General features: G+C 35.8%; 3 protein-coding genes across 5 annotated transcripts; 1 reads left to right on the top strand and 2 right to left on the bottom strand.

Annotated features, from left to right (window-relative positions):
- The first annotated feature begins 21,314 nt into the window (after positions 1-21,314).
- On the top strand, positions 21,315-37,029 carry LOC116129688 (DNA ligase 4). The gene is made up of 27 exons (XM_031415415.1): positions 21,315-21,743; positions 22,333-22,424; positions 23,097-23,182; positions 23,277-23,413; positions 24,969-25,043; positions 25,208-25,299; positions 25,658-25,729; positions 26,324-26,403; positions 26,493-26,530; positions 26,618-26,624; positions 26,766-26,921; positions 28,683-28,758; positions 29,566-29,690; positions 29,839-29,873; positions 29,961-30,019; positions 30,701-30,784; positions 31,164-31,259; positions 31,387-31,435; positions 31,596-31,683; positions 31,785-31,988; positions 32,513-32,638; positions 33,116-33,215; positions 33,322-33,427; positions 33,610-33,740; positions 33,863-34,024; positions 35,329-35,484; positions 36,126-37,029. The coding sequence occupies exons 1-27, from the start codon at positions 21,411-21,413 to the stop codon at positions 36,862-36,864; spliced, it is 3,504 nt and encodes a 1,167-aa protein (XP_031271275.1). The 5' UTR covers positions 21,315-21,410; the 3' UTR covers positions 36,865-37,029.
- A 483-nt stretch (positions 37,030-37,512) lies between these two features.
- LOC116129767 lies at positions 37,513-40,593 on the bottom strand. Of its 2 annotated transcripts, none has more exons than XM_031415502.1 (2): positions 39,513-40,593; positions 37,513-37,770 (listed from the first exon to the last, which is right to left on the bottom strand). In XM_031415502.1, exons 1-2 carry the CDS (start codon positions 40,536-40,538, stop codon positions 37,609-37,611), a joined length of 1,188 nt encoding a protein of 395 aa, XP_031271362.1. In that variant the 5' UTR covers positions 40,539-40,593; the 3' UTR covers positions 37,513-37,608. The 2 variants fall into 2 exon arrangements, with proteins under 2 accessions (XP_031271362.1, XP_031271363.1); XM_031415503.1 differs by having other exon boundaries at positions 37,513-37,767.
- Positions 40,594-41,089: 496 nt separating this feature from the next.
- LOC116129769 lies at positions 41,090-44,243 on the bottom strand. Of its 2 annotated transcripts, none has more exons than XM_031415505.1 (2): positions 43,163-44,243; positions 41,090-41,420 (listed from the first exon to the last, which is right to left on the bottom strand). In XM_031415505.1, exons 1-2 carry the CDS (start codon positions 44,186-44,188, stop codon positions 41,259-41,261), a joined length of 1,188 nt encoding a protein of 395 aa, XP_031271365.1. In that variant the 5' UTR covers positions 44,189-44,243; the 3' UTR covers positions 41,090-41,258. The 2 variants fall into 2 exon arrangements, with proteins under 2 accessions (XP_031271365.1, XP_031271366.1); XM_031415506.1 differs by having other exon boundaries at positions 41,090-41,417.
- Between the last annotated feature and the right edge of the window lie 27,846 nt (positions 44,244-72,089).

The raw sequence follows: 72,089 nt of genomic DNA, 5'->3' as shown, positions 1-72,089 counted from the left end.
GCTTGAGTTGCTTTGTTTGTTTTCTTGCCTCTCGATCGAGACGAGTTAGACTTACTCCCTCTGGTAGCGCCAACCTCACCCGCAAGAGCGGACTTCTTCTTGGCTGAATCCTTGGCCACTTATTTCTTTAGGCTGCCATCCTGCACGGTGACCTCCTTGCCTAAGCCAACCTACTACTGGACCACCTTTTGCTTACTTGAGCCCTCTAGAGGCTCGATCGATTTCTTCTTACTCGAGCCGTCGTGCTGCTCGGGTGCTTTCTGTTTCCCTGAGCCCCCAATCAGCTCAAGTGTTTTCTTTATCGGCCCTTTTTGGGGCTCAGGGACACTTTTCCCACCAACTGTCTTCAAGGCAGTCATGGGCTTCTTTGCGCTTGGGCCTTCCCCAAGCTCACCCTCGTTGTGTTTCACGCTAGTAATGTTAGCAGGTTGCTTCGTCGCCAAAGCAGCCGATGTCTTCCTGGCAACCGCTGAAGTTGAAGCCTACTTATTAAGGCCTTTTGGCTTCTCAGCCCACATTTTTACAAAAAAGAGAAGCAAACGATGAGCGACTTATCCGCATAGGAAAATAAAGCGTGAGCAAACAATAACTTAAACCTTTTTTGAGAATGGTGAGAAACTTGGTGTCGTCCCGACAGAAGCCGTATGCCCTCAAGTGAGGAAGTGTGATGATATCGTTAATGTTACACTGTCCATCAAGAAGATTGTTGAAACGTTGAAGCCTCTGCAAGCTCGTGACAAGGAGATAGTTTTGCTTGACGTTAACTACAAAGCAAAACAACTTAGCTAGAACACAAAGTTCGAAAGTGATCCTCACGCGCAGGGGAAGTCGAAGTCTTACTTGCTTTCGAAGCGAAAACGCCAGTCTCCGGGCTTTGCAGAAGAAAAATTCTGAGTCCCAATGCGAGACCTTCTTCGGGACATCGACCAGCCCATTGAAATGTATTTTCTATAAGTGTATATTAGTGTATGCCCTACAAACCATTCGTGTTGTCTGTTTTAGAGCATTTTGTCTTGTATCAATATATCATAATAATAGAAGAAAGAGTTCTTCAATTCATAAATATAAATTGCTTTCACATTCAGTCATGCATTTAAAATAAAGTATGTATATGAATTGTCCAGATGATTCATTTAATCAGTAAATGAATTATCAAAAGGTTCCCTACGGAAGCAATATAATTTGGGCAACTATATTGCATAGTAGGCATATTGGATGCTTCCGAAAGATATCATGAGTTGATATGAGTACAGATGACAATGATAGTCATGTCACTGGGGCATTAGTATGGATTAGCAGTTGGTGAACTATTTTTTGAACGTGACCGAATAACGACAAATCACTTGAAAAAGCATGTAGTCAATGATTTATCGTTGGTTATATCAGTGCATGATGTAGTCCTTTGACCTGAGACATTGTGGTCGGATCTGATACGGATGCATATGGTTCATATGGTGTATAAGTACGAGACTAGTCATGTTTCGTATGATAAAGCCCATTTGGTCATGCGTTGTTCATATGCAGAAACGAACGATGGTCAAGAAGGGATCCATTGACTCAGAAATATAGGATCAAGAGTACCGCTGACTCCATCCAGATTTGAGTTCTTGGATGAACGTCGATAAATGTCAGAAATCAGAATCTTTGGCCAAAGTCTATTATTAGTCATACGAAAGCAAGTTTGTGATGACAAGTTCCGGACATATTGATCGATGATTCGGTAGAAGATCGAGTTTAGGATTTTGATGTTCCATGAATCCGTACTCAATCAGGATATATCAATGGAGGGACTTTACCTACATGGTACATATAATCTGAAATGGGTTCGATGAAGTATTTCTTCATCGTGGTTTATGGACTATGACACATTGCTAGATGTTTACCATAGTCGTTGGGCCTCCAGATAGGTTTCTGGATTGATCCAGAACCGACTCATGGCTAATCCATGGTGGACCTACATGGTCACACCAATAACCTTGAGAAGTTAGAGAAGGATAAGAGAGAGAAATGATTATCTGAAGAGGGCTTGCGCCTTCCAAGGGTAATGACAGGATTTCTATGGTAATAGTTACATAGAAAATTATTTGTGATATTTTAAGGGTTAAAATGGTCAAGCAATAATTAATTGTATTTAATTATTATATCTTAAAGCATTAAGATAAATGAGATGAACTAAAATAACCTTTTAATAGTTAAAGGGCAAAAGGGTAACCTTATGGGTTGTTAATGTAAACTAGTTTAGTTTACATAGGCCATTGGATAATATTGATTATTCAAAGGGCAAATTAATAAATAATTGGGCTCCTTTTAAAATAATATTTTATTGGGGCATGCAAAAGAAAAGCAACTCATTACAAAATGACCCTTATATAGGCAAATACAAGGATAAACAAGTAATTGACAAATACAATAAAATGAAAATAAACTTAACTAATATTACAAGCCATTCATTCAAAAAGCAAGGTGATGCCTATTTAATGCAAAAAGATATAATTCCCTAATTCTAGGATCTATGTCTTTAACCACCCCATTAGTTGAAATAAGCTTACTTCATTAGATCAAAACTTGATCAATGATCCTGCTTAAGTCTACTAATAAGGGTGTAAGAGTTTGGGCCTTGAGAATCATGCAAATGGATCTAATAAGGGTTCATGTGGATCTTCCCCTTTTATCCAAGTCTTGGCAAGGGGATTTGGTGGTGAATCAATTCAAGTTGGTGGAGTAATCCTTTAGGCTTGAAATGTTTCTACTTGTCTTGGTCCAGATTTGCAAGTAAGTGTGCTTTAGTTCATGTTTTTAATTTGGCCGAATTTCTACTTGATTTTTGGAGTGTCTTGTGTTGTTGAATTAGTTGGAAATGGATCACATGAAGTCGACCCTTAGAGCTCGACCAAACCTGCATCCAGTGACCAGTTGATAATGCTGAACTTGATATCAAATCGAGCAATAGTCTTCGAAGCTCGAAACGAGCATCTAACACTAGGGGGTAGATGTTGTGTGTGATTTTTCCACCAAGCTCCAGCTACCGCGAGAATGTAGCTCGATTCAAAACCAACTCGACTCCAATGATTGTTCGACCTAGCGTAAGCTCGTCGAGCTCTAGCTCGACCCAACACAAGCTAGTCGTGAACAATCTGTGCGATCGTTCAACCAATTCCCAAATAACTCCAAATCCCATATATCTCGGGAGGAATCAAATTAACAACAATTTTTGCGCAATCATAGCGCCCAATCGCGAGAATATCGAAGTTGCATTTCAAATCAATTGTAATCCTTTTATATTTGCTATTTCCTTTGTACAAATGTTGTATATATACCCCCCTCAAATCACAAGAAAGGGGATAGAAAACTGTCATAGAATTCATATTGTAAGCTCTCATAATAAATATAAGACAGTGGATGTAGCCTCAAGAGCTTAAGAGTTTATCTCGCCGAACCAAATTAAAAATTGTTAGTAAACGACCCATTTACGCAGCGGAAAACAAAAACATAAACAACATGGATCGTTCCTTAGAACCAAGATCCGAGTACAAAAATCACAGTTTATACATTATAAGAATCTGCAGAAAAATCAGTTTGAAGTTTAGGAATCATATGCACATTTGGAGGCTCCTCCAACTTTGTCTTTGAATGTATTTGCTACCGACCCAAGTGTAGGAACGAACCGATGTAGTCCACACGAAGATAATTGCAATGAACTAAAGAGGGATTTGCTAGATCCTCTTTAGCCTTAAGAACAAAGTAGCTACCTGTCAACGATATGGTTACCGTACAATTCGATCTTTTCATCATACGTTATCTCGATGAGACGAAGGCATATAAATAGTGTCAACCTTCGGTTACTCTCGATATTATGCATTCAGTTTCTGGACCAATGACCTGTATTATAATTCGGATAGAGCAACAACTCAATCCTACTGTAGCCACAGTTTTAGTGTCATTGTTATATACTGAATTACGCCATGAGATAACTTCTCCCGTACCCAGGAGTGATGAATCCTCTGTCTATCCACCATAGTCTTGATACACTCCTTGATGCAGCCAATCACCACCGTATTGATAGCTCTGAAAAGAACTGCATTATGCTAGTGTCAAACTACACCAATCGGTGCACAAGGAGCTCTGGTGATCTCAAGTCTAAGGATCACATGCACCACCATTCGTTAGAGGATTTGTTCCATAGACACTTGGGTTACCATCCATATGGAATCCTCTGGTGGGTCTGTCCATTGAACTTGCTACGGTATATCCGCCTACAACAAGCACCCACGTGTTGCACCAGGTTGTCACCAAACAACTTTGACAAGTAAGACTAGTCACTGCCTTTCGATAGGGTCGTTCAACACTATGATAGCCTTACCGTATTATCTGTGCCCTTACTTCAGAATAATACTAGGGCTACGGACGTTTCTAGAATGGCCACCATATGTGCTCATAGGGCTCTCACTATCAAGATTTGAAACACTTGATACCCTCGTCACGGTTCTACCATTCTAAAGACATATATAAATACATATTGCAATAATAATGATTTACGCGATGTAGAATAAAAATGCCTTTTATTATTGATTAATGAACATTATTACAAAAAGTCAATTCTACAATAACTGATTCGCTCTAGGGCATCTACTCTAACAGTCTCCCACTTGCACTATAGCCAATCATTCATGTATTTAATACCAAATGATCTCAAGTGCCTTTCATGCTTCTGCTGCGATAGAGACTTTGTCAATGGATCTGCGAGATTGTCATCAGTATGCACTTTACTAATCTGCACGTCTTTCCTCTCAACTATCTCTTTGATGAGATGGAATCGTTTGATTATGTGTCTGGACTTCTGATGAGACTGTGGTTCCCTGGTTTGAGCAATTGCTTTGTTGTTGTCACAATAGATGTCTATAGGATCAACAATCGTAGGAACCACACCAAGTTCAGTAATGAACTTCTTAATCCAGACTGCCTCCTTGGCCGCATCTGACAAAGAAATATACTCAGCCTCCATTGTAGATCCGCTACAGTGCTTTGCTTGGAGCTCTTCCAGCTTACTGCATTGCCATTGAGACAAAATACAAACCCTGATTGCGATGGATAATCATCTTTGTCTGTTTGGAAACTAGCATCACTGTATCCCCTTACAGTGAGCTCATCTTCCCCTCCATAAACCAAGAAGATATCCTTAGTCCTCTTTAGGTACTTAAGAATATTCTTGACAGCCATCAAGTGACTCTCACCTGAGTCCGATTGATATCTACTACAAGTGGTCAAAGCACATGAGACATCAATCCGAGTACATAGCATGGCATACATGATGGATCCAATTGCTGATGCATATGGGATCCTGTTCATTCTCTCTCTCTCATCTTATGTTCTAGGACACAATTCCTTAGAGAGATAAACACCATGTGACATCGGAAGAAATCCCTTCTTGGATTCTTCCATACTGAATCTCTTCAATACTTTGTCAATACATGCAGTCTGACTTAGGCCAAACAACCTATGCGATTTATCACGATAGATCTTTATATCAAGGATGTAGGCTGCTTCCCCTAAGTCCTTCATGGACAAACACTTGGATAACCAAGTCTTTACCGACTGCAAGTTCGGTATATCATTCCCGATCAAAAGTATGTCATCGACATACAACATTAGGAATGCTACTGCGCTCCCACTCACTTTCTTGTAAACATAGGGCTCATCTTCGTCCTTGATAAAATTGAATTCTTTTACGGCATCATCAAAACGAATGTACCAGCTTCTTAAAGCTTGCTTGAGTCCATAAATGGATCTCTGCAACTTGCATACCCTATCAGCTTGTCCATCAAGAACGAAACCATTAGGTTGTGTCATATACACATCCTCCATAAGGTTTCCGTTCAGGAAAGCAGTTTTAACATCCATTTGCAAATCTCATAGTCATGATATGCAGCAATTACAAGCATAATTCGAATGGATTTAATCATGGCAACCGGCAAAAAGGTTTCTTGATAGTCAATGCCATGAATTTGTTTGAAACCTTTGGCAACCAGCCGTGCTTTATAAGTATGCACGTTGCCATCCATGTCAGTCTTCTTCTTGAAGGCCCATTTACACCCTATGGGTTTTACTCGTTCAGGTGGTTCCACCAGAGACCACATTTGGTTCTGGTACATGGAGTCCATCTCAAATTTTATGGCTTCAAGCCATTTAACAGAATCTAGATTCGATATAGCGTCTTCGTAGGTTTTGGGTTCATCGTCTTGGTAGACTGGTACGTCACCATGTTGAGTCACAAGATAACCGTATCTCTCGGGCTCATGGCATACTCTCCCAGATCTACATAACTCGTGTGCTACCTGAGGTGGTTCACTTTGATCCACAAGTTGTGGAGTAACCTCCTCTTGATGTTCAACCACTTCCTGTGGCACATCATCCCACCCTTCGGCTAGTATATCTTGTGATTCTAAAACTTCATCAAGTTCTACTTTTCTCCCACTAGTACTTCTTAGAAAATATTCCTTTTCTAGGAAGACACCAGATCGAGCAACATAGATTTTGCGCTCTTCTAGGTGGTAGAAATAGTATCCTTTGGTCTCATTTGGATACCCCACAAATATACATTTATAGGATTTTGGGCCCAGCTTGTTCGAAGTCAATTTCTTAACATAAGCTTCGCAACCCCAAATCCTTAGATAAGACAAGTTGGGCTTTCGCCCACTCCATAGCTCATATGGAGTCTTATCTACAGACTTTGACGGCACACGGTTCAAAACGTGAGTCGCAGTCTCTAGGGCATAACCCCAGAACGATGCAGGTAAATCACTAAAACTCATCATGGACCTAACCATGTCAAGTAAGGTCCTATTCCTCCTTTCTGACACTCCATTGTGTTGGGGTGTATAAGGAGGGGTGAGTTGTGATACTATCCCACATTCCTTCAGGTACTCAGAAAACCCCGAGCTTAAGTATTCACCTCCTCGATCCGACCGAAGAGCTTTAATACTTTTGCCCAACATATTCTGTACTTCATTCCTGAATTCCTTGAATTTATCAAAGGCTTCAGATTTATGTCTCATAAGGTAGACATAACCATATCTACTGAAATCATCAGTAAATGTGATGAAGTATGAATATCCACCTCTGGCTTCAACTGTTAGTGGACCACATACATCACTATGGATGATGCCTAACAGTTCAGTAGCCCTTTCACTTTGTCCTGTGAAAGGAGACTTGGTCATCTTGCCTAAAAGGCATGACTCGCATACCTCAAATGACTCTCAGTCAAAAGGGTCCAAAACTTCCATCCCTTTGAAGTTTCGCAATGCGAGTCTTATTAACATGACACAATCTACAGTGCCAATTATGTCTGATTTTGATCGCTATGTTTAGCTTTCTTGGTTTCAATATTGAGAATCTTTATTGTTTAAATCAATATAACCTTGCAATTCCGAATAGAATACCATTCAAACTAAAGGAAACAATCCATTAGATTCTCAAATGATACCCTATATTATCCAAAGCGGATACTGAAATAATTTCTAGAAATAGAAGGTACGTAATAACAGTTATGTAGTTCCATAACAAGCTCGTAGGCAAAGATAAACAGTATCCCTATAGCCATGCACACACGTGCTCCATTTCCAACTTGTAGGTCTACCTCTCTCTTTGGCGAGCACTCTACTCTACCTTATGTCCCTGCACATTAGTACAAATGTGAGTACCACATCCTGTGTCAATGACCCAAGATGTTGAGGGAGAGAAATTATTCTCAATCATAAAAATACCTGAAGTTGTAGCCTCTGACTTCTTCTTGCTTGCTTGCAGGAAATCCTTGCAATGTTTCCTCTAGTGGCCAGGCTTGCCACAAAAGAAGCAGACTACCTTGCCCTTCCCTATGCCACTCTCCCAAGGCCCAAGAGCTACCTGTCCATTGGGCTTGGGCTTGGGCTTGGGCTTGGGTTTGGCCTTGGCCTTACCCTTGCCGTTACCCTTTGCTTTACTGGTAACAACCAGTAAAACAGGGTTGGACTTTTTCAAGTCCTACTCGTAGTCCTCTAGCATGTTCAGAATGTCTGACAAGGTTTTCTCTATCGTGTTCATATTGAAATTCATTATGAACGAAGCATAAGAGTCAGGCAAGGATTGCAGAATTAAATCCATTTGTAATTCTGCATCCAAGCCACATCCCAAAGTCTCAAGCCTCTCTATGTGCTCGATCATCTTGAGCACATGAGGACCAACTTTGTTCCCTCAGTCAGACGACTCCCAATAGTGCTTTCGACACCTTGTACTCTCATGTCGAGCATTTTTTCGAAAAGCTCTTTGAGGTGTAGAATAATGAAGAAGCATCCATATTCTCATGCTGCTTTGTGCAGCATAGGTGTCATCGATGCTAACATCAAGCATTGAACGCTATCGCATCATCATAACATCTTTTGATAAGTATCCATCAACTTTCTGAGTGCATCAGGATCAGGCTCAGCCATGTATGACTTTTCAAGATGATACAATTTCTTTTCTGACTTGAGACTGAGTATAATCCGAGATTACGATACCAGTCTGAAATTGGATCTACCAATCTGTTTTCTTTCTCGATTATCGATCGCAGGTTCATATGCTCATTGTGTGAATTTACAATGGCAGAAAAATAAAGTCATTATAAAGTTCATTATTATTTATATGGTCTTTTATAAACAATGCTCCCATTATTTTACTCAAGTCAATAGCCCTCACTATAAACTTGGGAAGCCCATTGACTTTCCTAGTGGCCGAGATCCCATCCTGCCCATTTCAAACCTCGCTTTGGCGAATAATCCAAATAGGTGATTACCAACAAAACTTAATCCACAACAGTTGATAGCTCCTACTATCAACCTCAAATGTGAAAAAGCCAACAAGCCAATCACACATCCAATGGCTCCAACCATTGTCCTCAAGTGTGATTCTCAGTATCAGTAGAGTGGATACTACATGTCACCACGTACACACAATATATATATTGCTCTACTTTGCCTATGACGCGTTTATCAACCTTCGCTTTGGCGAACAAGCAAAATAGTCATTTTAAGTCGACCCATCACCATTAGGAAAACTCCAATGCTTTTAACCTCCCACGGATAGAAGTGTACCCTTCACTTTGGCGAATAAGGTTTCGACCAACAGTGGTTTGATTAAGACCATGGTGATGGAAGCTTACTGACTTAATATCCTTTATTAGGTTTTGTTATTTTTGTCTCAACAGATTATTATCTTGTTAGAATGCGCTTGTTTGACATGTAATTGAACCTTCAACCTTAGCATGCATTCTAAACAAATATTAAGGGTGCCGTTACATGGCCAACTAAAACCGATTTCCTCGAGCCTAGAGGAATCAGTGTGTCACCTAGGGGTCCTGTAATACATCGTGAGTCTTCAAGTATGGTTGCCAGTCCTTTGTTCCATCTTCAAGTACATTACAAAAACATCATTCTAAATTTACAATAAAGTTAATCTTAAACTAATTTTACATCAACAAATTTAGAAACCTCGATTTACATTCGGGGGGAATGAGATGAGAAGAGAATGTACATTGAGAAGAGAAGAAAGGCAGGACACGCAGGCCCTATTTAAAAATTTACAATCATCCATACCCAAAATTTTAAAACATTCACATAGTCTAAGACTCATGTATCGGGCTCACACATGCAATATACAACAGTTATAGCATACATTCAAAAACAATCAATTTTGATTGGGTGGGTTTATTAATTAATTACCCTCTTATATGTGTAGAATGTTATTGGCTTTATAGGTTATTAAAAAACTACAGATTGGTCCCTTCGCGAAAAATACAGAATTGGAAAAGCTACAAACTTCGCCGAGCGAATATTTCCAGAATGTACTTCGCCGCGCGAAACCTAGAAACCCCCAAATTGCACAGTTCGCATTTTTTGCAGTTTGTGTAATAACACGAATCCAAATCAAATCGATGCACAAACATTCAACCAGATATCAACCAACCAATATAACATTCATCAACACATTTAACCAATTTATCATTTGAATCATTCATCCATAGCAGATTTTGCAGATTTTTCAAAAATAACATGTTATCAACCAAATACATGTTTAGTCATCCATAAACTGTAAAAATTTGATACCCGAGGCTCTGATACCACTGTTAGTAAACGACCAATTTACGCAGCGGAAAACAAAAACATAAACAACATGGATCGTTCCTTAGAACCAAGATCCGGTACAAAAATCACAGTTTATACATTATAAGAATCTACAGAAAAATCAGTTTGAAGTTTAGATCATACGCACCGTTTTGAGGCTCCTCCAACTTTGTCTTTGAATGTATTTGCTACCGACCCAAGTGTAGGATCGAACCGATATAGTCCACACGAGATAATCGCAATGAACTAAAGAGGGATTTGCTAAATCCTCTTTAGCCTTAAGAATAAAGAGAAATAAGAGATTTGATTTTTAGCTAAACCAAAATCTGGCGTGGGAGAGTATTTGGGACTGTGGTTTTTTCATTTCAAAGGAAAATGTAATAGAATAATCTCTTAACTTTTTCAATGAAACCTTTTTCTTTTATAGTGATATTTTATTGCCCTATCTCATATGGAATGGGCTCAAGCTCCAACCCAACACTCCCAATTAGATATTTATTTTAATTCATCATTATCTTCAATTAAAATCAATTAATATATATATTTAATATATATAACATTTAACAATAATGATAATTTATTTAATATATGCGAATACATATTTAAACGTAATTTCACTTATTTAATTTTTCTATAAATTAAATAAAGGCTACGACCTCAGCAAATTTAATTCCACTGTGAAATTACCAAAATACCCTTTCACCCAAAAAGACGAAAACACCCTTCTTTCTTTCTGAGTCTTAAATTATCTTCTATGTGTGTGACCCTAGGCTTCTTATCATACCGGTAGTGTATAGTATTGCGATAAACACCAATTATCATCTCACTAATACACAACCAAGATTGGCCCCTAGCAAGGCATCATGCCACCGATAGACTCGGATTCAGCAAATTAGCTCCTGTCAACGATATGGTTACCGATAATCGATCCTTTCACCAACGTGATCTCGACGAGACAAAGGTATATAATATTGTCAACCTTGGTTACTCTCGATATTATGTATTCATTTTCTGGACCATGACCTGTATTATAATCCGGATAGAGCAACAACTCAATCCTACTGTGGCCACAGTTTTAGTGTCATTGCCATATACTGAATTGCGTCGTGAGATAACTTCTCCCGTACCGGGAGTGATGAATCCTCTATCTATCCACCATAGTCTTGATACACTCCTTGATGCAGCCAATCACCACCGTATTGACAGCTCTGAAAGAATGCATTAGGCTATGTCAAACCACCAATCGTGCACAAGGCCTCCGATGATCTCAAGTCTAAGGATCACATGCACCACCATTTGTTAGAGGATTTGTTCCATAGACACTTGGGTTACCATCCATATGGAATCCTCTGGTGGGTCTGTCCAGTAAACTTGATACGGTATATCCGTCTACAATAAGCACCCATGTGTTACACTAGGTTGTTACCAAACAACCTTGACAAATGAGATCAGTCGCTGCCTTTTGATGGGGTCGTTCAACACTATAATAGCCTTACCGTATTATCTATTCCCTTACTTCAGAATAATACTAAGGCTACGGATGTTTCTAAAATGGCCACCATATGTGCTCATAGGGTTCTCACTATCAAGATTTAAAACACTTGATACCATCGTCACGGTTCTACCATTCTAAGGACATATATCAATACATATTGCAATAATAATGATTTACGCGATATAGAATAAAAATGCCTTTTATTATTGATTAATGAATATTATTGCAAAGAGTCAATTCTACAATAATTAATTGGCTCTAGGGCACCTACTCTAACAAAAATCTCTTTGTCATTTACTTTTTACATTTATCACTTGCTCATCGTTGATTATCTGTAATCATGCACACATCAGTTCCGATCCCGCCAAGGTCAATCAGATCACTCTAGTTGGTGTAGATTTCTGTATCAACACCGAGAAACTAAAGGAAAATAAAACAAATCGACTTTACTTACTGTATCAAACTTTCAAGCCAAAAAATCAACCAAAAAGAAGACTATCGGTATATACGACTTTACTTACTAGAAAAATACGACTTTACCTTTTCAAATGCATAACTAGAACTAGTTATCCTGCTGCAGCCAACAATAGTTGGGTGCCTAAGGGCTAAGACATTTCAATGTAATACGAGTTAAAGTAATTAGTAAATGCTAATAAAATAGACAAGTTCCAATAAAGATAGGAAATATATTGTAGATTGAAAGTTTGGCTTACACCCCTCAAACAAGTAAACTCGCGCAATCTCAAGTGTCCTAGAGATTGTTATGGAGTTTCTTCGATGGAGGTTTTTTACAAGTCGCACATGAAAATGCTTGGCATGCAAGTACCACCTATGAGATGCTCCTTTTATCTTCTCACTATACCAAAGTTTATATCTAATGAACATAAGGAGGAAGAGAAAAAATGTTTCTTTATTTTTATTTTAAAGAAAAGAGAGGGAAATTTGATTTCTTATTACCACTCAATTAATTTTTTGTGTTCTTTCTTTGATTCCTTTACTGCCACACCATCTTGAGCCCCCCAATGACCAATCAAATATTAGTTCTTTGATTTTTATGGGTGTGTTTGTCATCTTAACAAACATGTAAATTATATATACTCTTAATAGTTCAAAATATCATATACCCCTTTCGAGATTCGAGCTGTTGAAGCGTGATTGAACTTGGTTCCACACTATTGCCGGGCTGCTAGAGCTCAAGCTCGGCTAGACAAAAATTGAGTTAAGCTTGAGCTTTTCCCTCGACTGGACTTACACCCTTACCCAAAAGTTATGAAGTCACCGTTAAATTGAAAAGGCAAAGGATAAAATGGTGAAATAGATTAAAAAATCTCTATCAATTGATTAAATCTTGCTCTTGATATTGGGGTAAATAGGTAAATATTTCTCATTTTTATAAATAATAGTACTTTAAAATTAAAATTAAAAACCAAACCCATCAAGCGTTGCCCCAGTCAAACCTCCCTCTCCAAACATCATAGCCAGCAACAACTCTTCACCACAAGCAAAAATTTCTTAACCATCAGTATAACACCAAATTAATTTCATAACCACAACAAATTAATCCTTACTTAAAACAACTAACTCAAATCACAAACACTTAACACAACACACATCTAGCGACCATCATACATAAACAATCAAGCCTCTCTTTCAATGATTCAATCTAGTGTTAGCACCCTCTCAATATAGTAGTGTCTTGATACGCTTGATTCACCTTTGAAAGTTGTAGCCTCGTTTGACCTTACACAGTGTTGAGTAGCCGTTGTTTGAGGCCTAAGCGCCGGCCAGTTAGGCTGAACAAGGCCGCAAGCCGCAACTTTATGTCTCATTCTATCTCGCTTGGTAACGTGAGGCTGCCACAAGGGGCTCAATTGTGACCAAGTAGACCATTGTTTTTGTTTTTTCGACCACCAATTAGGATTTCTTTACCAACCTCCTGCTTCAATCTTCTCACTCCTTTTGCTAATGGATTTTCTTCCATTATCTTTTACCATTTGACTTGGTTTTTAAGGTTTATTGTTTAATTTGGGTTTTGATAGCGAAGATTTGAGTTGTAGGTTTATTGTCGATTGAGGGTTTGATGGTGGAGGTTTGGGTTGAAGAAAGATAATTGCTTTTATATTATCTTATTTTTTTGAGTAAACGACATGTTCCCACCCAAATATTAGCGAAAATCCAAGTTCTCACCCTTGGTTTCATTTATCCCGTATTTCCACATTTAAATTAACACCGTAAATGATTTTTAGATTCTAACACAATATAGAGAGTGTTATTACCAAACTACCCTTACAAATAAGTTTGTAAATTACTTTTTAACCCCAAATAGATTTGGATTTTCCGGTAGTCACAAGGGAAGGGAAAATAGGGAGAAAAAGCTTAGATCCGACCAAAATGGAGGTGAACGAGGCTAGGAGGTGGATATGTTTTGTCAGGATGAGTGGGGGAAGGTAGTGGTGGTGACAGTGATGTCAAACGGTGCCAAAATTCGGTTAGATCTAGATTTTTCTGACAACAATGAGAGAGGAGAAAATCTCGGATAAAAGGCTCAGATCCGGCCAAAATGGAGGCAGACAAGGCTAGGAGATGGATAAGTTTTGTTGAGGATGAGTGGGGGAAGCTAGTGTGGTGGCGGTGATGTCAAACGACGACAAAATCTAGCTAGATCTGGGTTTTTCGACAGCCGCGAGGTAGGGGAAAATTGCGGTTAAAAGGCTCAAATCCGGCCAAAATGGAGACGGACGAGGCTAGGGGATGGATGGGTTTTGTTAGGGATGATTCGAGGAAACTAAGGATGGTGGCAGTGATGTCAAACAACGCCGAAATCCAGCTAGATCTAGGTTTTTCTGATAGCCACAAGGGACGGGAAAATCTCAGAGAAAATGCTCAGATCCGGCCAAAATAAAGGTGTACGAGGCTGGGGGATGGATGGATTTTGTCGGCGATAAGTGGGGGAAGCTAGTGGTGGTGGCGGTGATGTCCAACGGTGACAGAATCCAGCCATATCTAATTTTTTGCCGCTATCGCGAGGGAGGGGAGTGATAAGGGGTGCTTGTAAAAGAAATTTGAGATGTAAAAGGTTATGTTGAAATTGTCATTTTTATTTAAGATTTAAGGAAGTTCTAATTACCATTTTACCCTTTAAATGTTAGATTAAATGATTTAATTTAAGGGTGGGAATCTGGAATAAATGAAACTAGGGGTGGGAACTTGGAATTTTGCTAATCTTTGGGTGGGAATATGTCATTTACTCTTTTTTTTTTTCCTTCAAAACTTCCGTTTTGGGAATAATATTGGATAGTTGAGTAGGGTTATTATTACGAGAATAAGATTTGAAGAATATGTGTTTAGTAGAGTATTTTGACCTTGTTATTTGTGTTGAATATTTGATTGATATATTTTTTTATAAATGATTTATTAATGTAATATTTTGGTGCATTTTGTTAAAATAATGTATTATTATAACCTTAAAACTTATCAATTTACATTTTAATAATATTAAACAGTTTATTGGTAATTTTATAACTGGTAAATATTAAAAAAACAAAAACCCATATTAATTTTAAGTACTAATCCAACTGTTTAAAAACATCACATTAATACATATATGACAAAAGTACTAATTATCAACCCTTACAATTGTTCTTACACGTATACTCCATTAACAACTACGACATGGTCCACTATGCTACCTACAGTGCATTCGTTATGTTATCCCGTACAGTCGTCATGTTGTATATAATACCTTGCTACGGTGACTCGGTCCTTCTCCATTTCGGCCATCTTCTGCACCGTTTTGGCGATCACAATATACTTGCTCATTACCCGTATTTTTAGTATACTGTTCAAAGATAGGGTCCTCTATATTATACATTCTGATAAAATTATGAAGTACACAACATGCCATAACAATTTTCACTTTTTCGTCTAACGGATAATTATTCATTCCATTTAGAATACGGAACCGTCTTTTCAAAACACCAAAGGTTCTCTCGACAACATTGCGGAGTGAAGCATGTCTGTAGTTAAACAACTCTTGTGGCCCCCTTTGGTTACGGCGGTGATCAGAAATATGGTAAGCCACTCGCCTATGAGGGGTGAGGAACCCCTCTCTATTTGGATAACCCGCATCAACCAAATAGTATTTCCCTGTAATAAAATCATACATGTTATTTGAATTACAGGGCCTCAACTGTGGAGCAAATACACTATAATACGTCAAGAAAATACTTATACCTGATGGAGGATGTGGGAATCCAGAATTAGGATCATCAATAATTGAATTTAAAACTTTTGAATCATGCGCAGATCCTTCCCATCCAATAGCGACATAAGTGAACATTATCCTAAAGTCGCATGCAGCCATTACATTCTATGACAACGTTCCTTTGCGATTCCGGTACCTATTGGCAAATTCATGTGGAACCAAAGCGTATACATTTGTGCCATCAATGGCTCCAATACAGTCCTATCATCAAAATTGAATTTTACTCATATTAACCGACTATCAACATTAATAACACAATGAACTTAACTATCCACTAATAGAAAACATAATGAACCAGTACCTTAAAGAAAGGGTAATATTTTCGGTTGGCTGATATTTCCCGTGGAACATCACTGAAGTCAGGTGGTCTAATAAACTCTGTCTTCAACTCACATATCACCTCACAAACTGCGCTAACATGTCTAGAGATCGTCTCACCCGAATGTTGGAAATCCTCCATCATCGTTTTGATTGTCTCATTTTTATCAACGATTTTTAGAAATATCATAACTTGTTCTTCCAAACTCGTCCTCCTGGTTGGTCGCAATTTGCCTTGCTCTGACAAAATTTCATATAAGTATGTAAAATAATCTTTGTCCATGCGGCACTTGTCAAAGATCCTGTCAGCATGATCATTGAGTACTTCCAACATGTGTACTCATGACCAGTTAATATGGATATATGCCATAGTTGATGCCCAGTTGTTTCTAACGCGGTAACACCACAAAGTGCAATGGCTATATTTGTCAATATTTCTTCTTTGTCATCTGTAGAACGGTGTCTTCTTCCTGTATGACTAGACAACACCATTTAAACCTGCACATTTGCAAAACATTGATCAATAATTAACAATTGTTGTACTACTTAGCAAAATATAACAGTCAATATTTAATTCTAATGACAATCCAAAACTCATATGAAACATGTAATCTCACATAAAACAGTAGCACAATTAATAAGTTCATACATTAGCGTTATAAATTCTAATTCTAATGACAAGTGCCCACTAACGCATACAAAAGTGTTGGCAAACACTTAGGACATACAGTGTCATTTACAAATTGCGAAAGTTGTTATAAATCCAATTAGCCTTTTCCTCGGGCGGGAGTTTCACGAATATTCCCGCCACCCTGGGTTTTGATTTATGTACTTCACAACCGGCATGTAAAACTCTGTGGGTACTTGCATGGCCGTCATGATGTCAATACAATTGCTCATGGAAAACGGATCAGATGGACCACTGTTGTTCTCTTCGTCCCTCTCATCTCCACTGTGATTGCTAGCCCTCGATCCCATAATCTGCTTCTCCACAAGCTCGTCTGTCAATCTACTAATGACATCCGCAAGTGATTGTCCCGAGCTGCTTTTGTTCCTCCTATTTCTCGCTCTTCCATGGCCAGATGTGTTTGGTCGTTTTTCCCCTGTCGTCTGATCTGGATCAGGTTCAAAGTCGCTATCATCCATGGGAACCGCGCCCTGATTGGAATAAGTGGAGGTCTCCACCGGTTGAGATGTAGATATGTACGCATATCTCCCAGTGGAAGTTTGCTTCTCAAATATGATTTCATAAAGCTCCTTGTGAGGAAGTCCCTTGTGGTAGAATTGTTACGCCAGTGGGTTTTGCTGGTAATGCAAAAGAATAATATATTAATATTTGGCAGTCCGAAAAAAAAATTGCGTACAATTACGGTGTCGTTGATTAATATTAGTTAAAAAAGTTGAAAATTTACCTTCACATATTCTTGCCAAACCTCTATGGGACACGTTGGACTTTGTGACTTATGATCCCACCAAAAACCTCGTGTGTTGCGCAATTTCTACCATGCTTGATATACTCTTCACAGGCGAAAGTACTTAGTGGTTAGTTGTGTGACGTTGAGTCTCCTCCCAGCCACTGATGATAAGTCGTCTAACATTTCTTGGTAATCTTCTGTTTTTATTGAAGTACCGTACGAAGTTTTCGCTCACTTAGACAACAAGACCAGAAATTTGTGGGTCATCTCAACGGACCAGTTCATGTTATCACTCATCTAAGGACAATACGGTGAGAACGACAACCAACATTGGGACACCATACGAATCACCAATCTCATTACAAACAGACATACGCACATGTAAACATAATCAAGTAAACATAGATAAACTTATACCTTGTTTGATTTGACACTGCTTGAAGACGTCAATGCAGGGGAAGATACAGACAATGTCGACCAACAGGGTGTATGACGAACTCCAAGTCTAGAAAAACGTCGAAACTTTTGCCTCTGCTGCAAGTAGTAATCAATCCTGCGACGTCGGGACAAATTATACTGACATCTGTGCATATGATCGTAATTTCTTCTTACGATAAAAGAACGATGTCGAATCTACAGAACAAATATATTAGTTAGTGAAATCCCAACAAATTATTTCTAATAATCCAATAATTTTTTACTCCCAAAATTTATCCATTACATACAGCATGTTACATACAGAACATATGAAACTGCACAATATTTTGACGCATGTGCTAAACATTGTAAGCAACATAGCACATGTTGTAACTGTTAAACCCCACAAACAAATCCACAGATCCAAGTAGCTCATGTGCATATATCAGTTTGAGTTAACCAATTATAAAACGCATTATTAAAGTCCAAATTAAGAGGATTAATGAAAAGAAAAAAACAATACTAACACAAATTATTTCCAATAAAATAAAAAAGAGGAAAATTGCGTTCTTGAAAACAAATAGGTCATGGAAGCTCACAAATTGGATTCGGGTACTTCGCGGGTCTCTTTCCCTTCCCTGAATATTTTGGACAAATATGCAATAACACAATCACAAATTATGCGCAGATGTTTTGTACACGATATTTTAAAACCTGCAAAAAAAAAAAAAAAAAAAAAAATCAAACACAATCACCTTTCCCTTCCCTGAATATTTTGGACAGATAAACATCAAACACAATCACCTTTCCCTGTGGACAGATCTGCAACGTTGGCGGGTTCACGGTGGAGGGTTTGTTCTGATCGGTGACGTCAAGGCTTAATGTTGGACAGATCTGCGACGGCGGTGGGTTCACGGTGGTCAGTTTGTGACGATCGGTGACATTGGTGGTTCACGTGGGACATATATGTGAGGATGTGGGTTCATGGTGGTAGGTTTGTTCCGATCGGTGACGTCAGGGCTTAATGTTGGACAGATCAACGACGACGGTGGGTTCACGATGGTTGGTTTGTGACGATCGGTGACGTCGATGGTTCACATGGGATAGATCTGTAAGGATATGGGTTCACGGTGGTGGGTTTGTTTTGATCGGTGACGTCGGTGGTTCACGTGGGACAGATCTGTGAGGATGTGGGTTCACGGTGGTGGGTTTGTTCCGATCGGTGATGTCGTGCTTAACGTTGGACAGATCTGCGATGACGGTGGGTTCACGGTGGTCAGTTTGCGACGATCGACTTCGGATTGTGGCAGATCGACGATGGGAAGTCACTGTGAATGGTTTGTGATTCATGGTGTTGTTTTGTGATTATGCTGATGCAGTGGATGATGGTTTGATTCCGGTCATGTTTGTGTTGTGATGATGGCGGCAGATGGTGATGCGTGGTTGCGGTGGGGTGGTAATGCCATGATGGTGGAAGATGGTGATGGGTGGTAGCCGTGCGGTTCTGTTGTGATGATGGTGGAAGATTGATTGGGTGGTGCTGTGGGGTAGTTTTCTGATTTAGGTGGTTGGTATTTGTAGGTGGAAGATTGTGGTGGAGAAGAAGTTGGATGGAAGAAGAACAAGACGGTTTGTCACGGTGGTGAAGTACTAATGCAGTGAACAAAACTGAGAAAGTGAAATAAAACCGAGAAACAGAAATAAAAGCTGCAAACTGTCTTCAACGATCAAAAACTTATCAGGATACCTGTTAGGATTGTATTTTCTGAATAATAAGCCAAACGGTATTTGAAAAATTGGGTTGAGAATATGGGAACAAATAATAAGCCAAACGGAGCCTATATTATTATTTCAGTAAAACCTCTCTATAGTGATATTCTATATAGGAATAAACTCTACATAGTCATAAAAAATTATATTCCCAATTTGGGATAGTTATAAATAGGAATAAACTCCACATTGTAATAAGTTATTAAGTTTTCTAATTCCTGTCTTAAGGAAAGTTGCCTCCACATAGTAATAATTATCTGTATATTGCAAAAAAATATATGATATGTTACATTAAATGTTTAAGATGAAATAAAATATTTATCTGAAGTTGTTTGAGACAATAATATATGATTTAGAGTTGTTACCACATCTTTTAACTTACGGGTATATTACTCGCTAGCATGAACATTTTCTTGTTAAAGCCAAAACATTTCTAGCTTCTTAAGCATGTTTAGAGCTTCTTAAGCATGTTTAGAGCTTCTTGACATGAAACTTTTTGTATTTCCATACTATCATTCTCATAATTATTTCATTTATCTTCTTGTTTAATTGTAGAATGATTTCTTCTTTTGTTAAAGCATACATGACTTGTTACTAATTTGGATGATTAAAGAAGACATTAATATTCATTCGATTAGTATAGTGAAGTTGCCGAATCTGATCACTCAATTCTACAATGACTCTTTGATTCTCTTTATCTACTTCATTTGTAACTTACAATTCATCGACATCGGGGGTCCTAATTTTGTAATGCTTAAAACAATTGGCAATTATCTATGGCTTCACATCAGTTGCCATGCAACAACTATATTTACAATTCCATTAAGAATAGTTATCTTTGTTGGTTTCAAAATACGATCTTCTATCCATTTCAAAAGTAGGCCATTGAAACATTGAATTGAAACCTTAATATTATTAAAACATGAATTGAAATCCTAATATTGTACTACTAAAACATGAATTGTGAAATGAGAAATTTTTTTAACTACACCTTCTATTAAGTTATAACATCTACATAGTAATAAAATTAGTTAATTCCATTATTATGGCTATAGAAATGTTTTACTGTATTAAGTAATAGAGTGATGCTATGGGTACTAATATATGTACTAACTAAAGCATAGTACCCATACTATACGCATAGTACGGATACTATGCTTTAGTTAGTACACATATTAGTACTCATCTATTAGTACCCAAAGTATTATTCTAAGTAATATATTTTGTATTAAATAATGAACTAAAGGAAAGGGCAATATATTTAGTACCATGTCAGATGTGAGGGTTAATAATGTTTGAGTAACAGCAAGGGTTTTAAGATTATTCCTGATACCACAGGGGGTTACAACGTAATAGTATGTATATTAATAAAATCATAAAAATAAAAGATCAATTAAACTCTGTGTTAACTTCAATGTTATTTGCAATTAAAATTTAAAACACAGCAATCATTTATTTTATTTCAATTTTCAAACTCAAAGCTTCCGAGACACGCCGTCTAAGTGAAGGCAACAGAATACTACCGAAACAAAACATAAATATGCGTACCGAGTAAGCCGCAAGACACGACGTCTTCTCCCTCTCCGTCTGGCTTCAAAATGAGCAAGACTGAGCAAACAAAAGTGAGCGTTTTGGTGAGTCTCTTCAACTGGATACAGAAAACTAAACCTCCGCTCAAGAAACGCTCTAAGTTTCGCAAGTTCCTCGTCACCTACTGCGACTCCTCCAATTACTTCAGCTCTTTGCGCCTCATCCTCCCCTCTTTAGACCGAGAGCGAGGCAGTTATGGCCTCAAAGAGTCCGTGCTTGCCACGTGTCTCATCGACGCCCTCGGCATGTCCAGAGACTCTCCAGATGCTATTCGCCTTATCAATTGGCGTAAGGGAGCCGGAGCCGCCAATGCCGGCAATTTCCCCTTGGTTGCCGCCGAGGTCTGTTTCCCCATCATTTCTTTTTTCTTTTTGATTATGGGAATAATATTGTAAATTCAAATTTATACTGAGTAGTTTTCTTAAACTGACGTGATGAAATATAATTAAAATTAAGATATAAAAGCAAATGATACAACTGTAACATATCATTTTGTGTTCTTTGTCCGCTAAAATTGATTTGAGTTATTATATGCGCTTTTGTCGCTGTTTTGAAGTGTCGAATTGCCATTTGGGCTGGGAAAACAATTAAGTAGTTTTTGGTGAAGTACTTTATAATTGTTTCTCTAGAAGCTTTTTATGATCACATGAGCGCATGAAATGCAAAGTGGTTTAACTGGAAAATGCTTTCTTCATGAGCATACCTTTGTATATTCATTGATATTATCACTTTTGGTTGCAGTCACTTTCGAGTTTTAGTGATATTCTCATACTACAGGGTAGTTAGTGTTTGATTGAACCTATGATAGATCACTGTCAAAGTGAGTTTTATCTCTGACATTAATGTGAATCCAACAGTAATTTTTTTTTACATTAGAATATATATACAATTGGGGTATATTGATCTTAACTATTGCTTTTTGTGAAGCAGGTTCTCCAGCGTAGGCAAGGAATGATTTCTGGTGGACTTACAATTAAGGAATTAAATGATCTGCTTGATTGCTTGGCTTCAAGTGAAAATAGGTATACTAATTTACTGTACTAGCCTTTTAATAAGAGATATCAATTATTAATATTGTTGAATGCAAGCATACGTCTGTAATATTGATAAACTATGCTGTTTACTTCTAACAGTTGTAGTGCTGTACATTCTGAACTTACCCTCAATTGTAACCTTCGCTCAGTAGTTAAGTTTAGGTGGTTTTTCCTGGGATGAATTGATAAAAAATGGGTAATTTCATGCCTTGGCTGATATTAAATGTCTCTGATTTAGCTGAGGCGTTCCATCACCAATGCTTTTACGGGTCCGTGTTTACTCTCTTCTCCCTTCCTCTTACCCATAATATAGCTTATTGTTTTGTTGACCTAAGTGTTGAATATCAAGGCTTGCAGATGAACTGCATTTTACTACATAAGTCATAATGTATCAGGTCTATCCTGACATAGTATGATAATGTCTAGTAGCTGCCTCCTTTAAATATTCTTATTTGCTTTGACTTTGGAAGACTTAGGCAAATTGACAATAAAGATTGCTCAAAAGCTGTCTTCATAACATTGCTTAAAGTTTGTCTTATAGTGCATTCTTTTTCTCTTAGTTTATGCCTGGGGCACCAAATGTGATGCTTTTGTGAAGTGTGCATCCAAGCTTTTTGATCTCTTTTTTGTTATTTTCATCTTTAACAACTATGGCCAAAGGGCAGAGAAGATTTCAGTTCTATCTACTCTGATTAAGAAGACAAATGCAATGGAAATGAAGTGGATTATCATGATAATTCTTAAAGGTGCTGAGTTCTGTCCATCCATATTGACGTTTCTTTTTTAAACCTCTTTTGGTCGTATTATGTTGGCTTCAATGATGTGCAAATTTTTTCGTAGATCTGAAGTTGGGAATTAGTGAAAAGAGCATTTTTCATGAATTTCATCCAGATGCCGAAGACTTGTTCAATGTCACATGTGACTTAAAGTTGGTTTGTGAAAAGTTAAAGGATCGAAGTCAACGACATAAAAGGCAGGTTTGTTTCAAACACTTAAATCATTCTCTATATCTCTTTTTAAGCTTTTAATGCTTTAAAACAAGGAATCACAAATACTTTCTGTGTTTCTTACTTGTTTTACGTTTTATAAATTTTTCTTGGCAAGATTGCGAATATAGAGGACCAATAATCCACTTCAAAAGACCAAAGCTTAGCAAATGAAAAGAACTATTCAAATTTGTGCTAAGAGATATTCACAATCTATATAAATGAAAAATAATAGGTATCCTAATTGTTTAGAAACAAAAACCTTTCATCAACCCCTACAAGATTCAAATGGGGGGATAATAAAAGAATTCCTTTTAATATAAATTTCCACTGGCCTAAATATGAATCCATATTACCACTTTCGAATCTCTTCCATGGATTTGAAGCCCATTAATACATTGAATTACATCATTCCAAAAAGAATTTGATTACAAAGGAAAATCCTAGGGCCATTCACCCAAAAGAGCCATATTTCTTTTCTCTAAATTGCCAATGCCTCATCTTCCTTTCTTGCACGACCAATGATTGTTTTCCCCTTTACCAAGTCTACTTTCCACCTTTCTCAAATAAATTTACATGATTCCTTCATTAACTTTTAACCCTATTTAAAAGGATAATGAAATTAGAAAATTGGAGAGACTACATGAGATAAAGTACTACTTACTTTCGATTAAAAAGCTTATTTCACTCTTGTAATCCTTTGTTTACCTTTTAGACCACGGGTCCCAAATGCTCAATAAGTAGTGTTTACCATGCAAAGGTGAACTCAAATCCTTCAATAGCATTCACCAATACTAGAAATCGACCTATTTGTCAAATAAGCCAATTCGCTATCTTGCAAATTAATGTTGACAATTTCACTCTTGGACATAAACCTTATGTCTTGATATAAAACCAAAGGCTTCTAAAATTGATAGGTAGGAAAAAGATGAAAGGACAAAACACCAAGGAGGGTTGTTTTTGCCTTTGATGTAAAGAATTAATAGAAGGGGAAGGATGAGCCATCTCTTGAAGCTCACAAAATCGAATCAATCCTTTTGTAAATAAGAGAGGGACTGAAATTTTGAGGTCCATCAAGGGGAGAAATTGCTTTATTCAACCTCATTTTACATAAAATTTACAAATATGGGTTCATGCATGTAATTTCAAGTGTATCGTTGTTTAAGATTATAGTTTCTCTTACATTTCCCATTAGTAGATGCCAAATTGTAAAAATGTACAATTCTTCTGACTTTTTCCTTTTCATTCTTTCCTCTTTCCTTGCTTTCAATAGAATAAATGTGATGAAGGATGATTCCTCTTCCCTTCTTTTGTTTTCCTTTCTTCTATTCTCTCTTCCCCCTACCAGCTCGAGAGTCAAAGTTATCTGTTCTGATGGTGACTTAAAATGTTTTTTGAAATCACTTAAGGAACTAATGCTTGTAAATTCTTTGAATTTTTTTAAGTTTCTTGGCTGAAAAATGTTTATACCTGTTAGGATTTTCTCATTTCTTTTAAAGCTATATTTCTGACTTTAAGTGATGACTCTTCTGTATTATTATTCTAGGACATTGAAGTTGGGAAAGCTGTACGCCCTCAGCTAGCTATGAGAGTTAGTGATGCACATGCTGCATGGAAAAAGGTCTGACTAGAATAGGCTTTTTTACCAACTTGATAATGTATACAAGTTCATGCTAATGTTCTTATAACAGAATGTGGTCTTCAAAGTTTCTAACTATTCTATTAATTCATTCTGCTTGTGATTTTTTGTTGTTATTGAATTATCTATTTATGCCCCTTTTTTAGCTTCATGGGAAGGAAGTGATTGTTGAGTGTAAATTTGATGGTGATCGCATTCAAATTCATAAAAATGGATCAGAGATACACTACTTCTCGAGGTGGGTTAACATCTGTCATTAATGTCTCATTTTCATATTTTGCGTAAGTTTGTATTCTGAATTTTTATTTTTAATTAGGGTCCTAATTACCTCTTCATTTCATTTTCAACTGTAAATGTAAATCCTTAAATGGCATGGATATATTATTATTATTACTTTCTACGTTTAGACTGGGCCACCAATTAATTGACAAGTTTACTTAAGAAAATCAAGTTTCGTAAAAAAAAAAATGATAATAATTAAAAATGTTAAGCTTGGAACACTTACGTCATAGTAGTTCTTCCGGTCTACTTATCATCAGAATCAATGAAATCTGTACATTTTGGTCTGAATCATTCATGAAATCACTTATGTGCAGGAACTTTCTTGATCACTCTGAATATGGACATGCAATGTCTAACATTATTGTGCAAAATATTTTGGTTGACAGGTAAAATTTATCTCAAGTTTCACAGTACATCTTTTTTTGTATCTTTTGGTTGTACTTTGGTTGTTGGATCTTAAACATTATTGTTGAGCTCTTACTTACAACCTTAAGCTGAAAAGGATTCGTAGATCCTTATCATAGTACCGTAACTTGTTTGACCATCTGTTCTTTCGATCGGATTCTGGAAAAATATTTATTCTTAAGTTATAACTAGTTGTTTTTGTGTCTGATCCAAGTAATAAACCTTTTTGATTTAATTTATTAGTTCCCTTACCTATGGTATTAAAATTTTGTGATTAGTGGTTCCTCAAGTTACTTTTAAATTGTGCAGTGGACTGCAATGTTGTCTGAATCGAACTATTACAAATTTAGGGTGCTTCCTTTCCTTTCAGTTTTAGTATAGATTTTTGAGTAAGCATACTGGAAATATCCTTTGGCACTGAGTTTTATTTGGTTATATTAATGATTTGGTATACTTGTATTAGTTGAGTTTTATGGAAGTAACTGAAAAACTTGGAACAGTTGTTGATGAAAAATCTCTTGAAAGTTTTTGAAGTGTTGAGTTATTATTAACTTTTCTCGTTGAAAATACTGTAGGTGTATACTTGATGGTGAAATGTTGGTGTGGGACACTTCTTTGAATCGGTTTGCTGAGTTTGGTTCAAATCAGGAAATAGGTTTTTACACAAAAATCAATTAAACTGCTATTTTCCTCCCTTTTTCCATTGAGAGGATTACATTCATGATCATTATTTTTTTGTTTCAGCCAAGGCAGCAAGGGATGGACTTGACAGTGATCGACAGGTTTATGTCATTACATATATTTTTTTACCTTGTAACAAAATAAAGAAGCACAAACTTAATATTAATGTATGTTCTTTTTTGATGCAGTTGTGCTGTATCCTCTTTGTGTCCAAGCTAGAGTGGAGATTGCTTGATTTGGTTTTAATGGCGTTTGAGTTACATTAATTATATATCCTCAAATTAAACATGTAATGTTTTCCATTAATTTAATTTTCCTTCATCTGGAATTTGTTAGATGTTGCATTTGATATTCTTTATGTTGGAGATACTAGCGTCATTCACCAAAGCTTGAAGGAACGACATGAGCTTCTTAAAAAGGTAGTGAAGCCTTTGAAGGGTCGTTTAGAGATTTTAGTACCTAATGGTGGTCTTAATACTCACCGCCCTCCAGGTAAAAGTATTACAGGCACTAATATTCATCAATCTTATCTCATTGATGATAATAATTTTCTCATGCAAGGGGTTACTATCTTTCATCGTAGGAGGTATATAGTCATTTAATTATGATATGGTAATAACTAATCTCTGATTTTGATTATAGTGGAATCCAATACATTCTGAAATCAAGCATTAGCTTTGTTGGGCCGTCCTGTAAAAATTGATCTTAAGAATACATAGTTTATAGTTACTATATCCATTGGATTCAGGTTGTGTTTAAATTGCTTTGATTTATGAGCCATTTTGCTGTGACTAAAAATTGAACTTGTGAGAGGGATCTTTTCTGTCGCGCTTGACTATTTTTGGCTTGGCTAAAGAACTATTAAGCTAGTTTGATGTTCCTGTGACTTCTAGGATAATCATTATTGTGCTGAAATAATAACTGGCCATGAAGAAAAGAAGCTTAAGATTTGGGACCTATTACAAACACCCTTTTTAGTCCAAAATTATAAAATAAAATTAATTTTAAGTTCTTAAGCGATTCTAATTGGGGCCATAACTGTGTTATGTGAAGCCAATTATTTGTGGTTCCCTAGTCTTTGCATCATGCCTTTCTCTTACATTAACTCTAAACTGTGATCTTAGAGTATTTCTGCAGTTGCGAATGACAATACATGGTCATGATATGATTTATATAGCACACATCTAGTTTATATTCTATCTTGCTTCATCCTCCTTATGATAGGTAAAAATGCCTCGATGCATCAAACTTTTTTGTTAACAAAATTTTGGTTTTCTTATAATTTGTTGGTAAATATCTTATATGAGAGATGTGCTTCATGCTATAAGTTGCAACTCATTTGCTTATTTTGCTTATCCACTTTTATTAGGGAATAATAAAGGATAAAAATTACTTATCATACTACAATGTGTAACCTGTTCAATTAGTTTAACTTATTTATAAGTGTCATGCATGTGTAAAAAGTGAAATGATATCTCCATATAGTCGAACATACGAAATTGTAACCCGCCTTTGACTACCATTTAGGTACTGGAGTTCATTTGAAATTGTAGAATTCCTAGTAAACTTGAAGCTGCTAAATCTCTTACACATCTTACGGCTATGTGTAGTATGAATCATTTTTATACCCAAGTGGCATTATTATTTTGTTCTTGAAATAATTGGTACCAATATCATTACCTATACCCAAGTGGGCATAAGGATTATTGAATGAAGCCATATATGGCCAAATATTACTGTCCAAGATTAACTGTTGGTTGGGGGTTTTGTTCAGTTTGGTCTAAAATGCATGGTTGTGGGTTGTTGCTTTTGTGGACTCTCCAGATTATCTTATTGTATTAACATCCAACTAGTCTTGCAATGTCTGAGTTTACTTTTACTCCAGATATATGGATAGGTCATTTGCTCAAAATTAGATACTATTGTCTGACCTTTATAGATTGGCTTAAAACTTTTGGGTCAGGTAATAACGTAATAGGGTATCAAAGCTATAATGGCTAAGGGTCTTATGCTAGAATCTCTTATTGTACTAATTAAATAACAAGTCTTGTACTTTGCTATACTTGTGTTGTGGGTGTACTTGATCTATGTGCCTTGTATGTGAGGGGGCATGATAACCTAAATACCTTTTGTTGGGTTTTATTGAATAGCATAAGTGTTAGGTTAATGGTTTCATCATATTGAAGTTTTTTAATTTTACACAATTTTATATCTGTGGGAAGACCAGTAATTATGACTATGCTAATTATACAGGGGAGCCTTGTTGGTCACTCATGGCTTCTAATGTGGAGGGTGTTGAGAAATTTTTCAAAGAAACCATTGAAAATAGGTTAGCATTCTTTTTGCATTAATTTTGTGGTTGAAATGATAATACAATCATATTTAAAGCTTGGAGGTCTTATTTTCCTTTAATCCTTGTGGAGTTTGGTGGTTATATTTTGTAGTAGAGCATTATTGACTTACACAGAAGGTCCAATGTGTATCTGAAAAAAAATCTCAAGACCTGGTATTATACTCCAGGTGAAAACTTGAATTTTGGATGGAACTCTTGTATTCTGATCATTTTACTGAAAGAAGTGGAAGGATTGCCAACCTTTTAGAAATGGGTGTACATGAGAATACTCCTCAAAGATTCAAGTCTCAAGATCCACTACTTTTCCTTTTAATTGGAGATGTGGATATGTTGGTCAAAGATAGCATAGAAAAGAACACAAATCATCGTCTTCCCTATTTTCAATTTGCGACAAAATATCTGTTACAGAAAAACTTGTATCCTAGAGACACCTAATGGTGACATCATAAATATAAAGAGTTTAAAGTTGCTGAAATTGCAAACATTATAGAATTGCCAACCAATAGGTCTCCAGAAATCTTATTACCTCATCATCACTCAATTAAATCCGCAAAAGCGAGGGAAATAAGCTGCTGCCTTGAGAAGATTTTTTCCAGGGGCTCTTACCTGAACATCTAACTGCAACAACAATATCCTATTGCTTTGATACCATATTTGCTTCAATTAATTTTATTTCGAAATGTGTTCCTTTCCATTTTGTTATTTGCTTGGATGTCAATCCAAACATTATATCTGTTGTTTACTTACCTGTTTTCTTGTGTTAAAATATATTTATTTGTTTAGAGATGAAGGAATTGTATTAAAAGACCTTGGTTCAAAATGGGAACCAAGTGATCGAAGTGGAAAGTGGCTAAAGTTGAAGCCTGAGTACATCAGAAGTGGCTCTGACTTAGATGTTTTAATCATAGGTTGGTAGTCCCGTCTTCTTCTTCTTCTTCCTTTTATTTTATTTTTCTCTTTTCTTGTTGCGAGTTTTATTTTAAGCCTTTTCGTTTCTTAGAAGCAAATTAGTGTATTAATTGACGCTTCTTTAAATATTTGAATGCCTGGTAATAGGAGGATACTATGGCTCTGGACGTCGTGGAGGAGAGGTCAGTTTGCTAGCTTTCTTTGTGATTTGTTGTTGAGCTCCTTGTGTATTAACCTTGATTTAACAGACAGATTATTATTGTTTGCAGGTAGCTCAATTTTTGGTGGCCCTGGCTGAACGTCCAGCTCCAAATACATATCCTAGGCGGTATGTTTTTTCTCCAATTATAACTTGTTCGTAGGAAGTGTATTTTCAAAACTTTTCTGCATTACATGTTGATAAATATGTTTATTTATATTCAGCAGTCCACTTGAGAATGCTCAATTAACAGTTCTTGCCATTGTATCTTCTGTTTTTTCAATTTATTCACTGTCAAAATTTTACCAATACATCTGTTGTTATGGCATACATGAGTACGGAGAATATGTTCATGGGCTTCTAATATGTGGTTCAACCATTATGTGTGTGGAATTAGCATTCGTCTTGAGGGTGAGAACAACATTAATGAATAGCTTAACAAGTATGATGAATAAGACACAATCAACGATCCATAGAAAGCATGTTCGTTTGATAATTCTTCATAATGTATGATGCATAATATGGCCAAGCCACTACAAATTGGCTGAATCCATCTTGTTAATAGGTTTTTGATGTTGTGAAGTGGTACAGATGCTATCAAATTAGAATTGGATGGTCCTAAATGGACTATCACACTATGTAATCCATTCCAGGAATGTCATCAGAAGTGACTTCTGAAAATAAAGTGCTAGTATTCTGACAATTTTAGGCATTTTCAGATTTTAATTATATTTTTATCATGAACTATATCCGATCGTGTAATTCGTTTGCCAAATATGTCAGTGAACTAAACAAGTTATCCTATTGCAGATTTATCTCATTTTGCAGAGTGGGTACTGGTCTTTCAGATGACGAGCTAGATACAGTTGTAACCAAATTGAAGCCTTATTTTAGGTACTGTGATATAAAATTTTGTAAAATGGTGGTTGCTTCTGGTGTTCCACATGGAAATGCTCAATGAGCTACATTTGGTAGCTATGGAATCATTTGGAATAAACTCTGGCAACAATATTTTTATATTTGGCAACTTGTCTTGTACTCTCGGATTGATGTCAAAATCAATGTTGATTGTTCATGATGTAATGTAATTCAGCTGGTGAAGAATCGATAATACTTCCAACATCTAGAGACAGAATAGCTGGTTGATTATCTCTAGGGAAAATTTCTCCTGTTTGTGGCCTCAAAACTGTCATTCTTTGGAATGAATAGTTATCCTGTGGTAGAAACTCCTAGTTGTTTATTTGATATGTTTTCGTTCATTCTGTTTTGTCAGGAAGTATGAATATCCAAAGAGGGCACCGCCCGGTTTCTATGAAGTTACGAATAACTCAAAAGAGAGACCAGATGTTTGGATTGAGAGCCCTGAGAAGTTAGCCCTTCTATTATTAAATTTTCTAAAGTTTGATGTTATGTGCTTTTTCAGCATCAATGTATTGCTTATTTAATTAATTAATTAATTAATTAATTAATTAATTATTATATATTTTTTTTAACAGATCAATAATACTTTCTATAACCAGTGATATCCGTACTATAAGGTCTGAGGTATGTCTTCACAATTATATTTTATGTGCTTTGCTTGATTGTGTGGAAGAAATAATATATTTAGGTGGTTCAAAAATATGCTGTTACCATATGCTGCTTGATTATTTACTCTTTTTGAGTTACCTGGTCCTCATTTAAGCTACCTCTTTTGTTTCTTCAGGTGTTTGCTGCACCCTACAGCTTGAGATTTCCACGTATTGACAGAGTGAGATATGACAAGCCTTGGCACGAATGTCTTGATGTGCAGTGTAAGAGGGGAAGGCGGATGTGTTCAAATGCTTCTGTGGGTTATAAATGTTGTTTAAGTTCATATGTAATATCCTTAATTTTCAAAATTTTATTTTTGCAGCATTTGTAGAACTTGTACATTCAAGTAACGGTACCACAAAGAAGGAGAAAGATTATGGAGCCCCACTAGATTATAAACCAAAACGTGCCAAGTCATCTAGATTGGGAGACAGAAAGAATGTATCTGTTGTTCCTTCACATTTCATTCAGACTGATGTTTCCAATATTAAGGGTGAAACCTTGATATTCTCAAATATGGTGTTTTGTATCCTTTGACAGCCCATTATCTGTGTCATTTAATTTCCATGACTTACTGTTCTGATTTCTTGACTTCTATTTTGCATCCTAACTTGTTTTGTCTCTTTTCTTATGTACCGGCAGCCTTGTTGAGACATTGCAGCTTCAATTCCATGCCTCTTGATTTACCTGCAGTAGTTTTGGGACTGCATGTCACATCCTTTTCTACTCTCTCTTTCTCCTTAATGTCTTGCTTCACACTATTGTATAAAGAATTGATCTACGTCAGGAAAACACATCTCTATTGGGAGTCTTGTAATGTGATCATTTGTCATAGGATAATTGCAACTATAATCGCCATTAATCTTGATCTCAACTTGGACAGATTATAAATTCTTCAAAGGCTTTACTGCTCACATGCATTTATAGTTGCACCATTTGTTTACAACTGGCTTTGGCTTGTTCTGGCTATTAAGTCTTTGCTGCTGTACTATTGAATCTTTCTCTTGTTTTGCTATTGGTAAAGTTACTTAATCTCCTTGACATATACAGACTTTGTTAATGTTCCTCCAACCCTCTCTCTTGACTCCTTGCACAAAATGGTTGTGGAGAATGGTGGCACATTTTCAATGAATCTGAATAAGTCTGTTACCCACTGTGTTGCAGCTGAGAACAGAGGTCTCTCTCTTTCTCTCACTCTCTCAAACACATGCATGCATGAACTTCGAGAAAAAGTTTCTTTTCTGAAAAATAAGTTAAACTTGAAATTTCAGGGATAAAATACCAGGCAGCAAAGCTTCGTGGAGATGTTATTCATTACTCTTGGGTCTTGGATTGTTGTTCACAAAAGAAGCTCCTCCATTTACAGCCAAGNATTGAATCTTTCTCTTGTTTTGCTATTGGTAAAGTTACTTAATCTCCTTGACATATACAGACTTTGTTAATGTTCCTCCAACCCTCTCTCTTGACTCCTTGCACAAAATGGTTGTGGAGAATGGTGGCACATTTTCAATGAATCTGAATAAGTCTGTCACCCACTGTGTTGCAGCTGAGAACAGAGGTCTCTCTCTTTCTCTCACTCTCTCAAACACATGCATGCATGAACTTCGAGAAAAAGTTTCTTTTCTGAAAAATAAGTTAAACTTGAAATTTCAGGGATAAAATACCAGGCAGCAAAGCTTCGTGGAGATGTTATTCATTACTCTTGGGTCTTGGATTGTTGTTCACAAAAGAAGCTCCTCCATTTACAGCCAAGGTTAGTCTTTACCATTTAATCTATTTTTTTTTTAAATTTAGAATGCCCTTTTCTTAGTAACCTTTTAACTGTAAAATTTCTTTTAACTCTTTATTTCCTCTAATAGGTACTTCCTCAACCTCTCTGATTCTTCAAAGACAAAGCTACAAGAAGAAGTTGATGAATTTTCTGACTCTTTCTACTGGGACCTTGACCTTGCAGACCTCAAACAGGTATATGAACGCAGCAAACTTTATTTTTACTTGTACAATGTACATTTGGTGAAAATCACAGAAAAAGAAAAAGTAAACGGAGACAGATAGGCATTTTTAAGAGATTTAAATCCTCTCATGTTGCTGTGTAGAGTATTTGTTACTAGAACCACTGAAGAGTCAAAAAAATTCATTCTTTTCAGCTCTTAAGCAACATTCATCGTTCGGAAGATCCCACAACTGTTGATTATTACAGGAAAAAGTACTGTCCTGAAGACAAATGGTCTTGCTTTCACGGCTGCTGCATTTACTTCTATCCTTTAACAGAGTCTTTGTAAGATCTGACTTCCATAATCAATTATTTCGTATATCTTTCTTTGGTCTTATTGACTCTAATAAGTCTTTGGTTCTATTATCTAGAGATTTTTTTTCCTAATAATTAACTTTTTCTTGAAGAAAATCTGATGGGGAAGTCTTGTTGGAACTTGCCTTGAGGAGAATGAAGCTCGAAGTTTCCTTTGGTGGTGGCAAAGTTTGCAACAATCTTGTGAATGCTACCCATTTGGTGATCTTGTCAGTACCTGGAACTGATATGAACTTTGATTCTCTTATAAAAGGGTACAGTTCTTTATTTGTTCTTCTGCATACTGAGGAATTTGGTCCATAAATTGATTATAACTGTTTAATTACCTACTAATGATCACAGAAGCTGCTCTACCTTAGCATTTGAATTCATGCTATTTTCAAGTTGGATTGAGTCGTTAAAAGCCTTTAGTTTTAACCCTGAGGTCAGGGATTCAACTCTTCTTGGGGCCACATGGGATATTATAGCTCATGTTTCTTGACTGACAATGTTATAAGGTCATAATACTCATAAGTTGAAAATAAGTGAAAAATAAGAAAATCTCAGGGGTTTCTGGGCTTAAGAGAGGGAAAAAAAGATTGCAATTTTTTTATTTTTTATTTATTTTTTATAAGTACTAGACATGTGATCTGACCAATGAACATGTTAATTAAATTGGCTTTATATTTTCGTATATGTTTTGTGGATGCTCTTTGGCTAAATTAAAGCTTTTTTTAGACAATTTCCAGCTTGAAATGTCCACAATTGTGGATGCTCTACTAAATATTCGTTCATTCATTTCTATTTTGGGTAATGATGACACTAGTACCACAATTATACTATTGATTGAAGTTGTTGTGAAGGATTATACACCTATGTTACAAGTAGATGTAGAACCAGGACTTATAGGTCTTAATATATGTGATTTATGGTATAATTCATTATTTTAGGGATGTTATTTATTTGTTATTTTATTTTAGGAATTTTCCTTAGTTTCTATTGCTTAGGTTATTATTTGCTAACTTCAATTTCCTTTTGGGATTGTATGGTCTTTGTGAAGGCATTGATGAAATTAATTTAAGTTATATGTTTAACTTGATTTGAGAGTTGAGACTGATAATCTTAGCGTTTAGTCTTTCTTATCCCTCTTCCTTTGGTCTTTTCCTTTCTTGTTCTCCCTCTCTTGGTTTGAAATTTATTTAGTTATATATTAGAGGCAAATTTGTCATTATTATTTTAGCCTGATATATTTAGTTCATGGGTCAGTAAGAAAATGGTCATTCAGAATGTTGATGCATAGTGGTCAATTATAAAATATAGAACAATGGTTGGTCTGTGAATTTAATTTAGTTGCATGCTTTGTTTGCACATCTTGGCCAGGGTTCCACTATGTATAATTGTACTACCATGACACTGTTTACTATAAACGGCCAAAAATCATGCTAAACTGTAATTTAACTGCTTCAAAAGTAAAAACAGAATATTGCAACCTTTTTCTGATGATGGGTTATTATGAATTTGTGAGAACGTATAATAAATAAAGTTCAATTTTTTTTAGTTTAGCTTCTTCTTTGTACAGCTTTACCACCACAGAAAAATATCTTTTCGGGAACAAGAAGTTGCATGTTGTTGGATCCCAGTGGTTGGAAGACTGCTTAAAAAGGGAGCAAAAGTTGGAAGAAGACACGTACAGCTTGAAGCCCAGTGGAATAGAACAGTCATACTCTGAATTGTGGTTAGTGCAAATGTGTAAAATCAATTATAATCAGTGCCATACTTGGTTATAGTGATGGATAATCATGAAGTTAGATTTTACTATTCACTTTAGGGAGTATTTTATTTTAAAAATTTAGATATTTTGGTTAGACTACCATGTTTCAGTTAGGTTCACTTTTTCTATTTTTCTCCATTTCCTATCTATTAATCCCCCTTTCTATTTCTCATTTTCTTTTGTGGACTGTTCTACTGGAATATTTGTCAGAATAACTAGATTCCTAGATATCAAAATTTTACATATTGACTTGAAAATTCAGAAATTTAATGATCAGAATTTATGGCAACTGAGTATTAAAGACCCAAAAGCTAGAACTAGATAGAATTCAGTTGCAGCTTCTGAGCAAGAGAACTAAAAAATCTCAGATTTGTTTGCATGTTTGAGGAAACAGTTAAACATATTTGTACAATCTTGTGAATTGGCCTCGTTGTTTACACCCTCCTGCACATGCTGTCATCCCAGTCTGGGCCACAAAGATGGCAATGTTTGTTAGGTATATAGGTAATATTAACAGTCATTTAATACAGTTAAGAATAGTGATTTTTTCTGTAATAATATGTTTTCGACAACTGACTATATCATTGATGTCTCTTTCTTAAAAGCAAACGAGACCTAGATATGAAAGAAGTCTCTTCTGAATTGGAAATTTTGGAAAGCCAGAATATACCATCGTCGCTTGGCCGAGAAGGAAAACAGAGAGGAAGCAAAGTTGCTTCGGAAAGTTCTAGATTACTGTCCTTGCCAAAGAGGGAAGGCATAAGGAAAAGAGGAAGACCTGCTGGTGGGAGCACAAAGAAAGGGAAAATGATTGTCAACCCAGCTCGAAGAACAAGGGCACGTGTCGGAAAGATGCCTTCTAAAATATATGAAAATGAATCAGACAGAATTGACACATCTTCTGAAAAAGAAATTGAGGAAGATACTGAAATGAATGAAGAGAATCATGAAAATCATGGAATGGTTGGTACAGAGAAATTGCAAACACTGAAGACTGAAGTTTTAGAAGAATCGGAACCATCTCACAAAGGAAAGGCAACTGAGCAACAGGTTGTGGAAGATGTTAGAAAAGTAGATGAGTCTGTTCAAGCTCCCGATATTGAAATGGTTGAAACGAATTATAGCCAAGACAGTGAGAAGCCTGAAACACTGGAAGTTATGGTTGATCCGGTTCAAGCCATGTTACTGGACATGATTCCAAGCCTTGGAGCAAAGAAGGTTGAAACTACATCAGATCCAATTCGTGAAGATGAGAAACCATCTGCAGGTGCCCGTGCAGGGCCTACTAAGAAAAAGAAAGTTAGCTACAAGGATGTCGCAAGTGAATTGCTCAAGGATTGGTAGACATGTTGTAAGCAGTATGCTGCTTGGGTTGTTTCTGTTGGATTGGTAGACAAGTTTTGTGTATATTGTTTAGTTACTGTTATGATGGTTTAGACTTAACTTTATTGTTTATCATATTGAATGGAAAAGGGGCTCCTTCCAGAACGATTTGCATAATAAATGCTGTCTAGGGTCTATTTTATTTGTGATCTAAAAATAATTTTCAAAAACCTAGAATACAATTCAAATTTTTAAGTTGTATCTTAAACATTTTTAATTTTTGAAAATGTCTTTGATATATTTAAAAACTGTTTTAAGATTAAAAATTATTGAACATTGTGAAAACGTTTTAAAAAAGACTTTTAATCGTTTTTTTATTTTACATTAGTTTTTAGGAATGCCGAATACACTTGAAAATTGTTTTTGGAAATATTTCTAGTAGGTTTATGTTCAGGTTCAGGCTCTAAATCTGAGTAGGTATTTAAATTTTCTATTATAACGCAATAATTTGCATTGAAAAACTTCAGAAAGGCAGACAAACATGCAAATCAGAAACAGCCAACTTCTACAGCAGTAATGACCCCAACATGGAGCGGTTCAAATATAAAGAAATTTCTCTCAATAGAATAAACTTATAAATTTTGACATTCTAGGTCACAAGTATAATGATATGGAGGAAAATGTACTTCAGAACAAAAACTTAATGGTTTACAAAGGCTGATGTTGCCACAGTTTTCAATTACAAAAGACAAAAAATAATTAAGTTCACCATCCATATTTGCCTTGTGTTTGAGCTTTAGTTTGGAAGCCTCTTGCTCGCCGCTCTGCTAGTTCCATCTCCTTTTGCTTCATATCAAAGTACAAAGAACTAATTTGATGCTTCCTCTTGTGAAGCTTTGTAGGCTTTCCCTTTGTCGAAACAGGCTGCTGAGATCAATACAAAAAAATTAGATATCAAAATTTCTAAGTACATAAAAACAACACCAAAAATCCAAGCACAAAAACACAGATTCAGTGCTTTACCAACAAAAAGACTCTTGGAAGTACTAATAATGTTGATTATGATTCATTCCTTGAGTAATCAACTTGGTAAAATGTTGATTCATTTCCTAGTGCCATGAAAACTATTGGGCACTTGAACTAGTGAATGTTTTACCCATCTATTTCCTTTCTTCTTTTTAAAATGATGATACCAACTTTAATTCAATGTTTCAATACAAAATATCCAACCATGAACCTTTCAGTTTCATTAGGTTAAATCATCTGCTTTTGCCATAATATCCAAGTCACATATTATTATAGTGAAATGTTACTTTTTAACGTTTTGATACTAGTTTTCAACCTTCACTACATAAATGTTTTTCCTACTTTCTTTGATTCAAAGACCTAACCAAAAAAATCCTAACACAAGTAGTGACAGCTGATTTCAGTAATGTAACATATTTTCTTCTAAGTTTGCAAAATTAGCAATCAACTTAACTTGATCTACAAATGAGAAGCTCCAATTAGGTCTTTGTCATAGACCACACCTGTTGTAATTCATCAGTTTCATTCATGTACGCAATATAATGATAAAAAACATAAAAAATAAATATTGGATTCGAAACGTCAAACAATAATAAAATAATTATGTGATCCATAACTGTAATTGACTACATTCCAAGACCTATTCTTTTCACATGTTCTTGAAAAATCTTTGGCAATAGTTCTTTCATTATTGGATCTGCAATTATAAGCCTAGAGTTTATTTAACCTACTGACAATATATTTCTAAGCTTCACTAACAAAACAATATTTTACCTTCATGCGTGCTATGTGCATTTAGGAAATTTATCGTTTTCAGAGAAGAAAACAATATTTAAACTTTATGGGTGCTTTGCACCTTAAAAATATTTTTATTGTTTTCAGAAAAGAAATGCAACATTATCATAATAAATTTTTGAAGGCTTAGTAATAAAGTCGATGGTTTCCCATGATAAAGTTTTGATACCATAATACATGAATTGTGCACAGTTACCCACAATGGGAGTTGAGTCTCTAACCTCTCAACTGAAACCAAAGGCCTTAACCACTCATCCCAACCCTTGGGATTAAGGATGAAAGGTCAACATCATAACCAAGTTCTCATGTTAAATAGAAAAGCCCAACATTATTGTGCCTCATACAACAACCAACGGTTGACTATTTTTCATACAATCTAAACAATAAATATTTTTTCTTTCTCATACCAAAGATGAATGAGCTTACAATTACATACATGTTTTTGCATTCTCCAACTACTTCAATAGATCAATTAGAAGAATAATAATTCACCATTCTAGTCTGCCAATAGTAGTTTCTTTGAAATCAAACCATCATTCTAGTCTTATCTGCTGTCACATGATTCCTATCCAACAAATTTATTAGCTTAAAATTAAAAAACCTGACAATCTTTTGCATGAACAGATCTCAAGAGTAGTACTATGCCATTGACCTAAATTCAAGAAACTATTGTTCTGCTAAAAGTTGTAACAAATTCAAACTCTTCATATGGAATTACAAAAAGTGAACGGTAGTAGCATATGTATTCACCAACAAAAATCAACAAACAAAATCAGACACCATAATCAACCGCAAACAATTTAACTATGAGACTAAAGATAAAATACAAGAGACCTCGTGGCAATTACCTGATAAGAAGGTCCAAATGCTTTTCCAGTTAACTTGACCTGGTCCTCACGTGGCCGATCCTTCATCAACTCGTCCTGCTTTACCTCAACTATTTCAGTTGGAATCTCATTCTTACCTCTCTTCCTTGGCACTCTAAAACTAGCTGTCTCTTGCACCATTGCCCCCGACTCAAATTGCCCATAATCTCCATGGCCATTATAACTCTTATAATTCACATACCTCGAACCATCAACACTATGCATATTTGGGTCAATACTCGATTCATAACCAACATAGTTCTCGTAAGTCCCTACATTCTGATCACTACCCACTTCGCGACTAGCATAATTTTGTTCATTTTGATAATGATCTACAGTATTTTGATCACTACCAACTTCATGAATCGCATAATTTCCTACACTTGGATATTGATTTGCATAGTCTATAGCATTTTGATCACTACCCAATTCATAACTCGCATAGCTAACCTCATTTTGGTCAGCACTCGATTCGTTCTTGGCATCAAAACCACTTGAACTCGCAGCAGGAGCTTCTGTTTCGATAATGGATCTTCGTCCAGAACCTTGATTAGCATGAAGAACCCCCAATGTCGCAGAGCTCTTGGGAGCAGGAATGCTCGACAAAAACGACTTCACTGAAGAATCTTGATTCAAGATTTGGGATTCTTTCCGCTTCTTTCGTTGTTTCTCCTCTTCTTCGTCTTCGTCGTCTTCATCGAAATTATTGGACTTAATCGCAGGGATGATTCGCACAACCCTTTTGGTGGATTTTTCAGGCGGCTGTGAGCTTTGAGATTTGGGTTGCGGAAGTGAAGAGAAAATTGAGGAATTGTTGGAATTGGAAGTGGGTTTGGGTTGAATTGGGGTTTTGGTGATGGGGCTTTTGTGGGGTTGGGGGAGCGAAGAGAAGAGAGAGAAAGATTTAGGTTTGGGAAGAGCAGAAAAAAAAGAGGACGTGCTTTGTTGTTGTTGTGGTTGTTCTTCGTCGTCGTCTGAAGAGGCGTAGGTGGCTAACAAAGAATCCATTTTTTGACAGAAAGAATGAAGGAAGAAGAGTTAAATTTTAGGTTCTGGATTGGAATTGTAAGTTGTAACATCAAGATCAAGGCTTTGAGTTGTCTCGATGATTTTTAATGGGTTAATACCCCTAGACCTCATATAACTTAAGAAATAACTTGACCCCCACTAACTTCCAAAACCACCACGGACACCCCCTGCCGTCACTTTTAGTCGTTAAATTAATGAGATGAATATATTTTTTTTTTTTTTTGTAAGTTAGGTGACTATTATTGTTCAGTTCACAATTTTACCCCTACTAAAGTGATATATTATATTAGTATCAATTTCTGTAAAAATATAAAATTTGTAAATTACAAAACACCTACACTTAGAAACTGAAATTTCAAAATGCCTACAATTACAAATTATGTTCAGGTTCAGGCTCTAAATCTGAGTAGGTACTTAAATTTTCTATTATAACGCAATAATTTGCATTGAAAAACTTTGGAAAGGCAGACAAACATGCAAATCAGAAACAGCCCAACTTCTACAGCAGTAATGACCCCAACATGGAGCGGTTCAAATATAAATAAATTTCTCCCAATAGAATAAACTTATAAATTTTGACATTCTAGGTCACAAGTATAATGATATGGAGGAAAATCTACTTCAGAACAAAAACTTAATGGTTTACAAAGGCTGATGTTGCCACAGTTTTCAATTACAAAAGACAAAAAATAATTAAGTTCACCATCCATATTTGCCTTGTGTTTGAGCTTTAGTTTGGAAGCCTCTTGCTCGCCGCTCTGCTAGTTCCATCTCCTTTTGCTTCATATCAAAGTACAAAGAACTAATTTGATGCTTCCTCTTGTGAAGCTTTGTAGGCTTTCCCTTTGTCGAAACAGGCTGCTGAGATCAATACAAAAAAATTAGATATCAAAATTTCTAAGTACATAAAAACAACACCAAAAATCCAAGCACAAAAACACAGATTCAGTGCTTTACCAACAAAAAGACTCTTGGAAGTACTAATAATGTTGATTATGATTCATTCCTTGAGTAATCAACTTGGTAAAATGTTGATTCATTTCCTAGTGCCATGAAAACTATTGGGCACTTGAACTAGTGAATGTTTTACCCATCTATTTCCTTTCTTCTTTTTAAAATGATGATACCAACTTTAATTCAATGTTTCAATACAAAATATCCAACCATGAACCTTTCAGTTTCATTAGGTTAAATCATCTGCTTTTGCCATAATATCCAAGTCACATATTATTATAGTGAAATGTTACTTTTTAACGTTTTGATACTAGTTTTCAACCTTCACTACATAAATGTTTTTCCTACTTTCTTTGATTCAAAGACCTAACCAAAAAAATCCTAACACAAGTAGTGACAGCTGATTTCAGTAATGTAACATATTTTCTTCTAAGTTTGCAAAATTAGCAATCAACTTAACTTGATCTACAAATGAGAAGCTCCAATTAGGTCTTTGTCATAGACCACACCTGTTGTAATTCATCAGTTTCATTCATGTACGCAATATAATGATAAAAAACATAAAAAATAAATATTGGATTCGAAACGTCAAACAATAATAAAATAATTATGTGATCCATAACTGTAATTGACTACATTCCAAGACCTATTCTTTTCACATGTTCTTGAAAAATCTTTGGCAATAGTTCTTTCATTATTGGATCTGCAATTATAAGCCTAGAGTTTATTTAACCTACTGACAATATATTTCTAAGCTTCACTAACAAAACAATATTTTACCTTCATGCGTGCTATGTGCATTTAGGAAATTTATCGTTTTCAGAGAAGAAAACAATATTTAAACTTTATGGGTGCTTTGCACCTTAAAAATATTTTTATTGTTTTCAGAAAAGAAATGCAACATTATCATAATAAATTTTTGAAGGCTTAGTAATAAAGTCGATGGTTTCCCATGATAAAGTTTTGATACCATAATACATGAATTGTGCACAGTTACCCACAATGGGAGTTGAGTCTCTAACCTCTCAACTGAAACCAAAGGCCTTAACCACTCATCCCAACCCTTGGGATTAAGGATGAAAGGTCAACATCATAACCAAGTTCTCATGTTAAATAGAAAAGCCCAACATTATTGTGCCTCATACAACAACCAACGGTTGACTATTTTTCATACAATCTAAACAATAAATATTTTTTCTTTCTCATACCAAAGATGAATGAGCTTACAATTACATACATGTTTTTGCATTCTCCAACTACTTCAATAGATCAATTAGAAGAATAATAATTCACCATTCTAGTCTGCCAATAGTAGTTTCTTTGAAATCAAACCATCATTCTAGTCTTATCTGCTGTCACATGATTCCTATCCAACAAATTTATTAGCTTAAAATTAAAAAACCTGACAATCTTTTGCATGAACAGATCTCAAGAGTAGTACTATGCCATTGACCTAAATTCAAGAAACTATTGTTCTGCTAAAAGTTGTAACAAATTCAAACTCTTCATATGGAATTACAAAAAGTGAACGGTAGTAGCATATGTATTCACCAACAGAAATCAACAAACAAAATCAGACACCATAATCAACCGCAAACAATTTAACTATGAGACTAAAGATAAAATACAAGAGACCTCGTGGCAATTACCTGATAAGAAGGTCCAAATGCTTTTCCAGTTAACTTGACCTGGTCCTCACGTGGCCGATCCTTCATCAACTCGTCCTGCTTTACCTCAACTATTTCAGTTGGAATCTCATTCTTACCTCTCTTCCTTGGCACTCTAAAACTAGCTGTCTCTTGCACCATTGCCCCCGACTCAAATTGCCCATAATCTCCATGGCCATTATAACTCGTATAATTCACATACGTCGAACCATCAACACTATGCATATTTGGGTCAATACTCGATTCATAACCAACATAGTTCTCGTAATTCCCTACATTCTGATCACTACCCACTTCGCGACTAGCATAATTTTGTTCATTTTGATAATGATCTACAGTATTTTGATCACTACCAACTTCATGAATCGCATAATTTCCTACACTTGGATATTGATTTGCATAGTCTATAGCATTTTGATCACTACCCAATTCATAACTCGCATAGCTAACCTCATTTTGGTCAGCACTCGATTCGTTCTTGGCATCAAAACCACTTGAACTCGCAGCAGGAGCTTCTGTTTCGATAATGGATCTTCGTCCAGAACCTTGATTAGCATGAAGAACCCCCAATGTCGCAGAGCTCTTGGGAGCAGGAATGCTCGACAAAAACGACTTCACTGAAGAATCTTGATTCAAGATTTGGGATTCTTTCCGCTTCTTTCGTTGTTTCTCCTCTTCTTCGTCTTCGTCGTCTTCATCGAAATTATTGGACTTAATCGCAGGGATGATTCGCACAACCCTTTTGGTGGATTTTTCAGGCGGCTGTGAGCTTTGAGATTTGGGTTGCGGAAGTGAAGAGAAAATTGAGGAATTGTTGGAATTGGAAGTGGGTTTGGGTTGAATTGGGGTTTTGGTGATGGGGCTTTTGTGGGGTTGGGGGAGCGAAGAGAAGAGAGAGAAAGATTTAGGTTTGGGAAGAGCAGAAAAAAAAGAGGACGTGCTTTGTTGTTGTTGTGGTTGTTCTTCGTCGTCGTCTGAAGAGGCGTAGGTGGCTAACAAAGAATCCATTTTTTGACAGAAAGAATGAAGGAAGAAGAGTTAAATTTTAGGTTCTGGATTGGAATTGTAAGTTGTAACATCAAGATCAAGGCTTTGAGTTGTCTCGATGATTTTTAATGGGTTAATACCCCTAGACCTCATATAACTTAAGAAATAACTTGACCCCCACTAACTTCCAAAACCACCACGGACACCCCCTGCCGTCACTTTTAGTCGTTAAATTAATGAGATGAATATATTTTTTTTTTTTTTTGTAAGTTAGGTGACTATTGTTGTTGAGTTCACAATTTTACCCCTACTAAAGTGATATATTGTATTAGTATCAATTTCTGTAAAAATATAAAATTTGTAAATTACAAAACGCCTGCACTTAGAAACTGAAATTTCAAAATGCCTACAATTACAAATCAAATAATAAAAAACAATTAGTGAAAAAAAAAAAAAACTACTACAAGAGGCGGCTACTACAAACCAGATCGAGGACTACGAGATTTTTTTTGGTGGTGCCAAATCACAAGCGATCTTGGCTGTGATATTGCGACCAATTGTGTGCTGTTAGGTCACCTCACTGGCCAAAGACTGCTGCAAATTACGAGCACCACCTACCTCTATTCTAACAATCACCCATTAACTCATTAATTTTTTATTTTGTTTTTTTGTTTCTTCTAATTGGATAACCGGTGTGGAGTTTAGGAATTACAGATTTTGATATTTTGTTTTTACCTATTCTTACGTTATATATAGTTTGTAGAAAAAAAATGTATATAAAGTTTATATAATGTGATTTTGACTAAATGGTTTGATATGTTTTGAATTGCCTCAGATGTTGAGGTAACAAGTTTTATTAAAATTTTAATTAGTTGTAAGTTTAATTTGAAATGTCCATAATGTCCTTTTCTCCATTAACCTTAATGACTAAAAGTGAAGATATGGGGGTGTTCATGGTAGTTTCGGAAGTTAGTAGGGTCTAGCAGTTTCTTAAGTTACAAGTGGTCTAGGAACATTGACCATGTTAATTAATTCCCTTCATATTTCAACAATAACATAAATTCCCCTATTTTTAGTGTGGGTTTAATCTAATTGCCCCTCCATTCTATATTTTAACACACAAAACTAAATAATAGGGAGAGTTATATTATTTCTAAAATCTTAAGGGGCAGTTTGTTATTTATTAAAGCTTAGGGGATTATTTTTAACCCAACCTTAGGGGATTATTTTTAACCCATGAAGTAATTTGTTGAGCTTTTGTGTGTTTTGATATGCCAAAACTAATCAAAAGAACGTTTAAAGGCTAACAAAAGTGCAAAGGTATGACATAAGTCATAACAAAAAATGAAAGTGCAATTTTCGAGGTGGAATGACTATTCACGCAAATGGAAGGCTCGTTCCAATTCGTTATTTTTGAAAAATAACTCCCAGTTAAGCCATTCCAAGTTAGAACGACATGATGTTGTTCATCATTTTGCCCAAAATGAAGCAATCTTCCAGTCAAGTCGACCAAGTTGAATGATCGTCCAGTCAAGTCGTTTCGAACATATTTGAAGACTTAGATGAACAAACAGAAACACACATCTAAAGAAGAACGACCAATCCGAACAACCGTTTTTTAAGATCGTTCCTTATTTTAACACACAAAACTAAATGATAGGGGGAGTTATGTTATTTCTAAAATCTTAAGGGGTAGTTTGTTATTTATTAAACCGTAGGGGATTTTTTTTTAACCCATGAAGTAATTTGTTGAGCCCTCATGTGTTTCAGTGTGCCAAAACGAATCAAAAAAATGTTTAAAGACTAGCAAATGTGCAAAGGTATGACATAAGTCATAACAAAAAATGAAAATGCAGTTTTCTAGGTGGAACGACCATTCACGCAGATGGAACGCCCGTTCCAATCAGTTATTTCAGAAAAATAACTCGAAGTCAAGTCGTTCCAAGACATCGTTTCATGATGTCGTTCATCATTTTGCCCAAAATAAAGCAATATTTCAATCAAGTTGACCAAGCCAAATGACCATCCAGTCAAGTCGTTTTGAACATATTTGAAGACTTAGACAAAAAGCTTGAAACACACATTTGAAGAAGAATGACCAATTCGAATAACTGTTCTTTAAGATCGTTCCTTATTTTAACACACAAAACTAAATGATAGGGGGAGTTAAGTTATTTCTAAAATATTGAAGGGCAGTTTGTTATTTATTAAACCTTAGGGATTTTTTTTTTTTTTTTTAACCAATGAAGTAATTTGTTGAGCCCTCGTGTGTTTCAATGTGCCGAAACTAATTAAAAGAATGTTTAAAGACTAACAAATGTGCAAAGGTATGACATAAGTCATAACGAAAAAAGAAAATGCAGTTTTCCAGGTGGAACAACCATTCACATAGATGGAATGCTCGTTCCAATCAATTATTTCTAAAAAAAAAAACTCCTAGTCAAGCCGTTCCAAGTTGGAACAACATCGTTCCATTATGTCATTCATCATTTTGCCCAAAATGAAGCAATCTTCTAATCAAGTCAACCAAGCTAAACAACTATCCAATCAAGTCATTTCGAACATATTTGAAGACTTAGACGACAAGGCTGAAACACACATCTGAAGAAGGAACGACCAAACCGAACGACCATTCTTTAAGATCGTTCCACATGAATGACGTAGTTCCATCACATCGTTTATCGTCTTGGAATCTTGACAAAATTCTACAATCAAAAGAGGAAAGCAAATTCCATATGAGGAATGCCAGTTCCACAATCAAGTCAAGACTTTGGCCTTATAAGATTCAAGCTCAAGTCAAGTTTTGGAAAAGCAAAGAGTTAGACCCAAACGATCTCGACGAATGCCAGTTCCTAAAGTTCATCAAGCCATTCCAAGAAGGAACGACCCCATTCTAGGAAGTCGTTCAATGTTTTGGATTTTTTCAGACTTCAAGAGATCCAGGATGGAATGACCATTCCTGAGAAGGGACGGCCCGTTTGTGATAGGGAAACAACCATCTCAAGTAGGGGAATGACCATCCCAAACACCAAAATTCAAAGAAAAGGGACCGTTAGTGTCAGGAACTCCTATTCGCTCAAGGTGAAAACCCGTTACTCTGGGTTTTGTAGTTTTGCAGAAAGCTGCAGTAGTGCATTAAATGAAGCAATGACTCTAATTTATTTCAAGGGTTGGTAAAGACATAAATAGGGAGAGTTATTGCAAGAGAGAGAGAGAGAGAGAGAGAGAGAGAGAGAGAATAGTGCAAAGATCAATAATCATTATTGCTAACCCTAGAGCTTAATCTTAAACATAATTCACTCTTTCATTTGTACTCCAACGTATATCCTTAGAGAGAAATTCGAAACCCATTGTTTGTATCAGCCTAGCTTAGAGGCAAGCAATCACAAACATACTTTTCATTCATATCAAAGGTGAAATCCAATAAATCTAAAGGCGAGATCCCATAAATCTAAAAGCAAAATCTTGTCAAACTATTGTAAATGCGAAATTTGATTCTAGCGGAACTTCGAGGAGATTACCTTGAAGAAGTGGATATAGGAAGCTCTTGATCAAAGCTCCATACCACTATAAATCTTTGAGTATTTCTCCTCTCATCTCATTTATTACTTACTACACATTTATTGCTCATATTTATTGTTATTGATTGTTCATATCATTTGGGTAGTTGAGAAATTTATTATTCCGCATTAATATCTATTAATTCCTATTCACCCTCTCTAGGAGTATTTGCCATATTAGGGTTTTACATAATTAAATTCTTAAGTAAATAATACATACTTCTCCTAAGGTTTGTTGAAATTACTATAAACCTTCTATAGTTTTAAAATTTCAAAAATTATCATAGGGTTAAGGGATTGAGTGAAATGTAATTACCTTTTTATTTATTTTTGAGAAATTATATAAAATGTCCCTAAATTAGAGATTGAATTGTAAACTAGCCCTATAAATCCTCTTACCAATTATCCCTTCTCCATAATTAGTGTCTTCATCGGATGAAATTACCCTTCTCTTCTTCACTTAACACTTAACCTAACTCCTTTCTTCTCTTCACTAAAATTTTCCCTCTTATTAACATTCTCGCACACAATCCAAGCTTAATTTGTTGAAAACAAGGTATTATTTAGGTTCTTTGCTGAGTTTTTTGTCCATTAGAAGTACAAGTCAAGAGTTATTATATTTATGTTTGAAATCATTTAGTGGATTAGTTTATAACTAAATTTTTATTATAAGTTTTGTTGAGCTCTCATGTGTTTTGTTGTGCCAAAACTAATCAAATAGTTGATTGATTTCTAACAAACATGTTTAGGTATGACGAAGAGTCAAAAAAAAAAAAAAAAAATTGTTGTTTTTCCTTTTGGAATGACTGTGCAGGATAAAGGAACGACTGTTCCTTTGTATCAAAGTTGCCCAGATGCACATTCCTCTGAGCGTGACAACGTTCCGTGTGACCGTGCATGCTTCTGGCTAAAATGAAGCCAAGTCGCTTACACTAGCACGACCAAACAACATGCCCGTTCCATCCAAGTCAAAAATCAAAGCTCTCAAAATTCAAATATCTTGCGCCTTTGATGAATATTGGAAGTCAAGCCTTGAAGATCAAATTGAAGATTTAAGTTTCAAAAGTGGAATGATCGTTCTCCATGGTGGAACGACCGTTCAAACACAAAGATAATTCTTAGCTGAACGACATCATTCTAGTTAGCTGTGCATGCTACTAGAATTTTTATGGATCTTAAAGAGCCAGTGGTTAGATCGTTCCTTGCAGTGGAATGGCCATTCACGATGATGGTATGACCGTTTGCAATAATGGAACGACCATACTAGAACCTTAAAGTTGTACGGGTTGACTGTTAGTGTCCGGAACGACCATTCACGATAATGGAATGATCATTCCTTTGTGTCTGTAGACTTTTCAGATAGACATTAAATGCATCAAGGACTCTTTGCAAATAAGGGAGAAGTCAAACTTAAATAGAGCACTTCAAAGCTTAGAAAATCAGAGAGAGAATATCAGAGATTCAAGTCATATAAAAACATTCTCACATAATCCCTTGAGCTCAAAATCAAAATCAAAGCATCACTTTCTTGTAAACCTTTGAGAGTATTGTTCTTATTATGTGTTCAAGCCTAAGTTAAAGACAATCTTTCTCACACTTTTTATCTAACACTTTGTGGGTGAAATCCTGTCAAACTATTGTAAAGGCGAAATCCTATGAAAACTAGTGTAAAGGCAAGATCCTATGAAAACTAGTGTAAAGGCAAAATTCGATTCTAGTGGAACTTTAACGAGCTTGCCTTGAAGAAGTGGATGTAGGAGGCTTGTGGATAGAACTCTAAACCACTATGATTCTCTAAGCATTTCTTCTCTCTCAACTCATTTATTACTCATCTCATACTTACTTGAAGCATCATTCTCATACACATATTTATTGCTCACATTCATATATACATCTCTCTCATTTATTGCTTATTATTGCTTATCCATATTGTTTAGATCACTCTCATGTTAGAATAGATGCCCTAGAGCTAATCAAGTATTGTAGAATTGATTCTTTGTAATAATGTTCATTGATCAATAAAAGACATTTTATACTATATCGCGTAAATCATCATTGTATGTATTGATATATGTCCTTAGAATGGTAGAACCGTGATGAGGGTATCAAGTGTTTCAAATCTTGATAGTGAGAACCCTATGAGCACATATGGTGGCTATTCTAGAAACGTCCGTAGCCCTAGTATTATTCTGAAGTAGGGGCATAGATAATACGGTAAGGCTATCATAGTGTTTAAGGACTTTGTCGAAAGGCAGTGACTGATCTAACTTGTCAAGGTTGTTTGGTGACAACCTGGTGCAACACATGGGTGTTTGCTATAGGCAAATTCACTAGACTGACTCACCAGAGGATTCCATATGGATGGTAACCTAAGTGTCTATAGAACAAATCCTCTAACAAATGGTGGTGCATGTGATCCTTAGACTTGAGATCACCGGAGCGCCTTGTGCACCGATTGGTGTAGTTTGACACTAGCCTAATGCAGTTCTATTCAGAGATGTCAATACGATGATGATTGGCTACATTTAGGAGTGTATCAGAGATGTCAAGGAGTGTATCAAGACTATGGTGGATAGACAAATGATTCATCACTCCCAGGTACGGGAGAAGTTATCTCACAGCGCAATTCAGTAAATGGCAATGACACTAAAACTGTGGCCACAGTGGGATTGAGTTGTTGCTCTATGTAGTTTATAATACATGTCATTGGTTCAGTAACTGAATACATAATATCAAGAGTAACCGAGGTTGATACTATTTCTATGCCCCGGTCTCGTCGAGATAACTGCTAATGAAAGGATTGTACGGTAACCATATCGTTGACAAGTAGCTGCTTCTCTGAATCCGAATCTATCGGGTGGTCATGATGCCTTGCTAGGGGCCAATCTTGGTCTGTATGTAGTGAGACGATTAATTGGTGTTAATCGCGATACTACACACTACCGGTATGATAAGGAGCCTAGGGATCACACACATAGAAGATAATTTAAGAACCAGTTTACAAGAAGGGCGTTTTCGTCTTTTTAGGCGAAATGGCATTTTGGTAATTTTATAGTACAATTAAATTTGCTGAGCTCGTAGCCTTTATTTAATTTGATATTAAAATTAAATAAGTGAGATTACGTTTAAACATATGTTTGCATATATTTAAACAAATTATCATTATTGTTAAATGTTAATATATTATATATATTAATTGAATTGAATTGAGATAATGATAATTAAAATAAAATATCTTAAAGGGGCTGTTTGGACACAGGGAGTTGTTTGGGTTGATACCCAAGCCCATTCCATGATGGAATAGGGTATAGTGTTGCACTATATAAGTGCAACACACTTTGTGAAATAAATTAGAGAATTCATTTTTCATTCACAAAGAAAAAAATCCAGCCCCTTTTCTCCTCTTCCCACACCAGATTTATTTTTGCTTGAAATCAAATTTTATTTGATTGCTTCTTGGTTCTTAAAGGCTAAAAAGGATCTAACAAATCCCTCTCTAGTTCCTTGGGGTTGTCTTCGTGTGGACTATATAGGTTCGATCCTACACTTGGGTCGGTAGTGAATTCCATTTAGAGACAAACTTAGAAGAGCCTCCAAATGTGCGTATGATTTCTAAACTTTAAGCTGATTTTTCTGCAGATCCTATTATAACGTATAAACTGTAATTTTTGTACCCTGATCTTGGTTATAAGGAACGATCTACCATGTAAATTATTTTTGTTTTCCGCTGCCATAGATGATTGTTTCCTAACATCTCATTCATTATTTATTATTTGTTTAGTGTCATACATATTTATTACATATATTTGTTAGTGTTGGGTGTCTTTAACTTGCTTGGGTTGGTGATAGTTTTATTTCCACAAATATTTTGAAAGTATCATATTCACCCCTCCTTCTAGGACTCTTTTGCCATATAGGGTTTTACAATTGGTATCAAAGCTTGGGCTCTTGTGTTGAAAATCTAACAGTAAGAGTTAATTGATGTAGATATGGCTAGTACATCAGCACATCTCTTTAATGAAGGTCATTGTACTACAAGACCCTCATTGTTTTGTGGTGTAAACTTCACACAATAGAGAATTAGAATGAGACTCCACATTAGATCTATAGATTATAACTTGTGAAAAATAGTATAGCAAGGTATCTTTGTTCCCATGAACCTGTCAACGAGTCTTCCTAAAGAGGAAGAACATTACAGAACCGATGATGAAAAAGAAATTAAGCTTAAATGACGAAGCTCTTAACATTTTATTTTGCTCTCTTGTTTCGGAAGAGTTTTGGCATGTGAAACGGCCAAAGATGCATGGGAAATTCTTCAAACAACTCATGAAGGAACAAGCCAAGTGAAGGAATCAAAGATCAAAATGCTATTCCACGATTATGAACTATTTGAGATGAAAACTGGAGAAAGCATCACCGACAATTTTCAAACTTGATAAATGACCTTAAGGGTCTTGGAAAAAGTTTTGAAACTGTTGAGCTTGTGAAGAAGATCCTTCGTTCATTGCTAGAAAGTTGGACAATGAAGGTGACTGCGATTGAAGAATCAAAAGATCTTTCCAAGATGAAAATGGATGAGCTCATTGGTGGCTTATTAACTTTTGAGATTAATAGAAAGCCAAAAGAAGAAGAAAGCAAACCAAAGAGGGAGATTGCTCTCAAAACGGTAAATGAAGAACATGAAGGAGATTCCTCTATGGAAGAAGAAGAAATCAACTTCTTGGCAAGAAAATTCACTAAGTTTCTTTGAAGGAACAAAAGATTCAAACGAAGAAACTTCCAAAGGTTCAAACCAAGAAATTAAAATGAAAAGGGCAAATCGGACATCAGTTGCCATGAGTGTAAGAAGCTCAGCCACATTTGTCAAGATTGTATTCAAGCCAAATGGAAGAAAAAAGACAAATTCTACAAGAATAAGGTTCTTGCCAGCACTTGGAGTGGAAGTGATGACTCAAGCGATGAAGATGAGTCAAATGAAGAGCAAGCCAACCTTTGCTTCATGGCCAAAGAATGTAATTCGTAAAGGGACTTCGAATTTGAGGTAAATGACTCTGAAACTTACTCTTTCAATGAATTGCAATGTGCATTTGAGTCATTAATGGCAGAATTTGAAAAAGTGTCTTTGAGAAATCGCTTGCTAAAGAAACAAGCATGTGATTTGAAAAATGGGCACGAAAAACTCTTAAGTGTGCATGAAAAGCTTTTAAGTGAAGATGAGAAACTCAAAGATGATTTTGATTGTGATAAAATCTTGTTGACTAAAGAAATTGATGTTTTGAAATTATCTTGTGCAGAATTTTAAAATGAAAGCATTGGTTTAAAAAATGAGCTTGAAAAGACTAAAGAGATTTTGCGTAAATTCACTGTAGGAAGCAAGAGACCTGATGAAATACTAGCTTCATAAAGATGTGCTTTTAATAAAGAATGTTTAAGAGTGTTGGATCCAGAATTAAAGGCCGAAGCCTAAGGTTAAAAAATGTTATCAAGCCCAAGCAGTTAAATCACGGGCAGCCCATAAGTAGAAGTAGATGAAGGAAAGAGTCAAAGGGCCCAAGTCCACAAGGATTTTAAGTTAAACCCACTTCCCTAAGAGTGGGGAAGTGGGGAGAGAAAAGGGGGCATCTTTTATCAACTTCCCATTATCCAAGAATTGCTGCACTATACCTAAACCTAAGGGTCAAGTAACTACCCATTGTCACAAAAGCCCTATTGTATAAGGATTTCATATGGATGAAGAAGGGGCAAGTTTTACTCTCCATCTATAAGTCTTTTTCTTCACTTACAAGCTTTATGCTACTACTTTGTATTTATTATTTTCTTTATACTCTTGTAATCTCCATAAATTCCCTTATCTTTGTACCTATTGTGATGAATGTGACAATAAAGAATCATCACTTTTTGAGTGTTACAAATTTGACTCCAACAAAGATAAAAGAATAGTTTTACTCCGTCTATTAATTTCAAGATCTTGAGTAAGGCTTAGTTCTCTATGACAATAATGATTTATCATAGAAAAATCAAGAAGGATGCATCCTTAGTCCTACAATTTGAGGTAAGAGATAAAAATCCAACAATATCTTAACAGTAGGTTGACATATTACAAGTTAACTACTCTTGATTTCAAAGTTAATAGGAGTACAAAATTTGGGTGAAATATATACATACTTTTAACATCTAATGCAAGGAAAATTGGTATGACTTTTGAAAAAATTAGAATGTTAGCAATGAAGTTAAAAATGTTAAAAAAAAAAAAAAAAAAAGATAAGATTTCTGATAAATGTGGGTATATCTTGTCTCGTCGTTGTCGTATATTTTTTTATCACTAGACAAGTCATATAAAAATATTCAATCAGTAGAGAACTCTAAGGCCAACCCTTGAAAAGAATCCAAGAAGTAATCAATAAAAGCAATTACATCAATTGATTCATAATATTAAACTAACTATATCAAAAATTAATTTATGATAAAAGCAAGACTTTTGTCAACAAAAAGGTTGAAGTGTAACTTAAGACATTCACTAATATTTAGCTTTTGCCTTTTACATATTATATTCACTAATATACTAGTTTTGTCTGAGACGAAAGCAAAAGAAGAATTTTACTAATAAAATACATGTTGTACAAATGAAAAATAAAAAGTAAAAAATTTCTAATAGAAAGCACATAATAAGTTATGCAATAAAATCATGTTACATATGATTTGGTCATGTGTAATTATATTTGGTTCAGTCAATAGAACAGAGTAATTATAAGGCCAACCCCGTAGTAGACTTCAATTCATGTATGTATTATCCAACCAATTACATGTAAAATTACTAACAATAAAAAATAACTATTGCAAGACTATTATCGAGAAAAAAAGATGGAAGTGTTACTCAAGAGTCAAGACAATCACTCAACATTTTCCTTTAGTCTTTTACATATTCTATTCACGGTAACATTACTGATTATAAGCTGAACTAGCCTCTTCTTTTATATATTAATTAACAATCTGAGTGTTAAAGATGTCCTTGTTTAAACTTCTATTGCTAACTGATAGCATTTTGCTGAGTCTATGCTCTAGTTTCACATTGACAGGGTCGCAATTGTACATGGTATTTAAGTGTTTTTTCATGTTTTCTGACTATTTTTACATGTATTTTCTTGTTGGTTAACTCTACTCTAATGCTATTTAAAGTCTTTGTCCTGAAGCACCGTTGGGGAATCTATTATCAGAGGGAAAGAGCAATGAAGCCATTGAAGGAATGATCAACAGCTTAATTATTCGCAAGCTTGCAAGTGAAGCCGATATTGGACAGCGTGTCATACTCTCATTTGATGCTGCTTTCCTCAGTATGCATGAGTGCATGTTTCTAATGTAAGTACTTCAGTAATGTACCTGCTTTCATGACCGCCTATGAAAATCCTAGGATCGAGTGAGAAGAAAAACCAGAAAGCTATAACACTTTCCGGAGAAACAAATCGAAAATCTTAAGAGAAGATCAAATTTTCCAGGACTGAATTTTATTGCTTCAGCTTACCTTACAAAGAATTCTTGAACTGCTTTTATACTAAAAATAAGTCCACATTGGCAATCTGTGTGACTCTTACAGATTTAGCAAAGAAACCCCACTGCTTTGAAAGAAACACAAAATGACAACTTTTCAATCGTTGATCACTTTTCTGGTGGTAAAACCCCAGCAGCTTTGATCTGAAGTCTTTGAAGTTACAAGCTTTGATTGTATACTGAAACGACATCGTTCCCCTAATGAGAGCTAACACCTTTTAACGGATTTGATTATTCCGTTTACTCAACAGATTTTTAACAGCGTTCGGCAATATCTGTTAATCCAGCCGTTGAGTTCAAAAATTCCCCTTTGAACAAACACTTGAACATCAGCTGGAAAAACAGATGAACATCAGCTGACAAACAGAGGAAACCAGAGGAGTTTGATCTCCTCTCTGCTTAATAGCTACTGAATCCGTAACATCACCTCTCCTAGTTCTAATCAAATTGTTTCATTGAGTGAGATATTGTATTCGCTATTTGATTAGATCCATATCCCTGTCAGAGTGTCAACTGGGATGCAAATCTTCACTGAAATAGCTGCCCAGCTAGGTAGTCAAAAAAAGCTTTTCTTTAAGTATTTATGTTTTCATTATTTAATTGAGAACTCATGACACTGGAAATGTCATTTTTCACTTCAATGAAGCCAAAATGGCTGAGAGAGCAGTGAGAAAGTGTTTGGGGATTGTAGAGTTATTTCTCTTAGCAACTATTCATGGCCAAATTCATAGCAAGCTTTGCACAAAGTGTTGTATTAATTCCTAGATCTCAATTTAATGGCCTTGTAGAAACCAATTATTTCTCCTATTCAATTTTTTTACATAACTTTCCACGTATCATCCGAAATAGCTTCGCCTAACTTGTTTTGTGGGTGACAGGAGCCAGCTTATCGAGTTTCTTGTATCAGACTACTAACCAACTTGGTCAAGCAGTGAGTGCTTTGATAACAGTATTTTCTGCTACTACATTCCTTTCAAACCTATAAAATTGTTACATATTTTCTCGCCCTCCAGCTTTATTTAGAGCATTTTTGGTTTTGATAATGCCGGAAATATACGAGCCCGACAATTATGACATTGTAGTGCTCTTTGAAGAGTGGGTTAAATGAGTCCTCCAAGCAAGAAAAGCAGCAAAACTTTTGGAAAGCAGAAATGGGCTTTATATTCTCTACATGGATCGAGTCACCGGAGAGTTGGCTAAACAAGTTGGTCAGGTTTTATTGCTCCACACACTCAACACTGGTGCTCTTAATAAGTTATTTCTTTGATTTCGTCTTAGCATCTCTTTTTCTTTTCATTAGCATTATAGCTAAAAAAACTTTTGAATCTTTGGATATCATTAAAGCATGGTAATAACGAAATAGCTAACTAAATGTTCTTAATATAGGTGCATATCCTGCAATTTTAAACAAAGGCATTCACTAATACTTGTACTTTCCAAGATTTTGTTAAGATTTTCTGAATATTTCTAAAATATTATGTAATCTTTTAATTTTATCAATTTTAAGATACTTATATGATATGTTTTGATATCCTATAATCTTCTAATTATGTCGATATATTATGAATAACATAATTATAAGATTATGTAGATTGTATCTCCCTGTATGAAGCCTGTAAGTATAAGTGTAAATATTAATGAATTGAAATATTCAATTTTTCACATAGTATCAAAGCCACTCTTTAATCCAAAAAGTTGCTCATGCATCCACCGGAAAAATCACCTGTGAGTAACCATCCATCCGGTTGTCGTCAATCCAAGAAAGAAGAGAAAACGACTACCATCAATCAACCCAAACCCCAGCCATCTTATCCAGCCAACCAACTTGCCGACCACCAAACAACCCACACAGTCAAACCAAACCACCACTACCATTCTATCTCAAAACCAAATCACCCAACAAATCAGTCTCCATATCATATCTAAAACTATCAAATCAACCAAAATCAAACTCACTCAAACAAATCAAACATCATCTTTAGCTGCTGCAAACAACAAAAAAATTCAAACAATTCCAGCCAATCAGAAGAAAAATACCCAGAAGAAGCCATTGCCAACACTGAAAGTCCAACCACCACGCCGATCTGCTGCTACCCTTTGACACTGATTAGCAGCTCCCGTCATCACTCAAGTCAAGTAAATCGCCAAAGTTCCCAGAAATCGACCACCGGAAGTCCAGAAGTCAACGCCGTAAGAAAACTCGAGGCGACATAAAAAAGAATTGTCGCTGACGCACGCTGAAATACCGAGCTGACGCGTCCAGATCTTGTGCTGTCGTCGTCGGAGAAGAAGCCCAACGCACTGATCAGTTGCTACCATCGCCGGAGAAGAACCTCACCACCGCCGTTGCTGCCACCATCTTCCAATCGTTGATCCAATGTGTGGCCGCCACCATCCTTGAAGCCAAGAAGTTTTTTTGGTTTTTTGTTTATAACTTTGTCCTTTTTAGTTAAAAGCTTTAAAGGTTAAATAAATAAATAAATTAATAAAATAAAAGAGTCAAAGTGAAAAAAAAAGATGTGTGGAGAAATTCTATGCAAAAACTCGGTTCCAGATTTTGCTGAAACTTCAGCAACAGTAGCTCAAAATGAGAGTCAAGATGCACAGATGAAACTCGGTAAGCCCAACAACAACAACAAGAGAAGTTCTATGGTTGCTGTTTGGGAAAAGGAAAAAGATGCCAAACAACCTTCATCATTTGTAGCCATTGTTGGAAATGATGGTAAGTCTTAACATATGTGTATATTTGTTTCTAATAGTGTATGGATAATTGATTCTGGTGCTCCTGATCATATGACATTTGATTCTAGGTATGTTTCTAATCTTAAGTCAGCCTCACAAAACTTTGTTTCTATATCCAATGGTGAATCTAACCGGGTCATTGGAGAAGGACCATTATCCCTTAAAAACTCCAAACACTTAGATTTTGTCTTAGTTGTCCCATCCTTAAATTATAACTTGTTGTCAGTCTACAAAATAACTAAAGCCGTATCTTGTGTGGTGATTTTTTAGCCTGAATTCCATAAGTTTAAGAGCATTCAAACAAAACAGACTATTTGTCGTGGTATTAGATAGGGCCAATTGTATTACTCGGATTTAGAGTCAAAAAGCTCTTCCATGTTACAGCAGGCTTTGACAGTAGATTACTTTAAAAGGGATAAACAAAAATATGACATCTGGTTATGGCATCGACGCCTCGGACATGCTTCGTTCAGTTATTTGAAGAAACTTTTTCCAAGTTTGTTTGAAAAAAAATGATATCAGTAACTTCCGCTGTGACGTTTGTGAATTATCAAAAAGTCATCGAGTCCCATTCCCAATAACATTAAACAAAAGTCCAAGTCCTTTTATGCTTATACATTTAGATGTTTGTGGGCCATCACAAGTTACTACTTTAGGTGGATCCCGTTGGTTTGTTACTTTTACTGATGACTGTACAAGAATAACTTGGGCATGTTTAATGAAATCCAAAGGGGAGGTTAATTTGCTCTTTTAGAGATTTCACAAATGGTTCATATGCAGTATAATGCATAGATTCAGGTCCTCTGAAATGATAATGGAGAAGAATATCAAAGTTCAGATCTTCAACAGTACTTGGCAACACATGGTATCATTCATCAGACTAGTTGTCCAAACACACCCCAACAAAATGGTGTTGTTGAGCAAAAAAATCGGCACTTATTGGAGGTCGTTCATGCCTTATTAATAGAAGCTCACATGCCGTTATCTTTTTGGGGAGAAACACTTACTTTTGCAGCCTACCTTATCAATCGGGTACCCTCCAATTCTATTGGCTTCCAGACACCTTTTCAGGCTCTTGCTAAAGTAGTGAATGCTCCAACGGTCCCAAACTTACCACCTCATGTTTTTGGCTGTATTGCCTTTGTTCACCTCCATAAACATCAATGTAACAAGTTTTCCCCTTGTGCATTGAAATGTGTTTTCGTTGGGTATGGTGTTCATCAAAAAGGGTATCGATGTTATCATCCTCTAACTCAACAAATGTTTGTGATGATGGATGTTGTTTTCCATGAAGAATTGATGTATTTTTCTTATGAGTTTGAACTTCAGGGGGAGTATTGTGAGGAAGAAATTCAGACTCTTGACTATGCTGTTCAAGATGTTGTTCAAGATATGAGAGATTATGAGTACCTGTTGTTCAATAAAAGAAGATGAAGTGGATGATGAAAATGTGGAGATGGTATCAAACCTGTCTGTAGAGACTTCTCAGTTCGAGTCTCTCATTCTTGGTATGTCACAACCACCATCTATTGAGAATATTCCTGATTTAGAGTCTGAACCAATTAGGAAACAGTTACCACCACGTAGTATTAGAGGGATTCCTAAACCAACATACGAACCTAAGTTATCTATTAAGGTCAAATACCCTATGAGTCATTATCTGTCCAACCATCGTTTGTCAGAATCAAATTTGTCATTTGTGAATCAATTATCTGCTGTATTCATTACTAACAGTGTGCAGGAAGCCTTATCTGATCCAAAATGGAAAGCTGCCATGGATGAAGGATGAAATTGTTACAGAAGAGTGAGACTTGGGAACTTGTTGATCGTCTACTAGGAAAGAAGACTGTTGGATGTTGATGGGTTCACACTATGAAGTATAAAGCTGACGGTACGATTGAACGATTTAAAGCAAGACTAGTAGCAAAAGGGTACACCCAAACTCATGGGATAGACTATGCAGAGACATTTGCACCTGTAGCCAAAATCAACATAGTGTGTGTCTTGTTATCTTTGTCTGCAAACTTGGATTGACCATTACAGCAGTTCGATGTGAAGAATGCTTTCCTACATGGAGAATTGTCTGAAGAGATCTATATGGATCCTCCACCAGGGTGTGTTCTTCCAGAGAGGCATAGCCAAAAGGTTTGTAAGTTAAAAAAGTCATTGTATGGGTTAAAACAATCTCTGAGGGCATGGTTTGGGAGGTTCACCAAAGCTATGAAGTTTTTTGGCTACCATCAGAGCAATTCAGATCACACACTATTTCTTAAGAAACAGCAAGGAAAGATCACTGCACTTATTGTGTATATGGATGATATGGTGGTTACAGGAAATGATCCAGAAGAGAGGAAGACTCTAAAAAAGTACTTATCAAAAGAATTTGAGATGAAGGATTTAGGTTCTTTGAAATATTTTTTCGGAATCAAAGTGTCTCGATCTAATAGAGGTATCTTTCTATCATAAAGAAAGTATGCCTTGGATGTACTGTAGGAAACAGGTATGTCAACATGTCAACTAGTTGATACACCAATCGAAGAAGGTTTGAAATTAGGAGTCGAGACTGATCAAGTACTAGTTGACAAAGGGAGATACTAGAGACTTATGGGAAGATTGATGTACTTGTCTCACACTAGGCCAGATCTTGCTTATGCATTGAGTATAGTAAGTCAGTTAATGCATAATCCTACAGAGCAGCATATGAACACAGTTATGTGTATCTTGAGATATTTAAAACATGCTCTTGGAAAGAAAATCTTATTTTCTAAAAACAGGGGCTACCAAAATGTGAATGCATATACTGATGTTGATTGGGTTGAAGCAATGGATGATAGACGATCTACTTCTAGTTATTTCACTTTTGTAAGAGGTAATCTAGTCATGTGGAGAAGCAGGAAACAAAATGTTGTGGCACGCTCAAGCGCTGAAGCAGAATTTAAAGGAATGACACTTGGGATTTGTGAAGCTTTGTGGCTAAGATTTCTGCTGCAAGTTTGGGCTATCAACCTAATCAACCAATCTAATTATATTGTGACAATAAAGCAGCATGTGATATTGCTCACAATCCAACATGATCGTACGAAGCATGTTGAAGTAGATAGATTTTTCATCAAAGAAAAATTGGATGAAAAGATTATTGAATTGCCCAAGATTCGATCAGAGGATCAATTGGCCAATATTCTTACCAAGGCTGTCTCAAAACGTATTTTCTTACAAGTTTTAGACAAGTTGGACATGTGTGACATCTACGCACCAACTTGAGGGGGAGAGTTGAGATTTTCTGAATATTTCCAAAATATTATGTAATCTCTTAATTTTATCAGTTTTAGGATACTTGGGTGCGTTTGGTTCATTATTTTGGATAAGATTTTGGGAATAATTTTGGGTAGTTAGATAGGGGAGTATTACGAGGTAAAATTTAAAAATTTATAAAAAATCCCCAAGGTTTGCTAATTTAATTAAACACCCCAATATGTAAAATGAAAAAAATACCCCCACCACCTGCAATGCCAGATTCCGGCCACCACCGCAGGAATCTGGCCGAAAAATTTTGTTATGACACAGACCGGTCGGATCTGTGTCGTAACGGGTCGCTCTGGCCTTTTTCGGCCAGATCTACGCCCAAATGTGGCCGTCGACGGCCGCAAAGGTCCATCTTTGGCTGTCAGTGACGGCCAAAGATATGGCCATCATTTTTGGTCAACGATAGCTATTTCTTTGGCCGTCGTTGACGGCCAAATATGGCCTTTTCTGGCCAGATCCATCGTGGATCTAGCCGGAAAAAGCCAGATCGATGAATAGCTGATCAGTTTCGGGCTTGGTTTAAGCTATTGTGACAGATTCTAGCTACCACTGACAGTGGTTGCCGGAATCTGGCAAGCATGAGTGGGTAGGGGTGTTTTGCTAATTTTTAAACCTTTTTTCTGGGGAGTATTTAGTGAAATTAATAAACTTAAGGGGTCTAAAAATAATTAAAAAAATTCACTAATATTTTTGGAATAATGTGCCAAACAATATTTGGGGAATAGGATTGGGAATATGGATAGAAATACTAAACCAAACGCACTCCAAATATTTTTTGATATCCTGTAATCTCCTAATTATGTCGGTATATTGTAATTGACTTAATTATGAGATTCTGTAGATTGTATCTCCCCTATATAAAGCCTGTAACTATCAGTGTAAATATCAATGAATTGAAATATCCAATTTTTCACAGATTTAAATCAAACTCAGATAATTATATATCTTTTTAGACATATCTTTTCTTATAGTGTTGTTCTTTGCCGTTATAATTAGAATTTACTCGCTGAGTATGCCCATAATATCTCAAATGCTAATAACCTCCAATAACAAAGATCAAGTTTAAAATGGAATAAACTCTTTGGAATGAAATCATCATCTTTATTCAACAGTTATTTCTCTCTTCAACCCATACACAAACATAGCTCGAAACATAAAGGATCTAGCAATATTTTTTTTTTTTTTTTACAAAATAGTAAAGTTTGTTCCCTAGAAAATCTAAGAAATGACAATACTTGCAGCTCCATCTTTTATTGACAATCAAAGGACCAATTACACCTCAAAAACCCACCACAAATCCAATTGGCATGCTTACATAAAAGCAGTTCAGTTCATGTTTATCTCCATCTTCTCCTCCTTCTTCATGGTTTGGCATTGAATCTGTTGTTGTATTGCGTTTCTTACGAAGTGGATATTCGCAAAGTTCATTGCCAGTAAAACAAGTTGCATCAAAACTTAGTAGTTGAGTGCTCAAAGGAATCCACCCCATGAGGTTGTTGTTGGATATATTCAGGTGACTAAAAAAAGACAGGTTCAAAATATTAGATGGGATTTCACCTGAAAGCTAATTGCCAGAGAAATCAATGGATTCTATAGATGTCATTGCACCAATGGTTCTAGGAATTCTTTTGGTAAGAAAATTATTTGACACATTTAATGTTTGCAATCCTTTGAGGTTTGTAACTTTGATAGGAATCTCTCCAGAGAAATTGTTTTTGGAAAGGTCTAAAATTCTTACCAAATTAAGAATAATGCTATATTCATCCATTTTGACTTTCATCACAAGGCTTGCTTCCTCAATAAAGTCACCACTCGCAGAATTTGAAAAAAAATATTATTTTTTGTTGGCATCATGGCACTGAAATTATTGACACATCTTAGTATGGTTCCTGAGAGATTGTTTTCAGTAAGATCTAAGACTTGCAGAGAAGATAAACGACAAAGTTCCATTGGTAAAACACCATGAAATTTGTTTGAATGAAGGTTGAGAATTGTCATTAGTGAAAATGTTTTTTTGATCCAGGCTGGAATTTTTGCTAAAAATTGATTTCCACTCATGTCAAGTATCTCTAAATAATTGATACTTTTAAGTGAAGCTGATATTGTTCTAGAGAGATTGTTTTTTTGGAAGTGAAGTGCCAAAAGAAAATTAAATTTCCCATGGGGGTTAGAAGGTCACCAGTAAAATAATTGTTACCTAAATTTAGGTACAATAAGTCATGCCAATTCATCCAACAATCAGGTAATTCTCCGAATAACGCATTATCTTTGAGGTTTAGAATTTGAATTTCCTTTGACTCATTTATCTTGTAACATAAAAATTTAGAAATGGATCTAGAAAAACTGTTGTTGGAAAGATCTAGGTGAATCAACTTGGAGGATATAAGGGGCAATGGACCTGACAGATTATTCAACTTCAAGAAAAGTGATTCAAGACTAGCAACATTACTTAAATTTGGAAGTTCTCCAAAGATTTGATGAGAGAGGTTTAGATAAGAACTTTGGGGAAAAAAACTTCCAAAACCCATTAGGTATGGTATTAATTCTTGAATTTGATATATCCAACATAGTTAACTTATTTTGTGACTTAAGCCATAATGGAAATTTAGCCCCTAAAAGACAAGAACACGACTCTAAAATTTTAAGTTGAAAAGGAGGACACCAAACAGGACTAACTTTTACCATTATCGAGTTTTGAGATGCAACAAAAAAATTCAGTCTCTTAAGATTGGAATAACAATTTCAGAAATAGTTCCATTAAGTTTGTTATAGGAAAGATCTAATTGTTCTAAGGACAAAAGTTTTCTAGGAGACAATGGAATAGAACCAAAAATAGAATTGTAACTTAGGTGAAAACGGACTAGATTCTTAAGTTTCCCAAGTTTATTAGTCAAATGGCCAAAAAGTTGAGATCGATCCAAATCTAAAACCTCTAGCCCCTTTGATATCCATCCTGATAAGATATCTAGGACTTCAGATATACTTTGATTTAATTTCACATCGGATAAATAGATTGATTTCAAGTTGCAAAGTGTTCCAAATGATCTTGGAAGCCTCCCTTCAAGTTTACTTACTGATAAATCTAGGTACTCAAGGAGGCTAAATTTGTACAACCAATTGGGAAATGCAGAGTTGAAATCATTAACAGATAAATCAAAGAGCCTCAAAGAAGTCAAGTTTTGAAGTCCATCAGGAATAGGACCTCAAAAAAAATTTCTATATAGTGAAAGATAGACTAAATCATTAAGATCAAACATCCAACTAGGAATTGTGTCACCTAATAGGTTAATAGAAAGATCAATGATGGGAAGAGACGAAAAGTTTGCAAGGGGTAGTGGAGGAAAGTTAGAAAGTTAACAGTGTGACAATTTCAACACTTTTAAAATAGAGAGATTATTTATCGTTTGTAACCACTAAGGGGATGTGCTGAGGTTCACATCACTCAAATCAAGGTGTTCCAGCAAAGAAAGACAAAAGAAACTAAAAGTGTTCTTAGCATACAAATAATTCAGATAACTGAGGTCGAGAAATTTCAGGTAAGAGAGATTCCCCAATTGATGAGGAATCATTCCTGAAAATCCAGCCCCAGAAAGATCAAGATACCTTAACTTTTCCACAGAACCAAGAAATCTAGGAATTTGAATTTCTTCAAAATGATTGTTGCTTAAGTTCAAGTAAATCAAATCTTTCAAATCAAGCAAAGAGGGATTTATCTTACCACCCAACATTGACTTCTTATAAGCTTCATACCCCGAATCTATGTCAGGATCCCATGGATTTTCAAGGTGGAGCTGGAGAACATGACCTGTCAATTAGTTGTCACAAACAACACCATCCCATGTACAACAATCTCCATCACCACTCCAAGAGGTAATTCGGTCTGATAGATCTTTGAGATCTTGCTTGAATGTTAAAAGTGCTTCTCTCTCACTTTCAATGCAATTCAAGTAGGTGTTTCCATTGCAGAAGCAAATGTTGATGGTTGCTAAGGCTATTAATGAAACTCTTAATTTAAACCGTGAAAAGAGAAATGTGTGCGTAAGAATATCATGAATACCGAGCTACTTATAGTGAATATAATGTTCAATAACCCCAACTTTAACCTAATTTTCACAAGCAACAATCTCTAAATTGGAAGTACAAACCATTTGGTGGGTTGGGATTAGAAAATAGGTTTGGAAAAGTTCTCTGAATGTAAATTGTTGGAAATTATCCTTGCTTACTACTTTACATCTACATTTTAAAGACTTCTAATAGTTGTGAAAATTTATTGGTTAGTGAAATTTTTAATACTTTACCAAATGTATTAAACCTAAGCGGAATGAGTTGCTAAGTTGATTTTAGTGTTCATTCATCAGCATTACAAAACAACAAACCATAAAACAAAATAAATAACACCAAGGGTTTTTATTACGTGGTTCGACAAAAAACCTACATCCATGAGACTAAGTCCAATTGAAACCAATCCACTATGGTAAAAATTTTAGTTCAATTATAAAGCCAAAGTTTAAGCCTTAGTTGCAAGAACACTCTCTGTTTTGCAACACTTCAAACTCCACCCTTTGGTCAAAATACAAACTACTACAACAAGCTCCACGTTCAGGAGACCACCTGGTCAGCCTTTAGCTCGTCTCAAGGATCAACACCGAAGATGCACTTCAGCTCAAAAAGCTTGAAATCCCATCAAACATCACCAATGGGAACCCACGTTCTAGCCATGAACATTTAAACAAAGTTTATCCAAGGTATTTCTAAGCCTACCTAAGGCATATGAAACCTGATTCAATACAAAAGAAACCTCAAGGAATTTTTAGAGTAATATCAGAGGTATATTCAGGTTTTAAAAAGAATTGCATTGGAGAAGATGGATATATAGAAACCTTGGGCTTCAATGTAAGGGGACAGGTGGCCAAAAAGATACTTTATGCTTTTACCTTTATGAAAAGATTTATTCAAATTCTCTTGGGACCACCAACAATTACAAACTTTCCAGCACATAGCATGAATAAATGACAAATGTCATGGACCACAAACAATATCTCAAAAAAGAATGAAGACAATTCATGGAATAACAAAATGCAATATGTGTTATGCAAACTATCTGCCAGATATGTGTGGCCGCTAAGATTCTGAAGTGCTCAAACGATATAACGGAAAATCGACTTAATTGAAAGTGGTCACTTCGATAAAGAGTCGTCACACTGAAAATTTAAATAGAAATGATTGTGCTGTAATCAAAGTGAGATGTTCATATCATGACTAGTGTTACCACACTGGAATTATAAGTTGACGAATAACTTATAGTTAGTTTGGAAATTTGCTAGGCTGCTAACAATATTATATGTAGTACACTCTCAAGTCTATTGTACAGTGGAATTTATTCCCAAATATATTGCTTTTGGGAATAACTTTGCAGCCGTCTACTTTTCTTTCATAACCATAAACTTAGGGTGTAAGTTGGTATCAATATTTGATATTTAATTTGCTAATATATTTGAAAATTTAAGAACATAGTTTTCCCTAAATAAACGATAAGTCTATATTTTAAGTCAAGAAGATTAACATTATATATATAAAAAATAGTGATTGCCTAAAGAGAAGTCTCATCAAGAAGTAATTTTCTTATTGTTATTTCTTTATTTTCTCTAATACTCAACGATTGTGAGACTTTAACTTAGATAATCGTTTATCTTTTCAAGGGAATATGTTATTGATCAATTGTGAAACAATGCAGCTCAGTAATGAATTCCGATCTACGAGGGTTGACCTAAAAGGCTTGACTCAATCCAAAAAATAATAATAATAATTAGTGTTCCTATCAATCCTCTGTTTGGAACAAAATTTATAGTAGATTGAAAGGAACTAGTATTGGAAAGGGAAAGATTATGCCATGCTTGAAATGCCGTAACTTTTCATGTGCAAAGTTTTTCCGAATTTTAGGAACATAGTTTTTCTAGAGTAAATGATACTCCGAAGTGAATGAAGGAACATCATTATCATATAGAAAATAGTGATTACCTAATGAAAAGTCTCGTCAAAAAGCTATTTTCTTAGAAATTATTGTTTCTTTCTTGTCTCCTTCAAAACAAAAGAACATTGTAAGATATCTTAGAAGTTTAAGATATGCCGTGTTACATAGATCCAATAACTGGAAAGTATTTTTATTTTTTGGATAAATGAAAATTTATAAATGAATAAAATAATACAACCTAAAGAAGGGGGTCCCTTTTAGGAGCCAATCTCCTTGGACAAGCCCAAGGAACCAAACTACGCAAAAGCAACAAAAGGGAACAAGGATTTACAATCCTTATGTACCAAAAGGCTAACAATAGTTATAGGGAGAGACACACCCTGACTTTCTAGGTCAAGCAAAGAGGAAATTATTGAAGGAAATGAGAATTAATTTCTCTTAGTTTAAATAATTAAATAATCTTTTGCTTTTGCAACTAGCGGAGTAGTGTGCAAGTTGGTATCAAAGTTTATCTCTGACTGGTAATCTTTGGAGTATCAAAAGAATCAAAACTTATTTTTTCCAGAGTAAATGATACGTTTGAACATGTATGCTTTAATAATTCCTCTTTGGTTGACTTAGAAAATTAGGGTCTCCTCTGATAAAACAAGGCCAGATACAATGGGTCATATATGTGGTGGAGGTCTTTGAAATTTTTTGATGTAATGTAGTAATTAAGAAAGTTTCCAGTGATCGAATCAATAACACTACGGACACCGAAAAAGTTGCACCGAATTTCTATACCGGCCTACATGTAACACGCGTCTCAATTTTTTTATAATTTTTTTCTAGTGAACGGCCGTCCATCACATTTGGATGGCCGTTCACTCACATGGACGCCCGTCCATATTATATGGACGGGCGTCCATGTAAAAGGGATGAGCGTCCCCATTTAAAGGACGCTCGTCCCTGATTAAAATACAATTAAAAAATTTGTAAAACCTTAGGGACGGCCGTTCATTCATTAATTTTGGACAGGCGCCAACAAATAATGGACACCCGTCCTTCACCCAAATATGAAAAAAAAAATTTCTTTGGGGACACCCGTCCACCAATTGTGGATGGCCGTCCCTTACTTTTGGACGGGCGTCCGTAAGAAATGGACGCCCGTCCATTATTTTGCTTTTACAAATAAAAAAGAAACTCTTTGGGCGGTCGTCCAAAAATTATGGATGGCCATCCTTTCACTATGCATAGGCGTCCGTAATTAATGGACACCCGTCCATGCATTTGGCTTTTACAAATCTAAATAAAAACGATGGACGGCCGTCCTTTTATTGTGGACGGCCGTCCGTCCAAAAGTAATTCGTAAAAAAAAAAAAAATTTAACATTGGACGGCCGTCCCTAAATTGTGGACGGCCGTCCCTTCATTGTGGACGGGCGTCCATACTTAATGGACGCCTATCCATTCCTTATGGATGGCCGTCCATAAGGGTTGGACGGCCGTCCCTTATGTAAAGGACGGCCGTCCAACCATTATGGACTGCCATCCATACTTAATGGACGGGCATCCATTACTTATGGACGCCCGTCCACAATGTTATTAAAATTAAAAAAAAAAATTATTGCGTTTTTTTAATAAATATTTTTTGTTTACATACGCTTCTCCAACAACAAGCGCTAAAATTCTTCGAGTGAAAGAAAACCAGTGCCAAAATTCATCGTCCCCTTCTGCTTCATCGTTGCTATCTGTTCTTCGCCTCAGTGTTGCGTCTGTATTCCTCAGCCATTTCTTCCTGCAACAAACGTTTTCCTCATTTTCCAGCTACCGTGTGAAGAACGAAAGCTATAATCTTTTCATCAAACCATAGCCATTTTTTACAGTGGAAAGGGAGATCCATTTTTTACAGTGGAAAAGGAGATTAGAAAGATTTGTGCAGGTTAATAAACGATTTTTATATAATTTATGCATTTATTTAGTTTTTTACAGTGGGAATTTTTATATAACTTATCCATTTATTTAGTTTTGTATTATATTTTGGATTGAATATATGTTACAATAGAAAAAAAATTGATAGAGAAAATTTGTTGGTGATTGTTATGAATCAGATTTCGTGAACACTAGTATTGGATTTGCATTAAATTATAGAATATGGAAGAGTCCAGTTTGGCTCAGAATATGGAAGAGTCCAGTTTGGCTCAGAATATGGAAGAGTCCAGTTTGCCTCAGAATATGGAAGAGTTCAGTTTGCCTCATTTCAATGATGTTGAGGTAAATTGTACTCGAAACGTACTTTTTCGTTAAAATGATTTTAAATTTATTGTATCGTATTGTTTATTTTGATGTGTTGTATTAGTACATTCTAATTTTATATATTATAAAACTATTAAATCAGGAAAATGAACGTGATGAATTAGAAGATATGAGATGTGCAGAGGAAGAAGTAGAGCCTCATATTGGAATGGTGTTTGATTCAGTTGATAGTCTGGTGAAGTACTACAAACGGTATGGTAACAAAATAGGATTTGAAGCAATGATACGTATGTCAAAGAAAGGCGAAGATGGAGAGATGAGATATGTGGCAGTGGCATGTTCTTGTTATGGAAAGGAGAGATGTAAGTCCANCAGTGCTAGGACCATAGAAGAAAATTTAGATGAGTTCTTGAAAATGACCCTTGTACTCAAAGGCACTAGTCAAGAAATCAATGAGTCTAGCTTAGCCATGATCCTTCTGAACTCTATTACCGAGGAGTATCAGGTGGTCAAGAATGCCCTCCTTTACACTGGAACAATCCCTAGTCTAGACTTAATTGCATCAGGATTAAAGGTTAGAGAACTAGAGCTTAGGATTCAAAAGAAAAACAACAACAGTTTGTTTGTAAAGGGAAAGGGAGATTTTAGGCAATCTAAGAGTAATCCACACTTTTAACACTGGTTCTAGGAATAAAAAGAAGAGTAAGATCACTCATAAGACTAAAAGAGAGACAAGAAAATGTTTCTTCTATAACAAAACTGGACACCTGAAGAAAAATTGTTATGATTGGATTAGAAAAACAAAAACAGAAGAACACAGAGAGTAATATAGCCTTTAGTAAGAATTATGTCGAAGAATCAGAAGTCCTGACTGTATCAAGGTCTGATAACATAGAGGAATGGGGGGTTTCTTTTAAGCATCCAGTTGTTACAGGTTAGTGAGAGAAAATGATCTCTCTTCTCTCTAGGATTAGTGAAACAGTCCACCTTCCATCCTTTTTCCCCTCCACCCACCTCTCCTCTCTCCACCTTCATCACCCATCCTCCACCTTTACCAGTGTAAGAAGTCCTGACTGTATTAAGAATTTAAATCATCAAACGTCAAAGCACTAATAATATATCCATAAAGTTCATAGAACAAAATAGGGCATGAGGAGCATAAATCCACCTCATTCAAAAGAATATCTTGTCAATTTAATATCTTTCTATAAGTCTTTGTTTTTCCTCAAATACGAGTTCAGAGACATCAGCATTCTCTAATTCAATTTTAAGCCAGTTCCAATACGTTGCATCACAGGAATAGAACTCCCTCTACATACATTAAAAATACATATTGTTATTCNTAGCAAGTATTTTTATTGAATAAAATATGAGATTAGATTGTTGTTTGACGTCTTACTCATTGAGAGCACTTTCAGTTTTGTCAATACTTATTTTTGTTCATACGTCTCTTAAAGGCAACAATGGTATCAGAGCTTTGTTGCGATCTTGCAACTATGGCATCCAATCTGGTGCAACTTCAAGTTCTGCTGCTGAAAAAAGACAATTTTGGGAGATGGTGTACCCAATTCAAAGCTTTATTTGGAACACAAGATTTGTGGGATATTGTCAACTTGGGGTTTACTGATCCTACTCCAGAAGAAGAAGAGACTTATACCCCAGAATAGAGGAATGCTCTCAAGGATCAACGCAAGAAGGATAAGAAAGCTCTCTTTCTACTCTACCAAGGGTTGGATGATGACACATTTGAGAAAATTTCAGAGGCTAATTCCAGCAAAGAAGTATGGGACAAACTGGCTATAATCTACAAAGGAGTAAAACGAGTGAAGAAGCAACGTCTGCAGACATTGCGAGGAGAATTTGAAACTGCCCACATGAAGGAAAGAGAGGCTGTTTCTGATTATCATTCACGCTTAATCAGCATTGTGAATCAAATGAAACGAAATGGTGAAAAGCTTGAAGATGTTAGGGTGATTGAAAAGATGTTGTGTTCTCTCACTCCAAGTTTTGAACATGTAGTGGCGGCAATTGAAGAATCAAAGGATCTAGAGATCATGACCACCGAAGAGTTGTTGGGGTCATTGCGAGTACATGAGCTACGCATACGCAGGCATGATGAGGTTATGGGTTGTGAACAAGCCTTGGAATCGAAGATGTCATTTGATGGTGGCGGACGGGGCAGAGGACGTGGTAGTCTCACTTCTCGAGGATGAGGAAGGGGACATGGGAGTCCAAGCAAACCCCGAAATCTCCAATTTGGGGAAGGAAGATCTGGAGTACAATGTTGGAATTGCAAATCTATCGTCATTATGCCTCTGAATGTCCAAGCAAGGAAGATAAAACAGCAAACTTTGCTAAAGGTTCAAACAATGTCGAAGATGAGCCATCACTGTTATTTGTTCACGATGAACCACTTGAAGGGGGAGATTTATGGTACTTGGATTCGGGAGCCAGTAATCATATGTGTGGACGAAAGGAAATATTCGTCGAACTACATGATCACATCTGCGGACAAGTGACTTTGGGAGACGCCTCCAAATTAGCAGTAGCTGGGATAGGGAAGATAG

Source organism: Pistacia vera, unplaced genomic scaffold, assembly GCF_008641045.1.
Source record: "Pistacia vera cultivar Batoury unplaced genomic scaffold, PisVer_v2 Contig213, whole genome shotgun sequence".
Taxonomy (NCBI): domain Eukaryota; kingdom Viridiplantae; phylum Streptophyta; class Magnoliopsida; order Sapindales; family Anacardiaceae; genus Pistacia; species Pistacia vera.
The sequence above is the reverse complement of the archived record's forward strand: the minus strand, read 5'-3'. Positions and strand labels throughout refer to the sequence as shown.

Excerpts from the sequence above, each read along its gene's own strand:
- LOC116129688 (XM_031415415.1), top strand. The coding sequence starts at position 21,411 with ATGAGCAAGACTGAGCAAACAAAAGTGAGCGTTTTGGTGAGTCTCTTC. Across the intron at positions 29,874-29,960 it reads CTGGACGTCGTGGAGGAGAG|GTAGCTCAATTTTTGGTGGC; the intron begins GTCAGTTTGCTA and ends TATTGTTTGCAG. Across the intron at positions 32,639-33,115 it reads TGTTGCAGCTGAGAACAGAG|GGATAAAATACCAGGCAGCA; the intron begins GTCTCTCTCTTT and ends TTGAAATTTCAG.
- LOC116129767 (XM_031415502.1), bottom strand. The coding sequence starts at position 40,538 with ATGGATTCTTTGTTAGCCACCTACGCCTCTTCAGACGACGACGAAGAA. Across the intron at positions 37,771-39,512 it reads CATTTGGACCTTCTTATCAG|CAGCCTGTTTCGACAAAGGG; the intron begins GTAATTGCCACG and ends TATTGATCTCAG.
- LOC116129769 (XM_031415505.1), bottom strand. The coding sequence starts at position 44,188 with ATGGATTCTTTGTTAGCCACCTACGCCTCTTCAGACGACGACGAAGAA. Across the intron at positions 41,421-43,162 it reads CATTTGGACCTTCTTATCAG|CAGCCTGTTTCGACAAAGGG; the intron begins GTAATTGCCACG and ends TATTGATCTCAG.